At 42.1% G+C, this 60,948-nt stretch overlaps 1 protein-coding gene across 2 annotated transcripts; it reads right to left on the bottom strand.

Annotated features, from left to right (window-relative positions):
- Positions 1-1,150: 1,150 nt before the first annotated feature.
- Positions 1,151-35,595, bottom strand: RAD21 (RAD21 cohesin complex component). 2 transcript variants are annotated; one of them, XM_045006889.1, is made up of 14 exons: positions 35,373-35,595; positions 23,893-24,063; positions 15,777-15,906; positions 14,691-14,790; positions 13,901-14,007; positions 12,570-12,773; positions 11,757-11,882; positions 11,449-11,571; positions 10,505-10,728; positions 9,615-9,774; positions 8,984-9,135; positions 7,678-7,827; positions 5,616-5,699; positions 1,151-2,983 (listed from the first exon to the last, which is right to left on the bottom strand). In XM_045006889.1, exons 2-14 carry the CDS (start codon positions 24,034-24,036, stop codon positions 2,792-2,794), a joined length of 1,896 nt encoding a protein of 631 aa, XP_044862824.1. In that variant the 5' UTR covers positions 24,037-24,063; positions 35,373-35,595; the 3' UTR covers positions 1,151-2,791. The 2 variants fall into 2 exon arrangements, with proteins under 2 accessions (XP_044862824.1, XP_044862825.1); XM_045006890.1 differs by lacking the exon at positions 35,373-35,595 and adding an exon at positions 30,997-31,016.
- Between the last annotated feature and the right edge of the window lie 25,353 nt (positions 35,596-60,948).

Raw genomic sequence — 60,948 nt, 5'->3', positions numbered from 1 at the left:
TTCATGATTGACTTCTTAGCGGATGTCCCAAAGAGTACATCTGACATGGTCAGTAGCTTGGACTTCAGAAGCAGTTGTCATATTCAACTGAGAAAAAGACTAAGAGGGACAGAATAGAAGGCACAAAAAATTGGCAATGGACCCAAAATGATCAAGGATAAGCAAAATGCAATAGACTGGATTGCAACACGCCCTAACGGCAGCCAGTGACCGACACCTGCAGAACTACTCCAAGACAAAATCCTGCTCCTGACCAGAAGCAGACAAGTAGGAGGAACATGGAAAGCAAAAGGAGACCTCAAGTGTGTAAGGATGTAAGATGTGATGAAAGAATTACTGTTATAAATCTATTATCTATTTTGTTTATAAAGGCCTTCATTCAATTGGTTTAATTCATTCTTCGCTTTGAAATTCTCCAAATCCGATCCCAACCTAGGAAATGGAGGCAAAACCAATACATACATACAGTATTTATTTTTAGTCAGTCTGCACTCCACCAAAGAGTTCATTTCTTAGGCTGGTTAATAGCAAATTTGTTCTACATCATTTGTCACATGACAAGTAGTTCACACGCCACTGAGGTGAAGGGAGGGAAGAATTCAGAGCTTGGTAACTGCACTACACTGAAACATCTTTGCAATGGGGATAGCATAGGTTGTATCAGAAGTGAAACTAATGCTGGCATGTGTTAACAGCCTATCCCATTGCATCTCTCAGATGATCTCGTGTAGTTAATGAGCAGAAAGGCAAGATATATCCTCTGGACTGTGAAAGTGAAGGACTTTGGGACAAGCAGCATTTGCTCATTCCCCTTGCTGGACACTGTCCCTTGTGCCACAGGAGCTCGCAGCCCCGCTGCCTAGAGCATTGCGCTGGCAGCGCAGTGAGCTGAGGCTGCGGGGGAGGGAGGAGAGCAGGGGAGGGCCCGGGGCTAGTCTCCTGGGCCAGGAGCTCTGGGGACGGACAGGACGGTCCCATGGCCCGTAGTTTGCCCACCTCTGATTTAAAGTGTTCCTTCCTAATGGAAAAAAGTAATTACACGTTTGAGGGAGTTTTTAAGAATCTTTTTAAAGAACTAACTTCTCCTCCTAATACCAAAATAAGCAACATGTCACTGAAAGGTACTCAAACAGGATATAGCACCAGTACATAACAGCTTATAACAATTTTTATTAGAAAAGTTATACATACAGCATCATCTATTTTCAAGAATATCAACCTTGAAAAGCAACAAAAAACAGACTAACAAAATGTGTAACAAGAAACTAATGACCTTTCTATAATTAAACACTCAAGTTATCTACAATGTCTTTTTACAAAGGGGCAAATCATGGTTTTACAGGCACATTATGTTGAAAATAAAGCTGCAGTAACTATTTTATACAATTAACTTTTTCAACAATTATTAAAACACGGTCATTATGTAGTCTCAAATTTTTAAAACATTCACATAATTTTACACTTGAGTATACACTGAAATTTCAGAGTCCCAAAAGAGAATCATTTCACAAAAGTGCCAACATTAAAACCAGAACTTTCAGTGTGAATAATTTTGCCCTAAAAAAGTTAAGACGTGTTTCCATAATCAACATATTCACATAATTTCTGATACTATCTGGTCCTAACAGTAAAGCTTTTATTCTTTATAGTAAAACCCAATAGGACTTATTTTGCAAAGCTGTTAAAATGTTCTGAACAGAGGAGTGTGCATTATTGGAAAATTGTTACTAAAACTATAAATATATCTGAAGAGCCATTAATACACTTTACACAGCAACATTTGCTTTAAGTGTAACTATGTCTGCTTGTACTATATATTTAGTTTGCTGTCCTTTCAGTACAGGTTGTGTCTTGATTTAATTCAATATTTTACAAATGCAATCTGTTCAACTTCTCCTATGCTCATCTCCATAGGCCTGATTAATGACAGAAAATATACAATCCAGAAGTCTGTTCTTTAAAAAAGTTTAGGGTTTATGTACAGCTCTATCAAACCTAAAGCATATGGATATTTTAAGTTTTAAATGAAATTACTAGAATTATTTGCTGCCTATTAACAGTAGCTAGCCATTATCAGTAGTGGACCGCAATGAGGTGATAAATGAAAAGGAATGTTTTGTCCAAGATGTTTTACACATACTCTGTCCTCCTGCAGAAGTAGGATCAGTTATAGGAAGTGCTTTCCATAGACATCTGTTTTCCTTTAGCATCAAGGGCTACAAAATCCTACTGCAAAAATGACAAAGCAAAGTTCACATGCCAGGCACTACCATTCACACTGGCAGCTGCAAGAGACCCATGGTACCCTGGAAGAAAACAGACACAAATCTAGGGAAGGAAACATTCATTACTATGAGAAGCAGACAGAACATATTAGACAAGTTTGGCAAAGTTTTTAATCAGACAATAGGTTGGCCTTTCAGGTTTACTTGTGTAGGTTAAAAATATCATTACTGAATTAAGCTAGTCAAATTATAGTAAGACATTTTCATTGTCACAACATTACATGCACCAATATTGCACACATCTGCTCTGAATAAAACAATCTTTATCTGGGTCCTTGAATTGCTTGTCTTGTTTTTGCAGTTGGAACTCAAGCCATCCACCCCAGCAGTGTCACTAAAAATGAAAGTGGTAAATTTAAAATACAAGAACCAAAACCAAAAGAAAACCAAGGACTTTGTACAGACAATTAAAATCTAAATTTTCTCCAATGGTCTTGTGGGCCCTACACATGGGGCAATACATATGTACTAGTGAAATTAACACTAGCTATGATGTATCTAACCATTCAAATAATATGGAATCTGGGACCAGGTGTTGCAATGATGTCGCTGTATGGCTCTTCTTGTGTCAGCTCTATAGCTTGCTGCTTTTTGAGTACCAAGAAACTGTAGAATTTTGCTGCCGCTTGTTTTCTGTTTGTATTTCTGCACAGCTCAAGCAAACTGATAGATTCTGCTCCAGTCTTAGCAAGAGCCCTCTGGAAAAAAAGAAACACACAAAAGTTGGTTGATACCATAAACAAGCCCCCCAAAATTCTATATACCCAATTATTTGATCAACACTGATTAGTACAGAAGTCAAATATTGCAAAAGCTCAAAGCATTTTGGCAGCTGTGGGTTTGGTGTCAAGGCACTCATCACTAATGGGTGCAAGATGTTTTAATCAGCAGGGAGGGGCAGCCGTATTCAGGATTTGAGGTTCCACTTAATGTCATCCACAGCTGCTGAGGCAGGTGACTATTACTTCTCCTCCAACTCAGGATACACTGGCTCTCAAAGTAAACCCCACTTTAGCAGGGAGCACACCTGTGATAGATGCGCCACTAGTTCTGCCAGAAAGAACAATTAGAGAGATATTACAATACACGTGAGATCAAGTAACTTCAATCTTTTGGTAGAATCCCAAGCCACTTAAAGCCATATGCTTGCCTGTGATTCAGTAAGTATTTGGGAGAAGAGGCATATTACAGTAATCAAGTAAAGGACAAGACTTTCAGAAATGACTAGAGATTTTGGGTGCCCCTGTGTTTTTGGATGCTCAACTTGAGATTTTTTTTTAAAGGAGGCTTGATTTTCCAACAGTAGGTACTTCTGAAAAAATCAGACACCTTTTCGGTGAGAGCATCCCAAATCACTCCTTTTTTCAAAATTGCTAGGGTTCAGGAGAATTGAGATTCTCCTAGCCAACAATACTTTTGTAATGACAGTCCAAAGTGACAGCTTCTGCTGAACATAAATTACAGTTAGTAGATGTATGTGTAGAGAACCGTCTGCCTTACAAAGTCTATTGGATGGGAAAAAAATCCATGGATAATCAAACCAAAACAGAAGTATCCACAAAGGGGTTTGCATGAGTTTAACTAAATTAATTTTATTCCTTTAGTTAAACTGATTCAACTAAGGTGGAACTCTGACATTGTATTCAGAAGGAAGTTAGGATGCTTCTGAATACCAGCTTCATCTGTGAAGAATTTAGTCAAGACAGATCACTGACATTCAATTTTCAGAATGAGAAATCAATATCATCAACTAAAACTTCCACATATGAAGTGAGCTCACAGGTTCAATGCGACACCAAAAGCAGCTTTTATCAGCAGCTAAAGCCACATTAATATTGCACAGGACAGGCAGGCTTTTAAATAGGGTATTATAAATGCTCCAATCCCCTCTCCCTCAAACAAATATTGAGAAAGTGGGTTATCTTCAGTGTCTATAGAAATTAAAGAGCTGTCAAATGAATTGAGGGAAAAAGGAATCCAGACTGACAGATCAAGGAGATCAAGTAATGTGTATAGGGGGCCTTTTTTGTATCAGATCGCAACAATTTTCTGTTCAAATTTGTGCAATCTTATGCCCAAATGCAAACTAGTACTCATGTCAAGCAGCTAGGGTTCAGACAACTGATCAGAAATCCCCCTGCCCCAAGAATTATGCCTACAAAGGGATGACTTCTAGACTGAGATGTTGCAAGGTGATTGGATTCCGGGAGTTCAGTTCAAACTTATCTACTGACCTCCCCAACAAAGTTGAGAATCATATTTATTTCAACCAGGAGGACTGAGAATGTGTGCTTCTCATGAACTTGCTCAGAGAGATTTTGCTATGAGAAAGTAGTAAAGTCATATGTGAATTTCTTCTATAGCTTTTAAAAGACTCTCCCAGTGCAGTCTTTTCCTGGTGCTTTGTGTGGAACCAGTATTTTGTTGTTCAGAGATAGGAACAGAACTCTTATGTCCTACTCAAGATCAATCTGATCCAGGTGCTCCAGATTCAGGTAGAATTCATACAAATTCACTGTCAGTTAAGTGTAACAACATCTTGAGATATGGCTTTATCCCACATTTGTAGGGTTTCCTGAGACAGCAGGAATGATTTTGTTTTTCTGCAAACTGATATAGAATACAGTGACTTGACTCTCTGAATTAAGACCAACTTCAGGGATGCAAGTTGTTCGAAAGGTTCCCTCAGACAGTTGCTCAAGCAGCAGAATGAAGGTCAGGATCTCAGCCATATGTGTGTCTGAAGTATGTGAGAATGGTAGGAAGTACATCTGTTTCTAGTATATATGATTGGATGTGAATGGTCTTTTCAATGCTGAGCTGTGTTCACATGGTTCTTGGCCAATTTCACTGAGTACTGCTTCTCTTTGTGGAAGTGGTCAAGAGCGGTTCCATAACTTGAGATATCTGCTAATGAAGGTTAGGAGTTCCAAATGTGGTCTGCAGGCAGCTGAAAAAACTGGAGGTGCCTAGGTTCCATTGCAGGAGCTGATGTGTTACTCGGAAAACAATTAGGAATTTGAGTTTTTGGAGTTCCTGCCTTTGCTGCAAGCTGAAGTACAGATCCAAAGGTAGAACACAGACAGGTCCTACAAGTATCTGGCTCAACTGTCCCTCTACTGAATACACATGTTTACTTTTAGAGTGCTTTCAATGATTTACCTAATCACAACCTAAACTTTTTCTATGCTCATTTCAAAATCAAACTTTTAAACTGTCAGTCACGTATGTGGTGTCTACTGTCAGCCTAGCTTTTACTTGACCTCTTAATTGGTCAAAACACGCTAAACTGGTTCAAGAAGTAATTTTAAAGATAAGTGCTATATGTACCTGAAGACCATGAAGCATCTGCTGAGTTCTCTTATTCCATCTTCTTTCTTCTTGATCTTGATCACCCCCTGTACCATCTTCTTCCTGCAGCCAACAAAAAATTCACACTTAAAAACACCTGTAGGCTTAGGTTAATATTTACACACTTAAATTTTGAAATGAAATCCATGTTTCTAGAGTTGTTTTCAAGCACTCCTCTCCTCAAGCCAATCAAGAATTTGCTGGAAGGTCACGATGGCTTGACTTACAAGGGATGAAGAAGAATGGCAACACATACAAGGAAACTGGATATCTCGGTGGAACTAAAAATAATTGACAAAAGGCTGCTTGCCTGCTCTTATTGTATGTTAAAGGTATGTTTACAAAGCAATTAAACACCTGAGGCTGACCCATGTCCAGTGATGCGGGCTTTTACTGCAGAATTGTCATGTAGACCAGGGGTCGGCAACCTTTCAGAAGTGGTGTGCCGAGTCTTCATTAATTCACCCTAATTTAAGGTTTCAAGTGCCAGTAATACATTTTAACATTTTTAGAAGGTCTCTTTCTATAAATCTATAATGAATAACTAAACTATTGTTGTATGTAAAGTAAATAAGGTTTTTAAAATATTTAAGAAGTTTCACTTAAAAATTAAATTAAAATGCAGAGGCCCCCAGACCGGTGGCCAGGACCCAGCCAGTGTGAGTGCCACTGAAAATCAGCTTGCATGCCGCCTTCGGCACGCGTGCCATACATTGCCTACCCCTGATGTAGACGTTCGGATTCTTGGAGCACCATGAAACAGGCATAGAAAAGTGATTTGCTCAAAGCTACAGAGGAAATCTATGGCACCACTGAGACTAGAACTTAACTCTCTCAATGCCCATTCCTGCACTTCATCTACAAGAGCATCCTACCTCTCCTTATGGAGAGTAAGCTCAACTTTTAAAGGAAATGTTCTACATTCTAAAAAGAAGCACTTTCTGAAACACTGGAAATGCTAGATAAGATTGCAAGCCAAATCCCATCTGCTTTAGTAATCTTCAAATATTTAATTTCCTTTTGCTTCAATTAACACTGTTCAAAGCAGGATGAAAACTAATTTACAGGCTGATGTGTGGCTTTCCTACTGTCCCACCATCACTGTGTGTAAGCAAAAAAAGCCATTGCCAATTGGCAAACCCTGGAATTGCAAGCTTAAGGAGATGTCCTTATTTCTAGAACTCTGATGTGATAGTTACGGGTTTTCAAAACTACGTTTTGGTGCCTGTCTGATCCTTTTCATTGTACCGCACTAAGTTATATGTACATTATTCCTCAGTGCATGCACATGGCTTTTTTACATGACCACAGTGCTATGTACACAACATTGTCAGTTTAAAATCTACACTGCGAAGAAGTATCTTCACCTAGGCCATTCATGCCTTATTTTTTTTAAATTCCTATTACATTAACACTCAAGAGGCCACATCAAGATCAGGGATCCTTTTCAAAACACATAAGAAGTTAAATTCTTTGGAACAAAGAATTTACAGTCTAAGAATGAATTTAATTTGTCACTTATACTCTGTTTACTTTTACATTTTCTCTCAGCTTGTGCAATGGAAATCATTTAAGTCAGTTTCAGGACCATAATTATGTAACGTGTGTGTTTCAAACGCCACAACAAAGTGCTTAAAATTCTACATAAGAATTTTAGATTTGTGAAAACGTTTCACTTGATCTTAAACTTTTTTGTAAAACTTGTTTTTACAAAATTGATCAACACTTAAAATCTGATAACACCCCCTGAAGTTCAAAATGTAACACCTATAGCTGTTAACCGTATGTTAAGTACAGCCAAAACCTCTCCAATCAGTTGAGCAGCTCATCAAGTTAAGCATGCAATCAGGAGCGTTCTCCATCTCTCAAAGTTCTACCCTTTGTCTCTCTCCCCAAGTAATCAGAAAATGCTTCCTTAACTGAAACACTTAGTTTAAGGGATGTCACAAGTAAAGAGATGGCAGTAAAAATATCTTCAGGAACCCCACCGAGTATTTCCTGTGTCAAATCTATAGACTGATCCTTAAGAGCTCATGCCTACCTCCTCCTCTTCTTCCTCTTCCTTCTCTTTTTCCTTCTCCTTCTCTTTTTCTGGCAGAAGTTCCAGCTCTGGTATTAGCTGGCAGATATTTTGAGGCTCTTCTGGTGGCATTTCCACAGGTGGCATTTCCAACTGTTGTAATGGCTGAGGCTTTGAGAACACACAAGACATTAAAGTTAAATGGGAATTAACATGAAGATTTCAGCTACTGCAACTTTAAGGACTGAAAATCTTAAATATACAATTTAAATATACAAAATTAAACTTAATCCAAGTTTCTAATTTTCAGACATTTGCTGCAAATAATCCAAGTGTTCTTTGCAAAGAAATTCCACATTTATTTTCCTTAGCTTCCCATAAATACCTCTAATTTTATATTTCATTAAACCTAGAAATTCTAATAAAATATTAGTAACACAAGTCTGTTTCCCAAGAAGTTGGTTTAGTACATCACCCTGGGAACTGATCTTACTACAGAGAAATATGGTGTACTTTGGATTAGATATAGCTTTAAGATCGCCTAGATAGCCAGATGCATTGTTGTATAAACCCCATTGTCAACTGATTGGGGAAATGCCTCTTCAATGCATTAAAACCTACGGTGGCATCCTCTGTGGGATAAGAGTGAGGACACTGGTATGAAGGCACTAGCTAATATTTTCAGAAGTGACTTACAAATACGGTACTGAAGACCCCATTCCTCACAGATCATGCAGAACTGGAAACACACTGCTTGCTAAACACTGAAGCAGAGGTATCCAAGTTGTTAATTGTTCCCCATCCTTATAAACGAAGGGTGAAAACAGACAATTGAGGTTTTTCTTGCCAAAATAGTCTGCCAACAAGCAATTCTTTACACCAAGATAGACAGCAGCACAAGCAATACTATAACTGTGTGTTGCATTGAATTATATCTTGGTGAAATCTGCATTAAATTACATCATCTATTGAGCGGTTATAAAAGCAACTCTCATTGTAAGAGGTATTCCAAACATGTTAACAAATGCATTGGGACATTCTCTTTCCTTTAAATGTAAGGACTTAGCATAGCACCAGCTTTTCCCATATAGACCTTTTTACCATGACCTTACTGTTTTGGGGCTGGTTTCATTTTTACTCAAATTCTGTAGGACACGGTCCCAGAACCACCTTGATATGTTTCTGTGGGGTGGGGGTTGGGAGAATTGCTTTGAGGATTTATAGCAGAACCATTTCCTTCCCACCAGAGAACGTTATCTGCTTCTAGATAAAGAGCATATAGTCACTACTCCTGTGTAACTCACATCTTCACTATAATCTTACTCACAGGTAATACAGGCTCTGGTTCCACTTGCTGAGCCTTGCGTTTCACGCCTGTTTGAGGTGGTGGGGGTGGCATGACAGATTCATCCAAGTTGGTTCTGCTGCCTTCCATCATCGATTCCTGTAGGCGGCTTGGCTCTTCCAAGATAGGTTCATCTATATTTTGTGATATTCAATACATTTTATAAATAGATATTCTGATTCCATTGTATATATAATTTATAAATAATCATGTCACTTCTTAAACTCACACCAATCAACTCACAGCACCCTCCAGAGTTTACAACAATTAGGTCCATACTTAGGTCATACTTACACAGTTTTTGTACTGATTTAATTAAATTGATGCAAAAGTCAATTTAGTTAAATCAGTGCAAATGTGTGTACAGACCAGCCCATAGTGCCCATTTAATCCACTGGACACAGCTGTCTCATGTAAGTCTGCTATATTTAGAAAAGATCTACCAACAAAGGAGTTACTGACTGTAGCAAGCTATACAATGAGTAGTTACAAAGCCCTGTGCTATATAACCTAGGTAAATGTTTCCCCTCTAGTAATTTAATAGAAAGGACAAATCCAAATGAAAATTAAGTTTTGAAAGGAAGTAGAGCATGTTGTTTAATGAGTTACAAACCAATAACATCTCGCTGTTGCTGCTGCTGCTGTGGTTCCTCTCTGGGCACCTCTGGGTTTTCAAAGTCTTTAAGGAACTCATCCAAGTTATCAGCTTCTCCACCTTTCCTCCTCTTTCTGAGGTCTTCTGGTACAAGAGGTGTAAGACAGCGAGTAAAAAGCTATAAGAAAAAACAATCACTCCTGTAGACTAGTAGTTCTCTGATCTGTAGTTAAACACACAATTTTTCATATTATATTTGTTGCAGAGATGGACTTCTCGTTATGTGCCCTTGTTCTAAAAAGCTTCTTTCCCTGAATGTTTAAGAATTGTTACATATCAGCAGGCTTGGCTGAATCCAATTTTTTTTTTTTAATAGCTTCGACTAATACAGATGTTTCTTTTAAAGCATTCTTAAAATTTTATCAATTTAAATTTTTCAGAGTTGTGCAAAATTATAGTGGCCAGACTATACCTATTTAATGAAAGTAGATGCTAAGAGTCAAAAAGGTAAAGATTAATAATAGTCTAATCAAATTGTCAGCATATATCGAAACAAAGTAAATAGCCTTAAATCAAACTAAGTGGTCACACAACACTTTTTACTTTCACTATCTGCAAATTTCAGTCAGATGAAAATATTTTTTCCTTGGCTTGCGTGGGTGGTGAAAAACACTACTGATTGACATTTACTGTTAAAAATCTAATCCTTTCCAGCCTACATATCAGTGACTGAACTACATGCAGACTCCAGAAGTTTGTTTTCAGTTGAAGCAAGTTTTCAAAAATGTACTATTTACCAGATGCTGCTAATGCACATTTTTGCTTGCTGTATAAGCTTTCAGCCTCACCCACATGATCAGTTCTTAATGTAATTCATTTAAAAATAAACCTTCAGAAATCTGTATTACCTTCAATAGTCTGTTGTTCCACAAAGGCTGAGCAGGCAGAGAGAAAAGTTTTTCAACTCCTCCCGTCTCTTTCCACATCATCAATTTCTTAGTGGGAGGTGCTAAGTCCAAAGTAGTGACAATATCAGAGTAGTCACTTAACTGGGCTCTAATAGTCTTGCTATCCAGCTCTTTCACACTGTCTACAATCAGCTTTCTCTTCCTCTTTGCTTTGGTTTCCTTGACTGTTGAAGACAAGAGAGAAACAGAGACTTGATAACTATGTTACAGTAAAAATCCTACAGGCTCCTAAGAAATCCCTAAATTTAAGACAGTAAAATTTCTTAACCTATTTGGTGGCAGCACTAAATATTTGTACAGTGCTTTTAAGATGTGAACTGATATTAGCTTTTAATGTTACCCGTACTGTAAACAAGTGAATACCAGTCATTTTGCTAGCAACTCAACTATACTACTATCCATTTTGACCAGAGAAACAACCAAGTATATGTTTTAGTAATAACTAAACTAAAATTAGACTAACAATATTTATTTTCCTTCACATCAGCATGAGTCGCTTCTTAAACACTCCAGACAGCTATGTCCTAAATATAATTTTAGTATGCAGATTTTAATTTGTTTCAGTAAGAACATGTCTGATTTAACATACAACAGTTATTAGATAACTAGACAAAAAACTTCAGGTTCTGCCTTAGCAAGGTTGATATTCCAATATGTTTGACTGTGCTGTATATGCTCTAAGCAAGACAGCTGGTAGTGAATTTCTTGGGAAAGCAAGACAAAATTCCATGTTCTGAAAAGAAAATGGGACACACACACACACACCACTAAACTGAGTTAGCAATAATACCAAGAGATTCATTTCTATTCCACTAACTCAAGGTTTTCCTAGATCAAAAGGTCTCAAATATTTCAATTCAAGTGTTCTCAAATGGCTTACTTACCAGTGATGTCAATAGGCTCCAAAGCAAAAGCTTCTTCTTCATTTGGAACCAGTGTTGTTTGATCAGTCATAGTTGGTAATGGTTCAACTGGATCTACTGAGTCTGGGCTGTCTGGTCCACCCACTACCAAACAAAACAAAAGTTAAACATCTTGGACTAAGTTGGAACACAAAGAAAACACCACAATATATCAACAGGTTCAACACAAGCTTTTATAAACTTCAGTCGACAACGTGTTTTATTATGAAACTAAACAATTCCTAGTGATAATTTTAAAAATGAAACTTAGTCCTAGATTAAATACTTACTTGATACATTATCATCATCATCCAGATCATCATGGGGAGGCTGTTCTGGCATCATTACCCCACCTTCTGAGAGAGCAGGTGGGTCATCAAAGATGCCTCCATCATTATTACTAAGAAGTTTGTCATCTGAAATAGCAACAGAAGAATCAGTTGTGGTAGTGTGCATAAACAAACCAAAAAACCCCAAGTAATCAAAATGTTGTACACTTATAACAGCACAGGAAACTAAAGTACTAAAAATATACAAACTATCTGAATTTTTTTTGTAGCAGTCATGCTCTGTCAAAGGAAAAAAATGTGTTTTTTTAAAGTGAAATCCAGCAAACAAACATACAATATTAAGTCAAGTTAATTATCACACTTGAGTCTGTTTTATTAGTATGCTGTTATGTTCTGACTACCCATTTATACTTAATGTTTGCATGTTGCATGCAAAGATTAAAAAACTCCTGTGGAATTCTTGCATGATAGTTAAAGTTCAGGGATCATACTAAAAAGGATCCAACACTTAACAGTCTTACTGTATAAATTTAATCCCTCCCAAGGAAGTAAGAGGGGTTTAAATGAGGCAGAAGATTCACATACTAGTTTCTCTTCCAAGCCTCACACGTACAGTGGAGTGCCTTGAATTTGGGAAGTGATTTAATTCAAACTGCATATTTTACAATAAAATGGTTTACTGGCATAATAATTATTAGGCACTGTACAAACAACAACAAAACATGGCCCTTGCCCCGGAGAGCTTACAATTTAGACAGAAGACAAGGGACAGTTAACAAAACCCAGTTGCTACACTAAATTTCTCAAACATACCCAATATTCCTCCATCATTTCCTTCTCCAAAATTGTCATCCTTGTATTGGTCTTCATATTCCAGGTGGTTAGCTTTCTCATTAAGATGGCTGGTGCTCTGTTCAGGCTCCAGTAAAAGATTGGACGCACTGGTACTCACTAGCATGTCATCCTCAAATGCACTACCTTCTCTCATCATCTCACGATCATCCATTCCAAAATCACCTGCAAGAATATAATTTTAGCCAAAACAGATAAAGAATTTAGGTTTAAGCAAACCAACAAGCAGATCATTAATCACTTCACTATGAAAAAATGACCCACTAGATAATTTTGTTCTATAATTGTAATTTCTCAGTAAGTTCTAGAATTATTTCTGTTCACCAAAATGCAGTTATATTTCTATAGTTTTCAACCCTTTTACAATTTATCTATTAATTACTTTCTTAAATATAGAGTTAATGGTGGACACATTGAAGACACTTTCTTCAGTGCTGTTTTATTTCATAGGTTTGTTCAAAATAACTTCAGGAGGAGGAGGAGAGGAAGTTATCTTTCTTATGTAGAAAATATGTTCTAAGCATACCTATTGAGAATGGCTTCAGTACTGCACCAAAACATTTAAAATATTCATTTTAGAGACCTCCATTGGATCTATTCAAAGAAAAAGCTTCCTAAGCACTAAGTTTGTGTTTAATGCATATCCAAAAACAGATTAATACCAGAGAGGTCTATTAATCCCGTGTGTAGACTACCGATTAACAGATTCCTATTTTATGGATAATATTAAACAAGCTTGGTGCACAGAAAATTTTAGGATATTCATATACATTTTTATCAGTTCTAAAGCAACTCTTTGTACAACGATATACTAAGAGATATTGAAACAAAAAAATCTCAGAATACCACTTTCATCATTGCAATTGCTCCGCCACTAAGAAAAACTTACAAGGGGTCAAAAAGTTATTTCTGAATGGCATGAAAATCGGTAGAAAAGAGCTGCTGGCTAATGAATTTAGACTGCCACATTTAAAGAGAAAATTAACATTTCATATATTCACTTAAGCATTAATCCACCTGACAAATGGTTATTGTTGCTTCTTTACAAGCAGCAACAATTTTTTTGGCTATTAGATGACAGATTTTTGGAAAACTCATCCAATAATGAGGGCATTCACTCTTGTAAAAACATTTGACTAATACATCTAAGTGATATTTCATGTAAAATTCTCAGTGCTAATTAACCCACTTTCTTTGTAGAATTTCCACAAGATTTGTGAAACTTTCATTCCAGTCCAAGAGCCAGCAAAACCTAACTTAGTACACATATTAAAAATATTAAAGCATTTTACCAAAGTCATTATCCTGAAGAATACTGATGTTGCCCACTTCTTCTCTCATTGTAATTTCTTCCACTCTACTCTGGTTCAAACTGAATTGTTGAGCCACATCAATATCGCTTAAATAAAAAGAACACAGTTTAAAAGACTTTCCTTGATTATATTTAATCAATTTAAAAACAATTTACAGGTTACTTAGACTATTGTTTTATTATGAAGCCTGTCTATAGAAATATATTGTGCACTTGAATAAATACAGTCATGAAGAGAACCCTAAAAAATGTAACAAACAACAAATATGACTTTAGAATATACTAAGAGTGAGGCAATAGAAAAAATTGTGATCAGCTTCTAGAAAGCTAGGAATAAAGAAAAGCTACAGATATACTGTGCCTCTTGTGGCACTAAGGTTAATTTTGGAATAACAAGCTCCAAAAAGTACTTATGAAATTCAGCAATTACATTATCTACATTCAGCAAAAGTTTAAATTTATATAATGCACAGCAAAGAGCGTTAAGGTAAATGGTTAGGAAAGCGTAAATAACTTGGAACATATTGTGACTTATTTCTCAATTTACACAATGCATTTTAAGTTTAACTGTAAACCAAATAAATATTGGCATAGCAATTTGCATTCCAGGAGTTCCACAGGCAAAAAAAGTATTTCATTTTTTTAAAAAGGTTAAGTATCCAATTTTAAATGGTACTTATCTGCTATTGTTTGTGTTAACTAATAAATTTAGATTTGAAATTGCTACTCCAGAAAACCAAGCCTACTTTAGTAACAGAAAGTAAGCTTACTCTAGATCAGGCAATGGCTGGTCAAAATCATGAAATTCCTCAGGTAAAGTGATAGCATTGTAGGCAGCTTCTCGATTTTCCTCAGGCAAATCAACAACACCTGAAAAGGAGAACACTCAGACATAAGTTTCAATATCTACACAAAAGATAGGATTTTTTTTTTCAACATGCTTAATGTTGGCCTCTCTGCTCCCTTAGGTAAGACTCCCATTGTCTTCACTAACTTCAGTGGGAAAACACCAAGCCAATGCTCAACGATTCTGAAAAATCCCACTCCAAATGTTTTTGTTACAGGTGAAAGTTAAATGCAATAAAGCTGGCAGTGAAGTGTCACTGAAATCCATGGCCATATACTTGAGACTCTGGATCAGAAAGGGAGATCCAAAAAGCCTAAATAAAAATGCTACATACTTCAAGTCTCAACATTTTTTTAAAGCTGTTTTGTGCCAGTTTTCAAAAATATGCTACTTCTACTTCAATTATTTTTCTTTGTTGCTGTGTGAAACATCCACACAATAGGAGAAACTGACTATCCTAAGGAAAACAGTAAAACCGAGTAGACATCAAATACTGTAACACAAAATACACATACTGAAAAAAAACATTCCTTTCAGCTACTGAAGCTTAGGTATTACTTTTACGATTGTAGACAAAAAATGTTTAGGCACAAGGAATACAATTATAAGATAGCATCTCTTTGAACAACTTGCTTCTATATTTCCCTTTTTCACCTCCTGCCTGCATAGCTTCTTGATACTCCACTGGTTCCAAATTCCTCTCAATGCTTCCCAATTGCATGTGCAGCTATTTAACAAGCAGCACATCCCCATATCACCTGCTGAATAGGTCTTATTGACAAGAGTGCTGAAACCTTAGTCCAGAACACTCAACTGAAGCAGTGCGGGGGAAGAAGCAGAATTTCAGCCGGTCAACTGAAAGATGGTATTTCCCTATGCAAAGGAACACAAACTTCTCTTATTCCAATAGGAGCATCAGGAATGTAAAACGGCATACGTGCTTATTAAGTTTCACTACATATTGTAATGTAACTTGTGGGGGAAAGTGTTTAAGATACATGACAAGTACCTGGACGAAAAGCCATCTTGATCTTAATGAAGGCTTCATTACAGTCTGCAAGAAGGTATTTAGCTTTCCTGTGGTAGATTCTAACAACTCCCAATAACAGATGTCCCGAGGTTCGAAGTGCCATCTTCACCTAAAAATATATTTACTGATTGCAACAACAGGTATATCTTGTTTGTTTTTTTTTATAAACAGTACTTTCACAGGAGAAAAAACCTCAGTGCAAGCCAGTCTTGCTAGAGTTTTTCTTATGATACACTCCTTTTACATCAATTTTAGGATAAACAGTAAACCATCTCAAAGTAACTTTATACTGCCAGAGACAATATTAATCAACATGAAATAGTTCGCAAACCCCATCCTTTTAACTAAATCTGAACAGCCATTTGTTAATTGTACTATTTCAAGAAATATCTACAAAAGTAATACTTAATATAGCATATGTGTTCAAAAAGCTTTACAATCAGTTCCCACAGTGTGATGCAGCTAAGCACTCCAATGCTATAGATGGGGAAACTGTCCAACACCATGGAGGGAGACAGCATCAGAGCCAGGATCAGAATTCAGGGAATTCCTAGCTTTAAGCCCAATATTTTGACTACCACACTCTATTAGTATAGAGTGGCATGCAGGTTTAGTTTGTTATTTTTGCTTAGGGGAAATGAAGAGAAGGCCTGTTACGTTTGCAAACAAAGGGGTATTCATTGAGTCAGCATGCCTAGCGACTACAGCAAATGCTTTATTTCCTAAACATTCAGTTTTAATTAATAAAGTTAAGTTTGAAACATGTCACTTTGGAATAAATTAGCAAGCAGCACACAAAACCAAATCCATCTCACTGCATCCTGTATAGCTCCTTCATGCCTGTGTTTCTTTGGTTAACCTTCACTCCTGCTCAAATTTGTGGACATCACCAAGATTTAATAGGTGGACAATGGGGTCCTCCTGGTCCACGACAGGGGCCCCAGGCTCTATGATGATAATAAATAAATATAAATAAATAAATGGAGATATCCTATCTCCTAGAACTGGAAGGGACCTTGAAAGGTCATCAAGTCCAGCCCCCTGCCTTCACTAGCAGGATCAACTACTGATTTTGCCCCAGATCCCTAAGTGGCCCCCTCAAGGATTGAACTCACAACCCTAGGTTTAGCAGGCCAATGCTCAAACCACTGAGCTATCCCTCAGTGAGAAGAATAGGACTAAACTGCATACTGAACCAGAAATAAGGTTAAAAGTGACTGCAGGCAATGAGGAAAGATTTACTAGTAGTAAATCTAGAGTTTCACACCAAAATAGGAAATACAACAGCACAGTTAAAAATTTTGGGGAGGGCACAAAGAAGCAGCTGTACCCATCACATTAAAACAAATTTGTGTTCCTCTTGTCACCAAGTCTCTAAAACGGTTTCAGTGTTATTTTTCTATGTAACCAAGTATCGTATTTGCTGCAGGGAAGGAGTGTGGTTATCAAAAGATGTGGCCAGGAAAGAATATCTTCAGTGGCTCATAATCTGAAGAAGTTTGAGAACTGTGTTGATGGATAAGTGGAATAAGATTTCCCAGGAAGATTAAGTCCTAAAACTTCTAATCTCAATTTAACTGAATTATTACAGATACCCAGGCTTTTCATTACATACAATAATAAAAGCTCTTCTAAGTCTCCAGAAACCAGATAAACACACAACCCCCCCAAAAAAACCAGATTTTAAGAATGCCTAGCTCTGAAAGTCTTACAAAAATCCTTGCAAGCCTCAAGGCACATGCATAACCCTGTGAGTGAGCTTCGTTCTGCCTTCGTTCTCATCCTCCTTTCTCTGACTCCTCCCTGGGTTGTCTAATGAGGTTCTTGTCTTAACTAAGGCTTTGTCTACACTGGCAAATTTCTGCGCAGTAAATCAGCTTTCTGCGGTGTAACTCCCGAGGTGTACACACTGCCAAACCACTTAGTGGCAGAAACTGCGCAGTTTCTGCACACTAAAGAAAAATCACCCCGATGAGAGGCGTACAGCTTTCTGCGCCGAGGCTACAGCGCCACTGTGCCAGTGTAGACACCTGGTCGATTACAGCACTGCAACTGGCCTCTGGGCGGTCCCACAATGCCTGTTCTCGCCTCTCTGGTCATCGGTTTGAACTCTACTGCCCTGCCAAAGGTGCCCAACTCTGAGCCCCACCCTTAAATTCCTTCGGAATTTTGAAAGTCTCCTTTCTGTTTGCTCGGTGAGGTGTGCAGTGGTCTCAGCATATCTTTCCAGGTGACCATGGCTGCTCCACGGATCAGGCAATCTCCTGCTTGGAGCAATGCTGAGCTGCTGGACCTCATCAGCATTTGGGGAGAGGAAGCTGTCCAGTCCCTGCTATGCTCCAGCCGTAGGAATTATACCACCTATGGACAGATTTCACAATGCATAACAGAAAGGGGCCATGACCGGGACACACTGCAGTGCATGGTCAAAGTGAAGGAGCTGCCTACCACAAGGTGAGGGAGGGAAACTGCCACTCCAGTGCTGTGCCCATGAGCTGCTGGTTCTACAAAGAGCTGGACATGATACTCGGTGGTGACCCCACCTCCACTGCGAAGGCCACTGTGGATACTTCGGTGACTCGCGTGCCAGTAGAGAGTGGACTGAGTCAGGAGGAAATCTTGGACGAGGACGTAGAGGGGGACCCAGAGGCAGAGGACGACTCGAGGGTCAGAGATGTATGCAGCCAGGAGCTCTTCTCTACCCCAGAGGAGGCTAGCCAGTCACATCGATCGGAGCTTGGCAAAGTGCAAACAGGAGAGGAGGCCCTGGTAAGTGGCTTTGATTTTGGGAATCATTGAAGCAAATTGTTGGGGGCAGGAGGGTTGCAGAAAGCAGGCTTGTGTCTGTATGATGTGTGTACCACCACATACCTAGTCTGAGCGGTGGAACAGTGTTTATTCACTCCCTCACTTCACAGGAATCTGCCTCAGACCTCCATGAAACGCTCATGGACATACTGGGCAATCCGCTGCCGCAGGTTCTTTGGCAAAGCTGCTTTGTTTCTTGCCCCATTAAGGGTAACTTTCCTGCACCATGCTGCCATCACTGCACTCTGCTGTCACTAGGGACCATTGCTGCACACAAGCAAGCTGCATAAGGGCCAGGGCAGAAGCCGCAGTTTTGGAGAAGACCCTCCCTTGATTCCCTGGTCACCCTCAGCAGCAAGATATCTTCCATAATGAACACTGTCTGTGGAAAATGCGGGGACAGTAATGATAAGCCCCACCCCTCCCCCCAGTGCTGGCTCTCCCCAAGAGACAGGTGCCCAGTGTACAGTAGGTCCTGGAACACTGATTTCCCCTGCCCCTGTGGTTACTCGTCACTTTGGAGGTCTTGTGGCTCATGTGTGCTTGCCTGGGTCCAGCCAGTTAGTGACAAGTATGTGAATAGTGGCTGTGTTTTAAATCACTGAATCAGTGGTCTCTGTGTTGCAAACAATACTGCTGCTGTAAAACATTGCATTTTGGCTTCACAGATATCAGCACAGGAGTCCAGCCTCTCCTCTTTGTTATCACTGGCTGAACAGCTGCGCAGGATTGGAAAGCGGCCACGAAAAACTGAAGAGGACTTTCTGCGTGATGCCATGATGTACTCTGCGGTGCGCCAGAACGAAGCCACGGAGCTAATGTAATGTAATAATTGGAGATATACCAATCTCCTAGAACTGGAAGGGACCTCGAAAGGTCATTGAGTCCAGCCCCCTGCCTTCACTAGCAGGACCAATTTTTTTGCCCCAGATCCCTAAGCGGCCCCCTCAAGGATTGAACTCAGAACCCTGGGTTTAGCAGGCCAATGCTCAAAGCACTGAGCTATCCCTCCCCCTGCTCTTAAACATTATGGAGCGCCAAGTGGACATGCTCCAGACGCTACTAGCATTGCAAACTGAACACCTCTGCATCCTCTCTCCCCTGAAGCGGCTGTCGCAAAACTCTTTACCATGCTCCCCCTCAGACACCACCACCACACTCTTATCAACCTCCTGGCTCCTGTCTGTACACACTGCATTCCACTCCTGCCCCATCACAGTCCAGCCCTGCGGACTCCAGTACCCACTGCACTCAACACCCGTCCCTCTGCAGTTTAACCTTGCTGAAGTACAGTACCCACTGCACTGTACTCCAAAGGACAAGGTTGCATATGATACCTGGACACACACAAATCTTTAACTGTCCTGGGACCCCACCTCCTCCTGGGACCCTCCCTGACCCTCTCCCAGTGCTGATGTGTTTTTTTGTTTGCCTCTCTCCTCCAGTTGTTTAATAAAATAATTGTTTTGGTTTCAAAGCAATCTTTATTCCGTTAATTGAAAGCAACAGGCAATTTTCTTAAACCTTCACAGTGCATCGTCTGCACCAATCACAATCACCTCTTAGCACTACAAGCACTGCACTCCCGAACATAGCAACAAATATTAGTGGCTTTCAGCTTCAAATTCAGGGTGGATAAAAATCAATGATTTTTTAAAAATAAATAAATAAAATTGGATTTTTAAAAATTTAAATAGGTTTTCCCATCAAAAAACATTTTATCAAAAAAATCTGATCTAAAGAAAGTTTTAATTAAGGTACCTTTGAGCTATAATGTATCTCATCATGGAATAGGGATCATAAATTCTAATTCTATAGTATAAGACAATATATTCATGTAATGTTTAAGAAAAGTTTTGTAAATGAGTTCCAATGGTTCATGGATTAGGGACCCAATTTTATGAGGTTCCAGGGGCTTGTGTATAGATTATTTAGGTTAATCTTTCTATCTACCGAATGGGACTCAGTGCTCAGTCTAGAAGATACCATCAGAGATGCTTACTTTTGCAGTTCTCAAACTGGATTTGTGACTCCAAAGGTAACATGCTTGTTAACAGTCAAAATGTGAGACAGACAGAAACAAAGGTGAGAAACAACAGGCCTCAACACTATTGCCCCTCTGCAAGGGGGGGAGAATAGATCTGGACAAGGAGAAGAAGTCTGAAGGTAAATGTGAGAAGCGAGGAACATATGCTTTTTTTTTTTTTAAAATATTATGTGTTTGCTGTTGAAGAAAAAAATCCAGAATACGTAATGTCGTCGTTTTAGTTAAATAAAACAAACTGTTTAAATGTCTGTCTGGCAAGAAAATCCTTCAAATATTAATGATTAACCTACTGAACTGGAGATATTTATAAAGTCATTGGGAGGTGAACTATCTGCTTCAATTACCTTTGGTAAATGAAATAACCAATCATTCATATTCTGATATAGCTGTAAAACTAATCTGAAAAGTTTTCAAAATAAATCACTTTAAAATGTATAGTGTGTACCTTCTAAAAATGAAACCTACATCGATCTCCGAGTTGTGAAGAATATGTATTAAGGTTATAACAACCAACAAGAATGCACTTTTATGTAGAAAACCAGGATTAAATTGAGTCTTCCTGACTAGTGATTTAAATCAAATCCACCCTGTTCAAATTGCTGCCTCAAGGCATCCCTGATCCTTATGGCCCTGCACTGCGCCCCTCTAACAGCCCTGGTCTCTGGTGGTTCAAATTCAGGCTCCAGGCTCTGAGCCTCAGTGGTTCAGCCTTGAGTGAAGCTTTCATCCTTCCCTTCACAAATATTATGGAGCGTACAAACCACGGCTATAAGCATAGGAATACTGTCATCAGCCATGTCCAGCCTCCCATATAGACAGTGCCAGGGGGCCTTTAAATGGCCAACAGCACACTCACCAGTCATTCTACACTTGCTCAGCCTGTTACTGAACTGTTCCTTGCTGCTGTCAAGGTTCCCCATGTATGACTTTGTAAGCCACGGCATTAAGAGGTAGGCAGGGTCTCCCAGGATCACAATGGGCATTTTGACTTCCCTTACAGTGATCTTCCAGTCTGGGAAGAAAGTCCCTACTTGCAGCTTACAGAACAGACCAGTGTTCCGAAAGATGTGTGTCTCATGCACCTTTCCAGACCAGCCTGTGTTAATGTCTGTAAAACATCCACGGTGATTCACAAGCGCCTAGAGAACCATAGAAAAATACCCCTTCCAATTAATGTACTTGGTGGGTAGGTGGTCTGGTGTCAGAATTGGAACATGCGGGTCATCTATCGCCCCTCGACAGTTAGGGAAGCCCATTTGTGCAAAGCCATCCACAAAGTCACGCATGTCTCTGGGCAACGTGGTCTTTTGGAACAGGATGCGATTAATGGCCCTGCACACTTCCATCAACACGACCCCAACTGTCAACTGTCCCACTCCGAACTGGTTAGTGACCGATCAGTAGCAGTCTGGAGTAGCCAGCTTCCACAGTGCAATCGCCATGCGCTTCTCCAAAGACAGGGCAGCTCTCATTCTTGTGTCCTTGTGCCACAGGGCTGGGGACAGCTCATCACACTGTCCCATGAATGTGGCTTTCCTCACCCGAAAGTTCTGTAGCCACTGCTCGTTATCCCAGATGTGCATGACGATGTGATCCCACCACTCAGTGCTTGTTTCCCAAGCCCAAAAGCAGCGTTCCACTGTGGTCAGCACCTCTGTGAATGCCACAAGCAATCTCATGTCGTAGCTACTACGCTTGGCGAGATCAACGTCAAACTCCTCTTGCCTTTGTAATTTAAGGAATAAATCCACTGCCACTTGTGATGTGTTAGTGAGAGCGAGCAGCATATTGGTCAGCAGTGCAGGATCCATTCCTGAAGACCGAAGAGGCAGAGTGCACAGTACACAAACCATTGAAAGATGGTGCCAAAGGCAGACAGAAGCACAAGATTTGCTGGAATGCGAAGCAATGCATCACGGCGCACTGGGACTGGACCCAGGATGTCCCGCAACCCCCTCCGCCTTCCCACAATTCTTAGCAGCAGAAGAGGAAGAGATGCTCTGTGGGATAGCTGCCCAGAGTGCACCACTCCAAATAGCGCTGCAAGTGTGAACATGCTATTGTGCACATAGCTGACAGTGTGAACACACGACCGTGGTTTCCCTTCAGTGCTCTCTGAGCTGCGATGTAACTCTGCCAGTGTAAACATACCCTTCAATTACAAACTCTTGTAGGCAGGGAATCAGCCTGTTCTGTAAAGCACCATACATATCTACAATGCTCTGATTAATAGAGGATTCAGCTATTATATTTGTGTATATTTATAACTCTTGTAAAGATCATATTAGCTGCACTGAATTGACAGCCAGAACTTCTGTTTAGCTGAAGAAAGTGTTTACGGATACTAGGAAACAAGCTTTAGGTTTTTAAAAAAAATTAAAAAGCTTTTCTCTAAGGCATCCAAATGTCTGCTGTCAAGTAAAATAGTTTATATTTGACTTATGTGCACATAACTAGTCCATTTTTAGAGGTGAGTTAAAAAAGAAACATCCATGAACACACAAGACCTGAAAAATCTTCCCTCTGATTACTAGGTATCTGGTAAGAAGAAAGTGTTCCATTCTCTCCCCCTTAACTGTGAGGTTATGTCCTTCAGCACTTTTCACAGTTGCTCTATTGGCTGTAGCTAATACCAAGCAAAGCACCAAAGGCAACTTAAGGCCTAGCCTGGGGAAAACTGTACTCAGCTACCCAATAACATTACTTGCTATTGACTTCATTTTTCAACCCTTTGAACATAAAGGACAAGAAAGAGTATTTAAATAATTATTCTTAATTTCAATAGCTCTCAATGTCAAGCATATTCAAATATTACCGCAAGTCCTTTGAAAGCTACTTGCTGACAGGTACAAGATGTTTTTTCCCCTTTCCCTCTCCCACCATAAAAAATTTCTATGTATACACATGGTACGTCAAGATATTTCAGATAAAGATACTCTGCATAAAACCTATTAACCAAAGGACCAAATTTGAAACCTGGCCACTTCTTGCAAAATTATAAAATAAGAATTGAGTGAAAAGCTCAGATTATTTCTTAGAATACAGGTATTCATGGATTTCTTCATACTTCATGTAAAACAATTGTGAGCACACTTTTTTCATTAAAAGTTAACATTTTAGAATTTTTCAGGTTAGAGGTATCAGTATATTAGTTACTTCTTGTATATTGATCATGTGCTGTCGTAATTTATCTCTGCTAAACCAGCAACACTAACATTAAGATGACTGTAAAATAGGTACCTTAGGTGAGATGATACTCTCCACGCTGCTCTCTAGATTACACTCGAACACATGGGCTTTGGTTAGTTTCTTATCCCAATGGGCCGCTAGCCAGATTTTGGCCAGCGGCCCACGCTTGCTCAGGACAAAATGAGCGTAGAACATTGTCCCAGCCGCCTATAAGGTATAAACCTGTAAAGAAAAATATAATTTTTATATTGAATTGGGTTACTGCAAAAAAATCTCACCATATGTGTATATATAGCCTCCAAGTGGCATATCAACATGTTTTCTTTTCAACCAGTAAGATTCTAGAATGGTTTTGTACAAGAAAAAGGACAAATTTTCAAGTAGAACAGAAAATGCCCCAAATACCTTGAAATCTGAAAGGATTTTGTTTAAGATTGAGAGAGTTTTGCTTGCTTTTTTCCCCCATTGGTGGCTATATGTTTACAAGTGTAGATGTTTACTGCATTGGAAACTTGAGCAGGTAAACTAGAAAAAAGTCACACCTACAGAAATGTGGGGCTGGAAGGGACGGGGGGACCTCAAAAGACATTTAAGTCCATCTCCCAGCACTGAGGCAGGATTAAGTATACCTAACATAAGAACATAAGAACATAAGAAAGGCCGTACCGGGTCAGACCAAAGGTCCATCTAGCCCAGTATCTGTCTACCGACAGTGGCCAATGCCAGGTGCCCCTGAGGGAGTGAATCTAAAAGGCAACGATCAAGTGATCTCTCTCCTGCCATCCATCTCCATCCTCTGACGAACAGAGGCTAGGGACACCATTCTTACCCATCCTGGCTAATAGCCATTTATGGACTTAGCCACCATGAATTTATCCAGTCCCCTTTTAAACATTATTATAGTCCTAGCCTTCACAACCTCCTCAGGTAAGGAGTTCCACAAGTTGACTGTGCGCTGCGTGAAGAAGAACTTCCTTTTATTTGTTTTAAACCTGCTGCCTATTAATTTCATTTGGTGACCCCTAGTTCTTGTATTATGGGAATAAGTAAATAACTTTTCCTTATCCACTTTCTCAACATCACTCATGATTTTATATACCTCTATCATGTCCCCCCTTAGTCTTCTCTTTTCCAAACTGAAGAGTCCTAGCCTCTTTAATCTTTCCTCATATGGGACCCTCTCTAAACCCCTAATCATTTTAGTTGCTCTTTTCTGAACCTTTTCTAGTGCTAGAATATCTTTTTTGAGGTGAGGAGACCACATCTGTACACAGTATTCGAGATGTGGGCGTACCATGGATTTATATAAGGGCAATAATATATTCTCAGTCTTATTCTCTATCCCCTTTTTAATGATTCCTAACATCCTGTTTGCTTTTTTGACCGCCTCTGCACACTGCGTGGACATCTTCAGAGAACTATCCACGATAACTCCAAGATCTTTTTCCTGACTCGTTGTAGCTAAATTAGCCCCCATCATGTTGTATGTATAGTTGGGGTTATTTTTTCCAATGTGCATTACTTTACATTTATCCACATTAAATTTCATTTGCCATTTTGTTGCCCAATCACTTAGTTTTGTGAGATCTTTTTGAAGTTCTTCACAATCTGCTTTGGTCTTAACTATCTTGAGTAGTTTAGTGTCATCTGCAAACTTTGCCACCTCACTGTTTACCCCCTACACAAACATCTGCCGGCAATGGTCTAAGTTTACCATCATCCTTGACCATGAACTGTGGTCTCTTATTAGACCTGTCTATGATTCTTCCAAGAGCTCATTTCCTGATGCTAGTCACTAGAATTCCTCCATTGTAAAAATCTTTATTCATGCTTCCATCTCCATTCACCATAATTGTCTACACAGCCTTATCAAGTGCCAGCTATTCAGACCCCAGCACATATGAAATACTACTGACCCAAATTTTATCACACAAAAAATGATCATAGTCTTTCCATCCTCAAACAGTTCCTGTATCTTTTCATTCCAAAACAAAAAGTTAAGATCTCTACTCATTCTACAAGCCTTCCATATGTTTATTCCAGGGGTTCTCAAACTGAGGGTCAGGACTCCTCGGGGTGGGGGTGGGGGGTTGCAAAGTTATTACATGGGGGGGTCGCGAGGTGTCAATCTCCACCCCAAACCCCACTTTGCCTCCAGCATTTATAATGGTGTTAAATATATAAACAAGTGTTTTTAATTTGTAAGGGGGGGGGTCGCACTCAGAGGCTTGCTATGTGAAAGGGGTCACCAGTAAAAAAAAAAAAAAAAAAGTTTGAGAACCACTGGTTTATTCCAACCTTTCTAAAGGACTCTTATTATCTACAGCCCTTTCCCTCTGAGTGTAACATTGTTTTCCTGTTGTCCTTTTGTATAGCAGCTTTGAGAAGGGAAAATATACTGTATTTATAAAGGGACTGGTCACCAAAATATGAGATAGACATAAGACTACAGTCCCACCACTAGCTTATGGGGAAACCTTAATTATTAGTTTCATACGGGTTAAGATTTTGTCACAGGTATTTTTAGTAAAAGTCATGAACAGGTAACAGGCAATAAACAAAAATTCATAGAAGCCCACAGCCTGTCTGTGACTTTTACCGAAAATATTCGAGACTAACAGTCCGAGCCCTGCTGGGGGCTGCCTGACAGCCCCGGCTGCTGCTACTGCAGCAGGCACAGACACCTTCTCTCGCTCTCACTGTACCTACAATGGAGGATCAAACCTATGCCTTTAAAGCTCCTATATAGAACACCTCCCCAGCAGGCACAACATGTGACACTAGAAGCAGAGCAGTTTAATTTGATGCATCAAGCAGAGGAGTATCAATTTCTAGCAAAACTGACAATTGTCTCCTGCTGGAAAGTTTCCAAGATGCAAGGTAGCATACAGAATGCAGGCTTCCTGTGATTCCAGGACAGGTTTAAACCTGTGGTCCCAAAGGTTTACAGAAGTGCAATGTCTAAACTGCAAATAAACTGCAGCTGGCCTGTGCCAGGTGAATCAGGTTCACTGGGCTCAAGCTGCAGGACTGTTTCATTGCAGTGTAGACTTCCTGGCTAAGGCTGCGTCCCAAGCTCTGGGACCCTTCCACCATGCAAGGTCCTCGAGCCCAGGCTCCAGCCTGAGTCCAGAAGTCTACACTGCAATTAAACAGCCCCTGACAACATCCACAGGTGTTTAATTGCAATAGACATACCCTTACATTCTTTCAGTTACTCCACAGTTGTGCAATATTCTGCAACCAGATCTCAGCATGCCCACTCATGTAATGTGTTTTATTAGCCCTATAGTATTACCATAGTACCAACAAGCTCCAGTCACGAACTGGGATCCCACTGTGCTAGACACTGTACAAACAGAACAAAAAACAAACCACCAAAGCAGTTTGTGCCCCAAAGACCTTACAGCACAGGTATAAGACAAGAGACAGATGGATACAGGCAGATAAATGGAGGAGTACAAGGAAACACTGTGACAATATAGGTCAGCATTACAGATAGCGTCTCAGCACATTAACAATGGTTAGGCTGCCAATTTTTTTGCAGGATCATGGAAAAAGTTTTTAAGTAGTATAATGAGTTAAGTTTTACAGATGTTTATAGGGAGCTCCTCCAACATATGAGGGGCCACTGTAAAAAAAGCACTCCTTTGAAGATTAAGGAGTGGATGATGGAGGTTAGCATTACAAGCTGTTCCGAGGCAGGACTCAACCCTCAAGAGTGAATGAGAGATTATAGCTAGGGTGGGGACAGGACTCAAAGGGCCTTGAATGTGAAGGCAAGTAGCTTATGTTTGATGTGATAAGAGAAGGGAGAGCTTGTGAGGGATTCAGAGAGAGGGGGTGATGTAATCAAGCAATGTGCCATGAGAACGATTTTTGCAGTAGCAATCCGAATGGATCTGAGCGGGGCAAATTTGCATTTGTCAAGGCTAGAGAAAAGGATGTTGCACTAATTGGGAAATGAGATGATGAGAGCTTGGATCAGAGTTTTAGCAGTGTGGATGAAAGAAAAGGCCAAATCTTAGAGATCGTATGCAGAAAGAATTGGCAAGAGTTAGAGCCTGAATGCAAGATCTCACAGAGGACTGAGTTGAAGAGGGCAGCCAGGTTACAGGCCTCAGTGACAGGAAAGATGGTGGTATTGTTCACAATGAAAGAAAAGGGAGGTGAGGGGAAGGTGAAGAGCTCACTTTCAGCCATGTTGAGCTTGTTGTTTGGCTAGAAAGATAGGCTTGGAGTAGAGGAAGATCTGAGAGTCACCAGAAATAGTTGTGGTACAGTAACTCCTCACTTAAAGTCATCCTGGTTAACATTGTTTTGTTGTTACCTTGTTGATCAGAGAACATGCCCGTTTAAAGTTGTGCAATCCTCCCTTATAACCTTGTTTGGAAGCCGCCTGCATTGTCCACTGCTTGCAGGAAGAGCAGCCCGTTGGAGCTAGCTGGTGGGGTCTTGGAATCAGGGTGGACTGGCAGCCCCGCATCAGCTCCCCGCTCCCATAAGTTCCATGTGCCGCAGCCGCCCAGCAGGCTATCAATTGCCAGCAGTTCAGCTGTCCGTCCCCCCACTGCCATGTGCTGCTCCTGCCCTCTGCCTTGGAGCTGCTCCTGGGAGCCTCCTGCTTGCTATGCAGGTGGGGAGAGAGGAGAGCTAATGTCAGGGTGTCCCCCTCCCCCCTGCACCCCACCTCCATGGGGGGAGGGGAGGAGAGAACAACAGGACCAGGGTCAGGCCCAAGGGAGCTTCTTGGGAGCACCTGCTGTCTCAACTTGCTGATTAATTAACACAGCAGTGTACTTAGAGGGAGTCAGCCTACTTACAGGGGCAATGCACATCTCTCTCACACAGGGTGTGTGTCTCTGTCTGCCATGCTGTCTCCCCTCCCTCCCATTCTGCTGCCTTGTAGAGTGTGAGGCTACATTAACAACAGTGGGTTAACCCTTGATGACCCAGTCAAAAGCTAGTTCATCATTTAGCAGTAAGGCATTCCCTGGGAAATAGCCCACCCTCTGACTTCGCTACCTCAACCAAGCTTCACAATCATCATCGCTGTGAACAGTATTGTTTGTTTAAAACTTATACTGTGTGTGTGTGTGTATATATGTCTTTTGTCTGGTGAAAAAAATTTCCCTGGAACCTACCTCCCCCTTCCCCATTTACATTAATTGTTATGGGAAAACTGGATTCACTTAACATCGTTTCGCTTGAAGTCACATTTTTCAGGAACATAACTACAACGTTAAGCGAGGAGTTACTGTAGTTGCATTTGTATCTGCAAATGAGATTTCTCCCTCTTCACGTTAACGGTGGGTAGAGAAAGGAACCAAGGACAGAAATCTGTTGCACCCTCACTGAAAGCTGGGGGGAGGGGGGAAAAATGCGGAGGATCCTCCAAAAGACCCGCCAAAGGAGCAATTTTATGGGAATTACCCAGATCATCAAATGAAAGGGGACACTATAAATCAAAAACTGTATTTCTCAGTGCAATGGGTTTAAAAAAGTATTTCACAAATCTATGAGGTGGGTTTGTTGTACAATGAAATATTTCTCAAAAACATTAGGCATAAGAGCATGAAGAAGGAGTGAGGAGTTAAAGCCATCAGCATTAAATCTGTCACAACCTTCCAACTCCAGTTGTAAAAACTGTTCTTTGATTTTTTTGTGGATTGGCATAATCATTAGATTTCACAATCAGTTCAAAATATATAGCTTGAACTTCAGGGAAAGATCAAACATACTTGACTCAAACCTGAAAATCTAATGAAGGCTTCCCATTAAACATGAAAAGCATTATGTGGACCAATAAGACACAAACAACTGTATTCATTCCAGTTCCCTGACAGCACAGATAGCAGCTGCTAGCATGGATATATTGCCACTACTATCTTTCGACAATATTGCTGCACTTGGTCTGCATGTTCCCCACATTAGAGCTACAAGAGGAAGTAACTTTCCAATGGTGCCAGGAACACACAAGCACTAAATGCTAAGGGGTAACAAAGTTAGTTCCTTGTGAGGACAAATTGTTTATTTCTTTCTATTCTGGGAATATACATGGGCATTTTGGGGGAGGGGGGGAAGGGAGAGAGGAAGAAGTGCTCCCCAATGTGACAGGGAAAGGTTTAATCTTTTCACACAAGTCATTAATACAACAAACAGGGCTGGGAACCTATTACACTTTTGTTGTGGGGAAGATGGGGACAGGAAGCCCAAATGGTAAGTGGTCAGCATGCTGATGTTTCACGGGACTAGCACAGAGAATTGCTAAATCTATGCTAGGGTTATGGAGAGCCTGAAACTCAAGGGCAACATTAGAGAAGAATGAGAGTTCCTTGTATCAAGTACACCTCTACCCTGATATAATGCGTCCCGATATAACACGGGTTCGCATATAGCGCGGTAACCCTGGGGCTCAGGCACCAGGGCTTGGGTAGCGCTTTAAAGGGCCTGGGACACTGGCTGCTGCGGGGAGCCCCGGCCCTTTAAATCACGGCTGGAGCCTCGCCACTCTGGAGCTGCAGCAGCAGGGCTCCATGGACGATTTAAAGGGCCTGGGCTCCCTGCAGCAGCCGGAGCATGGGGCTCTTTAAATCACTATTGGATCCCTGCCACCGCTACCCCGGGGCTCCAGCAACAGGGCTCGGGTGGTGATTTAAAGGACCCCGGGCTCTTTAAATCACTGCTGGAGCCCTGCCACTGTTACCCCGATATAACAGGGTTTCACCTGTAACATGGTAGGGAAGTTTGGTTCCTGAGGACCGCGTTATACCGGGGTAGAGGTGTATTGAAAATCTTGAAAAGAGGAAATAAAGTAAATTGCTTCTGGCAGAGATTAGCAGTTTTCCTCCATATATTATGGACGTGCTACCCCAGAAAATTATACATATAAATAGAGGAAAAAAATTAAAGAGTGATCAGACTAAAAATAATTTAACAAATGCATTTATAAGTTACAACATCTTACATTAAAACATTAATTTCTATTTGCAATGTCTACTTTATGCAATGCAGTCTGCTTGAACTAATACACAAGTCAGCATCACTTCTAAGTTCTAATGCACTATCCCAATACTGCAATGAGAATACATTCACATGCAGCTTGTACAAATTTTAAAAATACATTTCCAGTGGAATTATTACTGAAGTGCTCACCAACATTTTATTCTTGGAATCCCCATCTGGGGTGCACTAGTGCACAGGCACCACGCATGATCCTTTGCAGCATGGCAGCAACGGTTGCTGCCTTTTTCGTCACGCTTCTGTCCTCTCTTTTCAGTATATTTTCTTTTCCTTGTTGCTTTCTTGTTTTCTCTCCTTTACTTTTTTTTGGTCTGACTCTTCTCTCCAGAAAAGTGCAGGCAGATGGCGGTGGGGAGAGCAATACGACATTTGATACAACCCAATGCTGAACTAACTGCTAGATGTGCAAAGAGAAGCTTGGGTTGGCATGGTACTCCCTGACTATACACCTGTGCATGTGAGTTGCTCCCGCAGCCAACAATATTAGGGCTCACAGCAGATGCAGGAAGGGTAATTAATTACTTTCAAGTAGCCACCTGGCATTTTAACTAGAGAAGCAATGAATCAGATCTGGGATCCTACAACTTTCCTCTACACCGGGGGTTCTCAACCTTTTTCTTTCTGAGTTGTCGCCCCGGCTTTAAAAACTCCACAGCCCAGCTGTGCCACAACAACTGTTTTTCTGCATATAAACGCTAGGGCTGACATTAGGGGGAAGCAAGCAGGACAACTGCCCAGGGGCCGATGCCACAAGGGGCGCTGTGAAGCTAAGTTGCTCAGGCTTTGGCTTTAGCCCCAGGTGGGGATGCTTGGGGCACCAGGCTGCAGTCCTGCATGGTAGGACTTTGGCTTTTCTGCCCTGGGGTCCTAGCAAGTTTAACGCTGGCCATGCTTGGCAGCCCCCCGAAACCCACTCATGGCCCCCAACCTCTAGTTGAGAACCACTGTTCTACACAGTAATCTAGTCTTCTGCCCAGCAATCCTACTGGACACCTCACAGGCAGCCCCACTCACCTCAGATTGGGAAACTTTCTACTATGATCAAATTTTCAACCTGTCAAGAGATGTCCTTTTAAAAAGGGACACCAAACTGAAGTCTAATCAACTTAAAATTATTTCAAATGCCACAGTCATCCTTGAGCCCTCCTGCCTATTTGTGTTTTGATAATCAAGCATTCCTATTTTGTTTAAAGTGTGTGTCTATGTTGTGTGGAAAGCCCAAAACAATCACAGGAAAACTGACTATACTATGCCTGTACATTTGATGACACCGTGTATATAAAGTAAAACTGAAAAAAAAGAATGTTGGACCGTGGGTCTAATTCACTATGGCAATTCCATCTACCCCAGCATCCTGTCTTGGACAATGGCCAGTACCAGATGTGTCTGAGGAAGGTGCAAGAAACCTCAGAATGGGCTGATGTGGGGGTAATCTGCCCCCCAGAAAGTCTCATCCTAATTCCCAGTCATTAGAGACTGGGTTAAACCTAAAGCATTGTTTAATAGCCCTTCTAAAATTTATTAGCATTAAACTATTGTAATTCTGGAAATACTTGTTAGCCATATAAGTGTCCAACAGCTCTTTGAATCTAGCTAAAATCTTGGGCTCTTCCACATTTTAATCATACACTGCATGAAAAATTCCTTTTATCAGTTTGAATCTGCCATCGTGTTCCTTTGTTCTTAGTTAAGAGAAAGGGAGAGCCAACGTTCCTGATCTATCTTCTCTATATCATTATTTTATATACTTTTTATCATGTTACATCATATTTGTGTCTTAAGGTAAAAAATCCCAATCTTTGCAGTCACTTCTCATACTATAGTTTTTTCATACACCACATTCTTGCTGCCCTTCCCTCAGCCCCTTTAATTTTGCTATAGCCTTTTCTGAGTCAGGTGACCTGCACATAATATTCCAGATGAGGGTATTCAATTGATTTACATAATAGCAGAGTTTTAATATTATTCTCCATCCTGTTACTTGTGCATCTTAATGTCTTCTTTGCTTTTTTGACCACAGCTGCACACTGAGTAGGTCTTCACTCCACAATGAGGCCCAGGCCTCTTTCCAGAGTTAAGTTAATGGCCAGGCTAGTTCAAATTTCCTCCGTCAATGGACATTACTTTGCTTTTACCAACACTGAACTTAGTCCACAGTATCTGTCCATTTATCTAGCTTGGTTAGGTCCCTAAAGTTCCTCACAGTTCTTCTCTATACTTGCAACAAAGAATCCTGTGGCACCTTATAGACTAACAGACGTTTTGCAGCATGAGCTTTCATGGGTGAATACCAGACTTGCATCTGAAGAAGTGGGTATTCACCCACGAAAGCTCATGCTGCAAAATGTCTGTTAGTCTATAAGGTGCCACAGGATTCTTTGTTGCTTTTACAGATCCAGACTAACACGGCTACCCCTCTGATACTTCTCTATACTTGACTAACTTAAATAACATATCTGCCAATTTTCCCACTATACTCACTTTCTCTGATTGTCAATATACTGGGTTCATTTTGTTTTAATTACTGTTTACAAATTCACAGCATGCCACATGCTTACAATGAGTCTTTAGAAAGTAAACTAAGGCCCCCATCCTACAAACACAGGTCAATAAGACTACTCAAATTTGTGAAAGAGAGCATGTGTGTTTGCTGAATCTTGACCAAAGAAACTACTTTTGAAATTTTGCAATATTCTTGTTCAAAGTGTTCAAATTCAACAAATAAGGTAAATTAATTTAAATAAGACACAGCAACCAAAAAAAAACCAAACAACAAAATTTTAAAAAGGAAAATATGTCTTACAGCTGAACTTTGGCAGGCAGGGTGATTCTGGGGCAGGTTTCAGAAAAGCCAAAAGGAATCACAATATCACAGATTCTGACCTCCTGCACATCACAAATCATTAAGTTTCACCCATTTACCCCTACGTTGAGTCCACTGACTTCACTTAAAAAAACATTTTAGTCCTTAGGAGGCTAAACTGTTGCACACCATGAGTTGAGAACAGCAGGGATCCCAAGATCTCTGTGATGGCAGAGAATCGCTTAGTTGAGATACATCCTAGCACACAATCCATGCTTCCTCTCATGCTGCAGAGGAAAGTGAAAAAAATCCCATGGTCCCTGCCAATCTGATCTTGGGGAAAATTCCTTCCAAACACCAAACCTAGTGATCAGCTAGACCATAAGCATGTGAGCAAGAGTCTCTGTACCACTTCCGAGCACCAGTCCATCCCAACTGGTATCCCATCTCTAGGTGTGGCAGGATGCTTCAGGGGAAGGTGAACCCAACCCCCCCACCACCTCCAGAATACAACTGTACATCAGGAACCTGTGTGTGTGTGTGAGATCCTTCCTAACTTCTGCAGACCAGATGAAACCATGAAGACAGGATTAGATTACAGTCATTACAGTACAGAGCTACAAATATTATAAGCATGTAGAGAGCAATACAGGCAATCCTATTGTCCCCAAAACTTCTTCTAACTCTAAAAATCTAGCATATGTAACACGGATATCCCTTTGATGCACCACTTAAACTAATCACTAGCTATTGCATGAACTGTTGCTAGTAGAAAAGCCCTAGATTATCCATCTCTACTAATATAGGGCTGATCTGAACCCCCCAAAATATAATTTTCTAGTGTAAGTGGGTTCTCAAACTTTTCCCTTTCAGGTCCTCCCTTCTAAACCTTCACTTCCCACACGCCAAACAACCCCCCATAAACCCAATCCCAGAGATTACAGTTTCAGCAAAAGGCTCGCGAAATAGTGTCCCACATAATAGTCGACAAGAATATAAATTAGTTGACCCGTACAGAGGGAAGCAAACATTTTTACAGAGTGCCTCTGATCGCTTCACATTTAAAAGCGCACGGCATTCAGACACGCACTAACCCCCCCCCCCCGCCCAATCACCTGTCCGGTGCCCGGACTGGACACGGATCCGATGCCGGCAGCAGCCCCTCACCTCCAGCAGCTCAGGGCCGCACCCGAGGGGTCGGGAAGCGGGGACTTTGGGGCACGTCACCTTCGCTTACGGGGAAGTTTTGCAGCAGCAGCAGCAGCCCCCCCCCCCCCAGCTGGCTCACGTCGAACTGCTCCGCGCTGCCTGCCCGGGGCTCCCTCACGGGCCTCACCCGTCTCGGCTCGGCAGCGGGGCGAGCTCCAGGGGACAGCGGACTAGAGAGCAGCCCGCCCGGCTCCCGCAGGCACTGGCCGCAGCACCCCGCGCGCCTCTGGGGAAGCGGCCCCCGGAGACACATTAAAGCCCCGCGACCCCCCCCCCCACGTCTCTCCGCCTCCCGGACTCGGCTGGAGGGTCCCCAGGAGCAGCGGGCCGGGGCTGCCCAGCCGCAGCATGGGGCGGCGAGGACTAGGCCTCTCCGCGTCCCGGAGGAAGCGCAGCACTGAGCCCGGCCGCCCCCGCCCTTCGGACGGCTGCAGAGCTCCCCGCGGGACGCGCTGCCTGCTCCGCCGGGGCGGGCGCAGCGAGGCCGGCTCCTTACCCCGAATCTTGCGTGGCGGCAGGGGAGGCCAATGCAGCGGCTGGCGGGGCCGGGCTCGGTAACTACACCGCTCCGCCTCCTCCCCGATCCGAGCCACTCAAACAAACAAGATGGCGGCCGCAGCCCTTCCTGCCGCCCAAACCCGCCGTTCAAATCGGCAGGATGTTTACTGTTAAAATGCGCCCCTCCCGGCACAGGGACCAAACACGCATGCGTGGAACTGCAGCCACTATGACGATCAGGGCTCCGGGAGTGCAAGAAGATACCAAATGCGCATGCGCCCCAGCCCTTGCCTTCCGGTAGCAGAACGAAGGAAAGGGCGGAGCGTCGAAAGGTGCTGAAAAGGCGCATGCGTAACCGCTGAAACTCACAAGGCCCAAGGAAAGGGGGCGGGGCTAGGGCCCGGAGCGTGGAGAACGAGCCAAGGAAGAGGAATTGCGCGGGGTCACTGAGCCGGTGTGGTGGAAGCGGCTCGCCCGGAAAGGGAGAGGGCGGTGGTAGCGCCCCCTCTAGGGCAGGAGTGGCTAGTGCAGTTGCTGGGGTACATGGCTGCAGGTCTGTGGCTGGGGAGCTGCATAGTTACAGCCCCTGGCATCAGGCTTAGGAAATACTGTCAACCCCAACACTGCATGCAGGGATCAGCCTCAGGGCAGGGGTGGGGATCAAAAAGCCTGAGTCAGATGACAACCCCCCCTCGAGTGAGATGGGGGGCTTTTTAATCTCATAATTTTGCCGCCAATCAAATCATGTTTTTAGTCTCTTGACTTTGTACATCCCTCCTCTGCTAACCTGATAATTTCAGCCTGAAGAGTCAGCCTTTAGTGCACACACAAATACATGCCTCTCCCTAGTTTCTCAGATGGACAGTCCACTTACCTTCTCCTTGCTCTCTCCACCTCCCCCCGACAGGGGAACTGCCATCCATTTCTATTACTACGGCCCTACCAAATCCATGGTCCATTTTTGGTAAATGTCACAGTCATAGCATTTTTTAAATCTTGAATTTCATGGTTTCAGATATTTAAATCTTAAATTTCACAGTGTTGTAACAAAGCAGGACTATGTATTTAAAAACAGCAAAATATGCACATGTAAAGCACTTAATTCAGCATTTCTCAGACTGGGGGTCCCAACTCAAAGGGGAGTTTTGCAAGGCAATTGAAGGAAGGGCACCGTATTGCTACTCTTACTTCTGCCTTCAGCGCTGCGTGCCCGGCCAGTAGCACTGCTCTCAGGCTTCCCAGTTCTGAAAGCAGTGCAGAAGTAAGGAATGGGACTACTGCAACCCCCCTACAATAGGCATGCAACCCCCTTTTGGGTCAAGACCACCAGTTTGAGAAATGCTATGTACTTTTGTGTACTTTTACCCTATACTATAGGGTACTATGGGGTAAAAGTATACAAAAGACCAGATTTCATGGGGAGACCAATTTTAACAGTCTGTGATGTGTTTTTCATGGCCATGAATTTGGTAGGGCCCTACCTATTATTGTCTTGACTCTCTCACCTCCTATTTTCCCACCTCTCCCCATATTGCCTTCTGTATGAGGTCTGTAAAATGGATCTGGAAAATGATCAGAGCTCTCTGCCGCAAGCCCCAAAAATCGCAGGAATGGAGGAGCTTCTGACATCACTGCAATAGTGCCCTCTGTGGGTGCCAAAATCTGTAACTCATACTTAATTCACAAGAGCTGGCAACTCTGCTGAAGCATTGAAAAGTCATGAGTCTTGTTCCCAAGATCATTACATTTAAAAATAATAATTCATTTTTGGGTCTTTTTAGTTATCAGTTGGAAGTGACAGAGGTAGAGAAAAACCTGGGTACATTGTTTGGTCACAGGATGATTATGAGCTGTCAATGTAATGCAGCCTTGAAAAATGCTAATGCCGTCCTAGGATGCATCAGGCGAGGTATTTCCACGAGAGAGAGGGAAGTATTAATACCATTATACAAGGCACTGATGAGACCTCATCTGGAATACTGTGTGCAATTCTGGTCTCCCATGTTTAAGAAAGATGAATTCAAACTGACACAGGTGCAGAGAAGGGCTACTAGGATGATCTGAGGAATGGAAAACCTACCTTATGAAAGGAGACTCAAAGAGCTTGGCTTGTTTAGCCTAACCAAAAGAAGGCTCAGGGGAAAAATGATTACTCTCTATAAATATATCAAAGGGATAAATACCAAGGAGGGAGAGGAGTTATTTAAGTTAAGCACCAATGTGGACAGAAGGACAAATGGATATAAACAAGTTTAGGCTCAAAATTAGGTGAAGATTTCTAACCATTGGAGGAGTGAAGTTCTGGAACAGCCTTCCAAAGGGAGCAGTGTGGGCAAAAAACTTAACTGGCTTCAAGACTGAGCTTGATAAGTTTATGGAGGTGAATGTATGATGGGACTGCCTACAATGGCATGTGCCCAGTCAGCGACTGCCGGTAGCAAAGATCCCCAAAGGCTGGAGACGGCACACTAGATGGGGAGGGCTCTAAGTTACTACAGAGAATTCTTTTCCAGGTATCTGCCTGGTGGGTCTTGCCCACATGCTCAGTGTCTAACTGAGAACCATATTTGGGGTTGGGAAGGAATTTTCCTCTGGGTCTGATTGGCAGAGACGCCGGGGATTTTTCGCCTTCCTATGCAGAATGGGGCACAGCCCACTTGCAGGTTTAAACTAGTGTAAATGGTGAATTCTCTGTAACTTGATGTCTTTAAACCATGATTTGAGGACTTCAGTAACTCAGCCAGAGGTTAGGGGTCTATTTCAGGAGTGGATGAGTGAGGTTTTGTGGCCTGCAACGTGCAGGATGTCAGACTAAATGATCACGATGGTCCCTTCTGACCTTAAAGTCTATGAGTCTATTTGTCCTTTGGTTTCTGAGCCTTTAGCTTACACTGGGGACACATCTTCAAGCTTTTTTCTGCAATCATGAAGACAAGGAACTTACTTTTTGAAAATGAAAGCCAAGATTCCTGTGCAATCTTATGAGTTCAGGAGCTGAGGGCCTTAAGGGAAACACCAAATATCACAAGATTTGTGATAAAATTGTGAGAGTTGAGAACACTGAGGTGTATCTGCTTGCTGGCCAAATGAATCAAACTGGTGGGACAGTTCCTGAACAAGTCGGGTGATGAATGATGAGGTAGCAGAATGGCTGGCGGGTCTGCTGATGTACTGCATGGGGGTGGTGATGTGTACTGTCCCTGACTGAGCAGTTGGACACTTGGGATCATTAACATCTCTTGTTTAGTGTTAAACAGTTCTGATACAATACATGCAAGCTGTAAGCTTAATTGCTCTGTTAACTAAGACCTTGCCAAACACAAAGTTGTACCACTTTAATTGTACTGGTATAGTTGAAATGGTATGTGTACATAATTATATTGCTATAAAGGGGCTTATACGGGTAAAGCTTATTCCTATATGTGAATCAATATAACACTGTCACACTAGAGGTTTTACTGGTATAGCTATATCAGTACCTAACTGACATAACTACTCTGGTGCAAAATCTATGTGTAGATCAGACATCAGTGTTCCTGTTGCTGTTACCATCTCAGAATCCTATTAAGGAGCAACTGAGAAGACCCCAGATCCCAGGCTAGCATCTTCACCCCACCAAGGAAAAGCAGAGCCTAGAGAAGTCCATGAATAGTTATCTCAAACAGGCAGCATTTGTTGGCAGAACTCAAGAGAGTACCATTGCTTTTCTCCACAATGCACAATTTGAATCCGGGTGTGAAAAAGGACTAGTGCCCATGAGTGCCAGCAGGGTCTAATCTACTTTCTACCATAGGTACATTAGGTCAGGACATTGTCTTTGGCCAGAGGTAAACTGTCGTTATTACAGATTCTCCCTGAACAAGTAATGCAAAGAGAACCTTCATCTAGGCTAGCGAACGCACAGTCATGATGTTTGTCATTTGAGTTCAGATGCAAACTACTGCCCTCCAGATTGATCTATTAGGGGCCACACAACCATGCTGGAGGCCTGATAAGTTGCTTGATCTCAGACACAAATCCTTCAGACACAGCTCTTGGCTTTCTTGGGAAGCAAAACAAACAGTCCTGTTATTACCAGGCAGCAAAAAATCACTTCCCTTGCCTTCAGGCCGTTTTGCTACGGACTCTACAAACAGGGTTCATTAGTCTGGAAAAAGGGCTCTATACCATAAATCAAACATCCCCTTTTAAAGCCTGCTTCCCTATTGGAGGCCCAGCTGTCAGCCTTCCCTCCAAGCTTCACAGCTCACTCCTGCCCTCTGGAGCACTAGGGATATTTCTTCTCCCTTTCCTCAACAACGTTAATTAACTACTTCCTCCCATGGCTGGACATGGCACCTGCACACTCCAGACCTTTTCCCTTGCTTGAAGTAATTTGGTTTCAGAACCACATGTTTTGGAAGTTTGAAAATAGTAAGCATTTCCCTAGCAACCAAATGTATTATCTCACAGAAAGGATTATGACTGCAGGTGGAAAATAAGCAGCAGGAGTAGATGATTAGTAAACAAATACTCTGTTTTTATACTAATGACTCTAATTTTTTTTAGAGGGAAGAAACGAAATACAGAAAACCAGGAAACATTTTTTTCTGAATAGAATGTTTTTCAGTCACCTCTATGAGGCATCAGCGAGTCTGTGAAACCATGGCTACACAAAAGTCAAACAACATATTGGATCAACTATAAAAGAAAGTGCCATAAATCATCCTTGTCCCAAAGAGACCTTAAATATATAAGCATAATGAAACTTTCTTATAAAACAATATTGTACATTTCTTTAATAGACTATCAGCACATAAACAAGCTGGAACCCTGAAATACCACAAAACTCCACTTTCCCTCCAAGGGTTTAAACAATATTACTGTAATTGAGCAAATCTATCATATCAGACGATAATATAATCTTAGCAAATGGTAGCATATCAAACAATACTGTAAAAATATGCAGTCTAGTCTCCTGATCCCACTTCCTTTGACTCAATTTTGCAGTTTTCAGTATTCATTTTCCGTAAGTGTCTCATTAGAATCTTTATCCAAAACAAACACTGATTCTCCTTATGCCCCACATGGAACTTTGCTGGGTAAAGTAATGCTCCCAGGATGCCTTCTGTCAGAAAATGCCTGCTGTAACACTACTAATCCCTTTCTTTTTTTCTCAATACAGTGGCTTAGTGGTTGAAGCACCAGGTTGGAAACACTTAAACTCCCTGGAACCACAGATTTTTAGTCTTAGCAAGACTGACTTGTTATTTCAGCGGTCCGTATATGGAGTTCCATGCATTTTAATCAGAAGTCCTTTTGCTCTCAACAGGATATTAAATATAACACACCACTTTTAATAAAAGGAAGGGTTTGCCCCATGGTCTTTGGCCAACAATTATTTTCTCCCCACTACTGGGTAGTATGCCAGCTGTTTACTTACCTGTCACAGTCCACATTATTCTTGATTAGTAGCAGAGCTTAACTGTAGGGAAGAGTATGATGCATTCCTAAAACATTCTTTTATATCTCCTGAATATCACTCAGGTCTTTTTCACAGCCATGGACTTAAAAATCATTGTACTCTTTGTCTCACCTACTTTGGGTATTCTTGGTATTCTGGTACTCGGGCTGAATTCTAATATTAGTAGTCAAGCACTTCTTATTACAGAAGGGATCCTTTCTTGCAAGTCAGATCTTGAATCCTTTCTTGCAAATCAGATCTAAAATACTTGAAATTAGCTTGTCCATAAGACCTATTGACTGATTAGAATCATGAGGCCATTAAGAAGTAGTTTTGATCCTTTCTTGATGCATAGCCAAATTTTTGCAATTCTTTCAGCGTTTTAGTGTCTGATCCTCCTATATTTATTATTATTATTATTGAGCTACCAAAGTATGCCAAAGCATTTCACAGAAGTAAGTACAGACATACAACCTGAGCTACAAAGAGCTTCCAATCTAAATGTAGCCTAATTTAAATCTAAATTATCTGAATGATAATTTCTTCATCGTTACTCTGTTGTCCACTGTTTGAACATGACTATCAAGATCAATTCACTCTGTAAGCTTGTTCTCCAACCTGGTCTTGTTCATCACTGTAGAAGATTTCAGTCTAATTTAATGTTACATAGTTTGTCCAAGAGATTTCTGATTGATTGTCATCTCATGAGATTGTTTCTCTCCCATCACAGTTAATTAAGATGGCCTCTTTGCATGGCCTGAAGCTGAGCTTAATCACATGATGTAAAAATATTTGGTTTAAACTGTTATTGAGATTTTCAAACATGATGACTGTATACAATGATCAAGCCAATCATTTAAGCGTCCACATAATTGTGGGAAGCTCTTCTAAAGATTACTAAAACTATAATACAACAAACAAAAAGATTCCCTAGACAGAAGCTCAGCACAATATGTTCTGTTTCCTTATGCATAAAGCTCCAGCTCCAACCACTAAACAACCATTTTTAAAGAATATCAATGAACTGTCTTCATTTTAAACCAAAGAATAAATTATTGTATGAGTGTTTCAAAGGGCCACGTCCATGTTCAAAAGATTTATTTTTAATAAAACATTTCTTCAGTTGCCATAAATACCCCAGAGCAGGGGTGGAAAAACTTTCTGGCCGGAGGGCTACATCTGGGTATGGAAATTGTATGGCGGGCCATGAATGCTCACAAAATTGAGGGTTGGGGTGCGGGAGGGGGTGAGGGCTCCAACTGGGGGTGAGGGCTCTGGGTTGGGGCCAGAAATGAGGAGTTCAGGTGCGGGAAGGGGCTTCAGGCTGGGGCAAGGGGTTGGGGTGCGGGGGTGAGGGCTCTGGCTGGGAGTGCAGGCTCTGGGGTGGGCTGGGAATGGGAGGCTGGGGGTGCAGGAGGGTACTCCAGGCTGGGAGTGAGGGGTTCGGTGGACAGGAGGGGGATCAGGGCTAGGGCAGGGGGTTAGGCATGGAATGGGGTGAGGGATGCATGCTCCAGGCAGTGCTTACCTCAAGCAGCTCCTGGAAGCAGCAGCATGTCCCCCCTCCGGCTCCTACACGGAGGCACGGCCAGGTGGCTTTGAGCGCTGCCTGTCCGCAGGTGCTGTCCCTACAGCTCCCATTGGCCTCGGTTCCCAGCCAATGGGAGCTGTGGGAGTGACGCTTGGGGCAGGGGCAGCGTGCAGAGCCCCCTGGCTGCCCCTAACATGTAGGAACCGGACAGGGGACATGCCGCTGCTTTCGGGAGCCGTGCGGAGCCACGGCATGTGCAGAGTGGGGCAAGCCCCTGACCCCACTCCCTGGCTGGAGCTCAAGGGCCGGATTAAAACGTCTGAAGGGCCAAATGTGGCCCCCGGGCCATAGTTTACCCACTCCTGCCCTAAAGCATTAAAGCAAAGGATTTTTAAAATATAATTTAATTTTTCATCACTCATGTTGCTTGTGTAGCTTCTCTATTTCACTCAAATTGGAAAGTGATCTGTAGAAGTGACCTGATGCTCGAAATGTAAATTGACCTCCTGACTCAGTTGCCTTGTAACTGCCATTGCACAGCAAAAGAAACATACCCTATGATTTGAATGCTGCTCCCAGTACTTCGCTGAATTTCTCATCTGGCTCTGCTCAGTTATTTGCATTCCATACTGTACTCCAGGAAGAGAGCTGGTAGTTGATTATATGCTCTTTCACCAACATATGGGGAATAGGACCAATTCAGTGACATTTAAAAGGAAACTGAGGCCTATTTTCACTTCTAGCCTCTGGTCAAATGCACCAGCCAGTCAGTGCATCCAGATTTTTTAAGAGGAAATTAGCTTACATCAGCTAAACAACTTTTTCTTGAGAGAGGGACAGCTTTTTTTTTTGAGAGCTGTATTCACTTTGAATAAATGTTTTTGAGGTAACCACGTTTCCCCACTGGACACTCAAATTTGAGATACAGGTTGTCTGTGGATCCACTGTTCCATGCACCGTCTTCCTCCAGTCTAAGCTGCTTTGATTTGCACAGAAACATGTAAAGAATCTATGGCTGCAAACTATGGACAACATAGCTACCAGATAAACGGCACATGAGTCACTGAAGAGGAAGACCCCACTCCTTCAGAACATCCCCTCTCTCCCCACATTATAATTATCAAGGGTTGAGAGGCTATGGTTATCTAAGATCAGAAGCTCCCTTTCTCTCCAAAACATTTTATTTTCACTATGTTTAAATATATATATTGTACCAATTGTGACTTGACTAATTCTGTGGAAAAGGCCCATTCTTTGTGTTATGTTTTATCCCATCAAGTCTTTCTGATGTACAGTATACTCAAAGTACTATTGCCTTAATGTATTTTAGTTGGGAACAGTCTTGTACTAAAGTATATATCATAAAAGTGATAGTACAATACTTTATATGTACATCAGAGCCTTGCCAGTCTGCTGATATATAAAGTACTGGAGTTATATTTGTCTTGGGAATAGTTCCATGCTAAAATATTTTATTAGACTGATGGTATTTTCCATACACAGAATCAGAAAGAGGTGCAATGCTGTTGTTTATAAAAAGCTTCTGTCTTTAATAATACATTGTAGCTTATTCTCAAGCTACAATGCATCATTTACAGTAGTTGGTTCTAACTGTATCTCATCATACATTTATCTGAAAGTATTAAAAATATCCACACAATTAAAGGCATTTATATGATTAGGAATCACAATAAAGTAAAAAGAAAACAACACATTTTTGTAGCTGGGTAGGCAGAGCCCGCACTCTACCCATAGGGCCAGTGCAAGGATATGAAATAAAGTTGCACCTTGCATGGAGGTGTTGCAATTTGCTTTCCTCCAAGAGCAAGGGGATACCAGCAGAGCAATTGTGACTGACAATCAAAGTACTTTCCAAGAGCTCTTCCTTGAGTGGCTCAGAAGCATGCAGCCTTTTCATTAGCACCTCAAGGCTCACTGTCGTCTCAACCACATATTTGCAGTTAATATCTGCTATTTGTGTAGGTGAGAAACATCTTGTTTATTAATTATCAGAGGGGACAATTTAGAATGGAACTGGCATGTCAGAAATTAAGTAGTTTACATTTCTAAACTGTGTTAATTTAGATGGACCAATGGGGCCGGAGAGTCAAAGGTGTTAACATGACCCAGTCACTGCACAAATCTCAGGTGAAATCCTGGCCCCACTGAAGTCCTCATCAAAACTTCCAATCCAAAATTCAGAGAATTCATGAGAAACCTGGTACGGCCAATGGGTTCATTAAAATGACTTAAACCATGTGTGTTTTGTATTGTATCCATCTTCATTTTCTCATAATAATTTTTCTCTCCTAATTCTGACAGATGCTACTGTCTGAAAACTCAAAGTGCTGCTCTGAGGCAGTATAGTTTCTCTTTCAACGGCAACAAAAAATAAAGGCCCAGACCACCTGTGATAATGATGTCACTTTTCATAATAAAAGTATAAGGGTGTTAGCCCCAGGGTACTAGACAAATTCTAGTTTAGATAATTACATGCTGCCTCCAATAATCAGGCCTAGTGGTTGGAGCATAGGTTGCAGCCTAGGAATAGGGTTGGGCTTGGATCAAGTGTGGTGCTGGAATTGACATCTGGGGACATGCCAGGGTCAAACCAAGATCAGAGTCCCTAGCCAAACCAGAATCAGAACCGTAGCCATAGTCCAGGTGAAGGCCAGAGGTCAAAGCTGTGTGGTCAGAGTCCAAACACAAGACAAGTCGGTATTAAAGTTGGAGTCCGGATACAGGCCAAAAGTCAAAATTGGGTGGTCAGAGTCTGAGGGTTTGGGGGGGGATTAGGAAGTGCAGTAAGGTTACCATCTTTGATTTGAAATGCAAAAAACCTGGCACTCCCTCCCACAATGCAAATCCGCTACAATCCCAACCCCCAGGCACAAGGCAACTCCTCAACTCCTCTCACGCCCAACAGCCACTTATAATATCTAGAGATAATATTGCCAGAGAAAACTCTCCACTCTCATCTTCGTATCTCTGATCTCTACTCTGAACAAGCAAAAATCGCTCCACTCTGAGATGGATGCGGTGGTGCATGCTCAGTAAGAACTTGGGATTTCTAAAAACAAACAAATAAACAAACAAAAATAAAAAAAAGGTGCCCTGGGAAAGAGTCAAGTAGGTGTGGGTGTGGTTCTGCAGAATCACAACTCTGAAGTAAAGGACCTCAGTCAGCATGTGCAAGACTGGCAACTATTGAGCATGTGCAAAAACATGTTCAGGCAAAGACCACACGTGCCCAGGCAAAGACCTGACAGCCAATAGAACAGTACTACTAAGCATTTGCCGTAAAGGGAGGGGTGACAGAGAGGTCAGTCAGTTAAGCCTCTAACTGGTCAGAACTCACTCATACTAGTTACAACTTGTTTTAAAGGTCAGAACTGTCAATCAGAATTCTGAGTTAATGGTCAAGACTGAGCACGTGTGAGTGAGGTAACTATAGCGAAGAATAGGAAGCTATTTAAAGACAGGGATACAAGGTAGCATAAAAGGCCAGCTGCTGGAAACATTTTTGGAGTCGGAAGGCTGCATCTGAGAAGGCAAGAGCTGCGCGGGAAGAGCCGGAAAGCCAGCAAGAGAAGCCAAAGACAAACTGCTGCACAGAGAGAAAAGAAAGCTGGAGCGGAACAGAACTAACTGACCAAGAGCCAAACAACAGTGCCAGTGATTTGATTTTTAAAAGAAAGCAGCAACGGATTTATAGAGTAAGCTTAATGTTCTATAATTATAGTTTAGTATAAGTATAATTTAGGATAGTTTTTATAGTATTTAATATGTGTATGCTTGAAGTGTCTCTGTGTGTTTTAATTGTATTTTATGTATGTGAACTTTAAAGCCACTTAAGATCTGCTATCAGCAATTTGTTGCAAACAATTGCTTTGCTTAGTGTCATTTGAACTATATGCTATTGTAGTTCAGGTGCTCTTTTAACTTGCAATAAGGGATTATAGTGCCTTGTTTAGGATTTTTAGGATACACGGTGTTAAAAACACACTTTGTTTTGGAAAGATCACTGCCTGTGTCAATTACTTTATCAGAAGGTTATAACTGTGTCCTTTGAGTGTTTCCTTAGAAACCCTGGGAACTTCTACCTCTGGAAGAACAGATTAAGAGGGTGATGGGCAGGTTAGTGCAGCAGTGCCCCAAAACTCATTTTTTGAGGTAACAATACAGATTGGTTTAAACTAGTGTAAATAATGAATTTTCTGTAACTTGAAGTCTTTAAACCAGGATTTGAGGACTTCAGTAACGCAGCCAGAGGTTAGGGGTCTATTACAGGAGTGGGTGGGTGAAGTTCTGTGGCCTACAATGTGCAGGTCAGACTAGATAATGATGGTCCCATCTGATCTTAAAGTCCATGAGTTTAAGTCCATCACTGTTCAGAAAAGCATGGAAGCACACTCTTAAATGCTTTCCTGAGCAGTGCTGCTTCCCTGAATCAGGGCTAGCAAAACCAGTGACCCTCTCTTGTTTCATTCTGTTCATGTCATAAGTCTCTACTGACTGTATATTGTTGGATTTTTTGTGTGTGTTTGAAACAATAGATCAACTACTATTATTCCAACCTGAGCAGCATCTCATTCTTTCAGGTATGCCACTCTTCTTTTTTTATCCATGTCATCCTTAGTTCTAGAGCTGATTCTAGGGGTAACAAGAACACTTTAATTAAAGTGTTCCATAAACTTAGTTCCATGTGGAAGGATCTCCCTCCCCTTCCCCCTTTGATTTAAATAGGGCTCTGTGCATGAGTGAGTTTCCTGAAATGAATGAAGAACCAATTTTATAAAATGCATGAAACAGAGAACAAGAACAATTTTTTTTTTACAGAATACACTTTTTTTGGTCTGATTAGAATCAGCAGCATAAAAATAGCACAGGACATTAATTTACAATGCACAATAATATAGGATGCAGTCAAATGAATTGTTTTCACTTTATAAGTTTCTCTTCTTTGATTATTGTGCTGCAAACCCATCTATCTCACTACTGAAGGCCTTTCAAGCTCACTTTCTATTGAGGTGATGCAAAAGATAAAAGAGTTCTTGGCTCTCTGAGACTATTGCAATCAGAATATTGTAATCAGTTTTAATTTGCTGGAAAAGCTTTCACACATGGTTATGGTAATAGATATAGTAAAAAAGTTACAAAGAGCAATTTCAAATCTAAGACCCGTACAACCCAAAACTTGAGCATATGTTTCGGAAGAAGAGAAAAGTTTCACTTTTTACCGCGACTCACTCCCTTTAACTAAAGTGTTCTTGTTACCCCTAGAATCAGCTCTAGATTTTCATAGTTAAAATGTAGCAGATAAATCTTAAAGACATTTAAAAAACTGTAAGAGATGTGCCGGTAAAGATATATATGATTTTTGAGTATTTGACTTCTTCAGAGGGCTTCTTGCCAAATGTCAGCTGGGGAGGGGAAAGGGAAAGGGAGGTAGCAATTATGTTTAACAAAAAACTAGAAACAGCACTTACCAGATAAGTTTATTCATATATTTTTTAAATCTCCTGGAGCCTCTGCTTTTGAGTTCGAAGTTTTGTCTTTAAGGGAATCATTTGACTGCGTAATATCTTTTTTCACAATGTCTTTTTAAATGTGTATCGCTAGTACCATTGTAACAGTTCCATCTGGTCATCTTTATATACATGCTTGAAATTTCCAGTTATATACATATAAGGTGAAACTTCATAGAACTGTAGTGCTGGAAGGGACCTCGAGAGATCTTCTAATTCAGTTCCCTGCACTCATGGCAGGACTAAGTATTATCTAGACCATTCCTGACAGGGGTTTGTCTAACCTGCTCTTAAAAATCTTCAGTGATGGAGATTCCACAACCTGCCTGGCCAATTTATTCCTGTGCTTAACCACCCTGACAGTTAGGAAGTTTTTCTTAATGTCCACCCTAAATCGCCCTGGCTGTAATTTTAAGCTCATTGCTTCTTCTCATATCTTCAGAGGTTAACAAGAACAATTTTTCTCCCTCCTTGTCACAACCTTTTATGTTCTTGAAAACTGTTATCATGTCCCCTCTCAGTCTTCTCTTCGCCAGACTAAACAAACCCTATTTTTTCAGTCTTTCTTCAAAGGTCATGTTTTCTAGACCTTTGATCATTTTTGTTGCTCTTTTCTGGACTTTCTCCAATTTGTCCACATCTTTCCTGAAATGCGGTGCCCAGAATTGGACACAATACTTCAGTTGAGGCCTAATCAGCACGGAGTAGAGTGGAAGAATTACTTCTCGTGTCTTGCTTACAACACTCCTGCTAGTGTATCCCAGAATGATGTTAGCTCTTTTGCAACAATTTTGCACTGTCGACTCATATTTAGCTTGTGATCCACTATGACCCCGTCATGGGGTATGCACACCCTGTCCTCCTTTGGGGCGGGGCACGATCCCACCAGGGTTACAGTCTACCAGACTGTCCTTCAGCTGAAAAGAGCACGGCCTAGAGGCCAGAGTCAATATGACTTCCATTAGTGTCAGGGTTGTGTGGCCTAATGGGCGATGCCAATATAACTGCCCTTGGGGTCAGTGCTGTGTGGCCTAGTGGCTGGAGTCAATATAACAGCCCTTTGGGCCACGGCTAGGTATTCTACCAGACAGAGTCAATATAATGGCCCTTGGGATCAGGGCAGGGTGGCCTAGTGGCTGGAGTCAGGGAAGCAGGCTGCCCTCTAGGGCTGGGTGGCAGCCACAGTAGTGGACCCAGACCCTCCCTCTCCACTGGGTCCCAGCCCAGGGCCCTCTTAGCGACAGGGGTGGTTGTCACCCAGTCATCAGGGAATCCTACTGCAACATGCTGACCTTGCTCAGGTGGTAGATACCACTCCCCCTGCCTCCCTGAGCCACTTCCTACCGTGGTTCCTGAGGTAGCAGCCACTATGCCCTCAGGACCTCCAGGCTCCGTGGTGGGGTTTACTCCCTGGAACTCTGGCTCCTGGCCACTCACTGAGGGTAGCAGGTCACAAGTCTGGTCTCCAGGTCCTCGGGCTCCTGCAGTCTGCAGCTGTAGCAGCTCCTGGCCTGGAGCCTCCACCAACCATCCTCTCTCCTCAGCAATCAGCCTAGAATGAGCAGGGCTGCTCCCTTTTATACTGTGGTAGAAGTTGGAGCATGCCCAGCACGGTCTGAGGGGCAGGACTTCTGCCGCCCATAATGTGGAGTTAACCCTAACTTGCCCAGTGGGAGGTATGCACACCCCGTCATACCCCCAGTTCCCCTTTTTGTCTCTTTTTGGGACAGAACAACAAGTCCATTAGATTACTGATTCATTCAGCTATTGGTCCTCCAGTAGAAACCAAAAGAAATCAACTGGAGTATTCTAATGGGGTCTAGTGGAATTACCCTACAAATATCCTTAGTGGAATGTTCCTTTAGGTATTAGGGCCGAGGATATCAGACATTTCCTCTCTCCTTCTTTCTGCTGATTCAAGATTGTGTGTTGATGATACAGATGCCCCATCTACACTGGGGCTCAGTGTTTGCTGAACACTATAAAACAGCATTTTAAACAAGTTCAGATTGTTTAGTTCTGTTTAGTTTTTGTGAACAGTGTCAAATCATATTTAAACTGAGTTTGGAAAGTGTCCTGTCATAAATTGGGTCCCTACCACCTCTGTCCATCCTAGCCAGCCAAACTAGGCTTTAATTTAGGCTCAGCAAACACAATTCTTGGCCTGATGTATATGGGGCAAGATAGACATTGCTTACCTCTAAGGGTATAGGTACTCCATTAGATTTTGATAAGCTGGGCAAGGCATACCAAAGAGAAGTTATCGAGACCAGAACTGTATGTGAAGCTTAAGAATCTGTTATGCTACATGATGCAAGATGTAAACCGTATTTAAAGAACATACCATGTCAGCATCTAGGTGTCAGTATTAGGCTTCTAAGATCAAATTTTCTGCTAGGATGCTCATTGAACCCCATTATATCACAGGTGAATTTGGCCCTAAATATCTAATAAAGTTGGTTTTGTATTTAAGACAGGTGGCTGAAAGACGCAGGACCTGGGTGTTATTCCTGGATCTGCCACAGACTTAGTTAATCATGAGAGAGTCACTTCTTTTAGGGCAGATTCTGCTCCCATTGAAGTAAATGGCAAAACTCGCACTCCCATCAGTGGTTCAAGTTCAGGCCCATGCTCTCTTGATGCCTCAGTTTCCTCACCTGTAAAACTGATGCTAAAGCCCTAGCTCACAGGGATGTTGTAAGACTAAACTAAAGCTCTTTGAGCTTCTTGATTGGAATGAGCTATTTAACTGCAAAGTATTTTATTTCTTCCATCATCTCTCATGACAAGTTCCTCTTTTGGCCTATCCCAAAAGGGACACTAACTGAAATACTGCATTTTGTTACATAATATAGTGCACACAAAAAACTACATGAAAGGAACATCATTAACGTTGCAAAGTCAAGTGCTCAAAAGTTAGGAAATGCGAGAATGAAGGTTGCCTGTGCAACATTAACTCAGACCCCCCCTTGTGCGTAGGCCTTATGCTACAGTCTTCAAATCTGGAATCTCGTACTATTTATTTTCCTACAGGACCCTGTGTCTTTCAGTGCAAAGAGTGGATGGTGCTCACTTAGTGAGCCGCTCAGCTCTTCAACATTTTGTTTTCTCCTTGTTGTTCAGTGTGTGGTCCCATGCCTGGCTTATTGCACATTATTCAGACCCAGTAAATAAGGCCTAGGGACACACATGTTCAATGTGAATAAAACAAAAGATTGAATATTCCCAGTCTCCATGCCCAGTCTTCCTCCCAGTTCCCTGTCCTATTTCAGTCTCCGGCACAACACTGGTTCTCATTTCGCCCCCCCCCCTCCCACATTTGCCCTGGCTCCCAGTCTCCTTACCCTGCCAATTCCAGTCTCCCTCACCTCTGAGTTCCAGTCTCCACCTCCATCTCCTTGCCCAGCCAGTCTCAGTCTCCACCTCACCCCAGATCCCATTCTCAGTTTCCTTCCTTCCTTGCCAGTGTGTAGTCCCAGTGTCCCCAACCCAGGCTAATTGTCTCAACCCCCCAAACAGGTCCAGCTCATGTTCTCTCTGTGTACAAATCAAGCAGCTTCCTCTTGCATGCTGCCAGGGCCTAGCAGGGGGAGAGGGGGCATAGAGAGCACAAGAGAGACAGGCTCCCCGCTCATTTCCGGTGCTTACCACTGGCTCAGCTTGCAGCAGTCCAGAGATGCAACTGCCAGAAAAGTCCTGCTTAACCCCAGTCTGGGGCATGCCCAGTGCAGATGGAATTCCTGAGGAATTTAGCTATGAAGTGCTGATATAGCTTTACCAAGTATATGCAAGCTGTGATTTTTTAAAAAGGCTTATAACTGTCACATTTGGGCAGATTTTCATGGGGATGGCAAAAATCACATCCCTGACACAAAGGCCACCGTGGGCCAAATTTGAAATACCTACTACAAAGTATGAGTGTGCTAGAACTTCTCAAGGAAAAGGTCAGCAGGATTTTTTAATATGTACTAAAGAGTGTATTTTCCCTTAGCTTCATTCTCAAAAACAGCTGAAATGTTTTGGCTGAAGTTATAAGAATCAGCCTGAAGGAGACACCCAGCCTGGAAAATGTCAGGTCAAGTGGTAAAGCTTGGCAAAGTTACAAGGAACTGAAAGCAGAGCCTTTTAATGGGAAGTGTCTGGCAACTAATAGGCAGTGCTACCTATACTTTAAGGGTGAAATTCATCTGTACCCACTGTCATATTTTGAGAGTTTATATGGGTCTTAAGTGGTGCATAGGCTTTGTGCAGGCTCTTTGCACAGGTGTGAATAAGCATATTATTCACAAGGGTACAATAAATAGTTTGTTACTATTTAGACTATTTAAAAAAAACATGTTTAGTATTTGCCAGATGGATTGTAATGTGACTTTCAGGGAAATATTGCTGTCACTGAAGCCCCACCCAAATCATGGTTAAAAATCTAAACATTCACATTGCTGTCAGGGGAAAAAAGGGAGAAATCCATCTGGCGCTGAACTTGCCAATGAGCCCTATGTCATGCAATCCAACCCCCCAACTCCCAGCTGCTGACCACCACATCCTGCTTTAGATTTGCTCTTGAAACAACTGCCAGATCTCCCAGCTGTTAAGTGCACCTACGCAATTATCTCTCTAACATTGAAAAAGTTACAGAGAAATAGGAGAAAAGTGTCAAAATCGCAGCTGATGGGGAAATTGAAGATGGGGGTAACTGCTGTAGTGGCTCAGGGAGGCCTTAGATGTCATTTATGTGTGAAACAATATGTAAGCCACAGAACCAGAAGATTTATGGAATATCTACGCTGCAATCAGAGGTGTGATTGCAGTTTGAGTAGGCATATATACATTAGCTTTAATCTAGCTCGTGCAGCTGAAAATAGAAATGAAGTTGCAGCGGCAAGTTCCTAGCCCATGCCACCGTGCTAGCTAGAGTAAAGTTAGTACAGAAATGTCTTCACTACCTCAATCACACCTCTGACTGCAGTGTAGACTCTCCCTTAGAGGGATAGAATTCTACTCCCTCTATGGGACAGAAGGGGGAAAACCAGCTCTAGTCAGCTTCATTCATGAATTATAATGTTGCTTACACATTTCAGTGTATTGAGTCTGGTTTCTTTAGTTGGAAATTTGTTTTGATTGTCTACATGGCAATAGATAATTATTACTGTCTTCATGAAAGGCCAAAGGATTTGTGCAGGACATGCCTTGGAGTAAGTGGGTCGGCCTGAGTTTATGGGTAGTCAACTTGGTTTGGTAATGAAATCCAAGCTCAACAGGGGAGGAGGGAAAAAGGCTTCTGTTCTAGAGACTAGGAGCTCTAGTCCAGGGTGTAGGGAGCCTTTCTGTATGCTTTGGGTTTTGCTTTGGGTTCCCCGCCTGGAGGTTCTGTGCCTTGCGTGGATTGAATCTGGAGGACTAGACAGGACCAGTCCAGCGGTAGAACAGAGCTGAATTTGCAATGAGATCAGACCAGACCATCAGTGGCGCATTTCTGACTATTCAGCAACTCACCAGATGGCAGCAGTGCTGAGATGACCACAAGCTTAGTGGAAGTAGAGCTGATGTTACGGAACTGGACCAGGTAGCTGCATACTGGGTTGTGAGCTGGCAGAGTAGTTCTCTCAGCATTGGAGCAGGCTGGTGGAAGAGAGCTGGTCCTTGACTACCACTGGGTCTAATTGGAATCATGAGTGGGGTTTTAAGTTGTGGGGTTTGTGGTGAGATTAAGAGTTCTGGACCTCAATAAGGCAGATAATTACTATTTTGGAACTCTGGGCCTGACCAAATTCCTGATGCATTCATTTGGGTTGCTCGCTTTCTTATACAGTATGAATTACATATATTGAGTTTTCAGGTTTCTTTTGGTTGTGTTTCCTTTTTCCCCAAATAAAGATGTGTATGGTTCCATGTTCCCAGAGGACTTTGAGTACTTGAGTGAAGGGAAAAACAACCCAGGTGACCAGGCGGTATGGCTCTGAGGGGGAGGGCGGCTCAAGCCATAGTTTTATTTATTTTAGAAAAAGGGCCCCTAGATAGCTTTAACCCAGCCTTTGTTTCTGTGATTGGCTGCTGGAAAAAGGGTTGCACTTGTAAATATGCCAAATTTACAGAGGAAGCTTAAGCACTTTAACAGTCTAACAACACCAAGACACTAGAAAATAAATGAATTATAGCAAATTACCACTTTAAAAAACCTTCAGTCGTTTCCAATATTAAAGACAAATTCTCTCCTTGGTAACATGCAGCCAACCTCCATTCCCTTTAGTAGAATTAGTGCATTCATACCCAAGAGCAGAAATTGACTTGTATTATTTTTCATGGGGTTTAGACTGCGGCTATAATGTTCAACATCTGGTTTGTTCTGATGAAAAAAAAAATCCTAGATAAAACTTAAAAATTGAGATCTCAGGCAATTTTTTTATTTTATGTTTTGTTTATCATATATTAAGCATTAACACTGTACTTAGTGCTGTACCAGACGTGGAGGAGTCCTTGTCCTAAGGAGCTTACAAATAACAACACATCAGATGCTCAGATAAAAGTTTATTCAGGCAATCTGAGAAATTATGATTGATAGATTTAGTGAACGGTGAACCATTAGCAGTCATGTTTTCAAGTTTTTCCTCCACTGGAACCATGACAGCTAGAAACATTAGAAAAACAATCACTCAGACAGATAAAGATTGTCAGACACAACAAATCCTGCATTTTGGCAAGGGGTTAGACTAGATGACCCTTGCAGTCTCTTCTAACCCTATGGTGCTATGATTCCACAGTACCACAGTTACATAACAGTACAAGTGGATGACAAAACTTTTCCCCAAAGTGACATATCTCTGACACAACTGGATTGAAATGTTAGTTTCAGTTTGACAGGGATCTTGAATTTTGTTTTTTAATGAGATAGTCTTAAAAATCTTTTGCAATAAAAGAGGAAATTAAGATAAATGAGAAATATCAGACAGTGAAGAAAACCATTATAAATATTGTAGATGAGCCATATGAATAAAAAACACAAAAAGAAATAGCTCACCTGCGCTCATATGTCTTTTCTGGTAAATGATCAATACAAGAACTGGTTGGAGAAAACAAAGCGATACACAAACAGATCTCTTTTGCACTTTCTTTCAGTGTGCCTGTGAGTGTTCGTTCTGGGGAGATGTGTCACTTTTTGGATAAGTTTTGTCATCCACTTGTACTGTTATATAACTGTGGTGCCTCCAGGGGCAACAGAGGCAGAACATTGTGAGTATGTGAGACAGAGGAGAGTCAGATAAAAGAAAAGCCAACACAATCATCTTACAGTAAATGACAAGCTTTTAAAGGTGACTGGCAAAGGATTTGTAGAAATGGGCTTGTGTCCTGCTTGTGCTTCTTTACAATGTATAAAGTAGGACTGAAACGTCTTTTTCAAAGCCAGTAACTATTTCACAAAGGCGATGTGCTTTTCAAAGAGTAGATTTCATGCCTATTATAGAAAGCATAACAGCTGTGAAAAATGCTCTCCTCAGAAACCCTGTTCTTTTCCTGCAGCTCATGCTCACAGTTCACTCATCAGAGTGCAACAACAACCCTTCCTGTATCAGCATATTTTAAATATACATAATGGCTTATCTCTCAGCGTGAGCAAGAATAATGGGGAAGAGATCTTCTCTTTCAAAAATGTGCTTTTGATATTTATTGACCTGTTTACCATAGAATTTAGAGGTGGAAAAAGAACCGTTAGCTCATCAAGCCCATACCTAAGACTGTAGGATTTCACTGTTCAATATATTCTTCTAGAAATCAGAGGAAAAACTCTGAAATTTGGGGAAAAAACACAGGCCGAGCAGAGATTCTGAGAGCCATTCTTACTGTACCAGACAAGATGGTGCTGAGGGACAGTGTGCTGTGTAATGTCCTCCACAGTGCCTGCTGCTGATGGCAGCATGTGTGCAATGGCCAAACCTTCATGCTGATTGATCATATTCCACTGGGATCATGGACCACTCTTCTTTCTCTCTTCCCTGCTCTCCAGCATACTCCTGGACAACAGGCCATGATAGTGCTGTTTTGCACTTATACTTGCCAGACTTGGATCTGGGGGAAGAGGAATGATTTAACTATCTAGTGATGGAAGAAGTTATGGAAGAAGTCCTGTAGCATGAAATATAATGACAACTATTTAACGTTAGAGACTATGATAATGTTAGTTTAGTGTTAGAGATGATCTGAATCCTTGCACATACCAGTACTTAGCTTATGGAAAGGAATTTTCTAAAACTTCTCTTTTTGTCAGTAGGGGGCTCTGTGGCATCAGAGCAGCGGAGACTGACTGCTTCAGCATTGCAGAAGCCTGACTTCTCCGCAGCAGACTGTCTGCTGCTGAGGGATCACCCATCTCCCTGGGAACTTTGTTAGTGCTGTTCTCTGAATCAGCAAACATAGAGGTACTCAGAAAACAGTGCAGGCATTCTCTGTGATGAATCTGAGCAGGAGCATCCTTTCAGAAAAATTCTGGAGGGTGTGTGTGTGCAATGTTGTGTCAGCATATAGAACATTATATGTGATTATGTTATATCCTGCAAAGTCAGGGTGGGGAGGGGACAGTGGAAGAGATAATGGAGCATGAAAAGCATGTGTGTGTGGGGCAAACCAAGGTCTGGAGGGGCGGGGCGGAACTGCCCTGTCCCATAGCAATCTCATAGACTCATAGACTTTAATTCCAAAAGGGCCCATCATGATCATCTAGGCTGACCTCCTCTATACTACAGGCCACAGAACCTCACCCACCCACTCCTGCAATAGGTCCATGACCTCTGGCTGGTTTAGTGAAGTTGTCAAATCTTGATGTAAAATCTTCAATTTACAGAGAATTTACCATTTACTCTAGTTCAAACCAGCAAGTGACCTGTGCACCACGTTGCAGGGGAAGGCGAACCCCCCTGGCCAGGGTCTCTGCCAATCTAACCTGGGGAAAATTCCTTCCTGACTCCAAGTATGGTGAGGAGTTAGACCGTGAGCGATGGGTGAAACCTACCAGCCAGAAAACTGGGAAATAATTCTCTGTAGTAACTCCACCTTCCCCACCTAGTGCTCTCAAGAGCACATCTGCAGAAACACAATAAACAATAAACAAAAGCAGTATTGTGAGTGCACTCACAGCATTGAATCATAATAGTTAAATACACCTCTTTCTCATTGTCCTTTAGTAAGCACACAGCTTGGGGAGTGCCCTAAACAGGGTGAGTTTGGCCTGGGGGATGGAGGGAAAAGTTCAAGATGGGGACAAGGGTCTCAGTGTTTTTTAAGGGGATCACTGCAAGCAACGAGATACACTATTGTAAATTCTGCCACCATTTTCTATGGGCGGGAGTAACTGAAGCCTATACCTCACTCCTGAGGGTAAACAAGGGTGCATCTCCTGCATGTGCGTCACTTCAGACTGGGTCCCTATGCGTCTCGTCTCTGTGCCGTGTTGCTCCCTGCAAAGTGATTGCTGATTGGCATGGCAAAGGTTCCTATAGTGGGGGAAGAACAAAGCAGCTCTGCCAAGGAAACTTTCCGTAGAAGATTGGTGAATACCTCCAGGAAAGTTTCCTAGAGATCTCTCTGGAGGATTCCCATGAAATGTTGGTGTACATTAACACACTATTCCACATTGTGGGACACCTGCTGGAGGAAAGTTATGGTAATAGAAGCAAGCACAATGTCTATACTGACACTGTGTTTATCTGACTTTGTCACAAAAAGCTCTACGCCTCTTGTTGAGATGATTTTATTTTGTAGGCGTAGCAGGAGAGTGAAATTGGAGGGAGGAGCATTGCAATGTGTACGCCTCCGTTGTTTTGTCGATGAAGCCTGTCATTTCGTCATGCATCAGACGAAGTGGGTATTCACCCATGAAAGCTCATGTTCCAATACGTCTGTTAATCTATAAGGTGCCACAGGACTCTTTGCTGCTTTTACAGATCCAGACTAACATGGCTACCCCTCTGATACTGGGATTGTTTAGTCTGCAGAAGAGAAGAGTGAGGATTTGATAACAGCCTTCAACTACCAGAAGCGGAGTTACAAAGAGGATGGAGCTTGGCTGTTCTCAGTGCTGGCAGATGACAGAACAAGGAGCAATGGTGTCAAGTTGCAGTGGGAGAGGTCTAGGTTGGATATTAGGAAGCACTATTTCACTAGGAGGGTAGTGAAGCACTGGAATGGGTTACCTAGAGAGGTGGTGGAATCTCCATCTTTAGAGGTTTTTAAGGCCCAGCTGGGATGATTTAGTTGGGGTTGGTCCTGCTTTGAGCAGGGGGTTGGACTAGATGACCTCCTGAGGTCTCTTCCAACTCTAATTTTCTTTGATTCTATGATTCAAGTCCTCACTAACTAAAAGAACCTGGAATTCCTGAAGATGGCCTGGCACCTACATCAGCGACAGGTCCATTGGTCTCTCTTCTTTATATGATTTGACATCATGGGGATCTACTGCTGTGGGATCAGGAGTGGGGAGGTGGGTGTGTTATTTTGGAGTGGGGAGTATTGTAAACTGAACCAAGAAGCTCCATCCACGATCCTCTAACCATCAACTTTTATTTTGGGTACCACTGTCTGTGACCTGCTACCTTCCATACATTCCCCAGTGCCCAACAATCCCTTTGCAATCCTTAGACAATGTCAGCACCCAGAATACCTGGACCTTCACCCTTTGTGATGGAATTCTGTATCATAAGGAGCACATCTATGCCTCCAATGGCCCTCCGAGGCTGCAAGTCCTATGAATCTGCCATGATGTTCCTCTGGTGGGCCACTTTGGGCAATTCAAGACCCAGGCCCCGTGTCAAGGAATTTTGGTGGCTGGACCTCCATGCTTCAGTAGCAACACATGTCTGGTCCTGTGACCTCTGTGCCCAGACCAAATCCAGCATCCAAAGCCATTTGGTCTTCTTCATCCCTTGCCCACTTCACCTCAGCCTTGCGCCATTGTGTGGATAGACTTCATCATGGAACCACCACCTTCCCAAGTGTACATCACAATTCTAGTGGTAGTTGATCTTGCAACTAAGATGGCACATTTTATACTGTCACAGCCTCCCCACTCCATAGAATATGGCCCATCTGCTTGAAAACAACATCTTTCACCTACATGAGTTGGACACTAGCATAGTATCTAACCAGGGATCCCAGTTTGTTTCCTACTTTTGGCAGGAATTTCTATATCTCCTGGACATTGAACCTTGTAGCTCAATGGCTTACCACACTGGTACCAACAGCCAGGCAGAGTAAGTCAATCAAGTCCTGGAGCAATATGTATGCAGCTTGCTAAATTACCACCAGAACGATTGGCTGACAGTCATTCCCCATGCCGAATTTGCCTACAAGTCCACACAAACAGTGACCCAGCAGACTCCTTTCTTTGCAAATTATGGGCTCCACCCTAAGTATAACCGCAAAATGCCCCTCGACTCACCAGTGCCCACTGTTGTTGACCTCACCATGCACATTCACCAAGTACCTTAAGAACTCAGACTCCAGTCAGAAGAGGCTAAGAGAGTATACAAGTATCACATCAACCAACACTGTCAATGAATCACCAACCTCATGGTAGGGGATAAGATTTGGCTGTCCACCCAAAACCAGCAATCCACCTATCCATCCATGAAGATGGACCACAAGTATTTAGGACCATTTGCAATCATGGAACAACTTAACCTGGTAAATTTTCAATTGCAGCTGCCAGAATCCCTTAAGATGCACCCTGTGTTCCACATCTCCCTCTTGAAACTTTTTGTAGAGACCCCCTTCCCACATTCCTCCTCTGTTATAACCGTGCAGGGCCAAGAGGAATATGTGGTCCAGCAGATGACTCCTACCAAGTCTGGGGAAGACTCTAATATCAGATTGATTGGGATGGATATGGCCCGGAGCAGCTGTCATGGGAACCTCTGGAACATGTCTATGCCTCAGACCTCTGGCATGCCTTCCACCAGACCTAACACAAGAAAGCAGGCCCAAAAGTGGAAAGGCCTGGAAAATGACCCCCAAAGGAGAGAGTGCTGTCGGGGACAGACCAGCTAGGACTAGCTGCTGGCCTGCTCCCTGACTAATGTCACTTCTAGGCAACCAAGTGGGCCCTGCTGCACAACCTTGGAACTGACAGAGTAGCCACAACATCTGATTGGCTGCTGATTTAGCAGTCCTGCTTATAAGCCTTGCACACACAGCAGATCAGTGGCTGCTCAATGCATACCATGCCTGCAGCTGCATTTGCCCTGCTCCTACTTCCAGCCCTTGCTCCAGCCTGCTTCCAATCCCTGCTCCTGCCTGGTTCCCATCCTGCTCTGGCCTTGTTTCTGAACCTGCTCCTGCTCCGACTCCAGCTCCTGTACTTCTCCAGCTTCTGACTTCTGGCTTCAATCATTGGCTCCGCCTCTGGCTTATGACTCTAATTTACCCTCTGACTCTGGCATTTGGCTTCCCTCTTTTATATTGATCCTTTGCTCTGCCTCCAGCCTACATCTTTGGTTTATCCTCCGACTCTGGCATTTTACTTCTGTCCCTTTGTTACCAACCTCTGGCTCGTTCCTGGACCCTGCCTCCACTGGACCCGGCTCTGCCTGGTAGAATGAACTCTTGTTTCAACCACTAAGTCTGACCGGCCATGGCCCAACGGCTACACACTGTCACTATACTGCCTCATAAGGATTGCACCACCATCAGTGTAGCAGGATGCTTTCATTAAAAATTAATAAAAATAGAAAAAAACAGGTGTATGATCCAAGACACCCACTGTGTGGACACATTCCACCCTCCAAGATGCTGAATTCCAGAAAGTGCTTTTCTTCTGGAAATTCCTTACCCCAAAATACTACTGTAGAAGGCTACAGAGTAACAAAATGGTAGGAAATGCGGATGATCTTGGAGAACTTGGTTCCTTCATAAAAGCTTCCTCCAGGCACAGAGCTCGGACAAAAACACTAGTGTACTCTAAATTAAGTGAGAGATGGGGTGGCAAAGGCTGGTGACAATATGACCAAGTGGAAGTGGAAGAATGACCCCAAATATGAATGTGGATAGCCTAGGTAAACACTTGAACACTGCCTGATGCAGTGCCCTC

The sequence above is a fragment of the Mauremys mutica genome, chromosome 2, assembly GCF_020497125.1.
Source record: "Mauremys mutica isolate MM-2020 ecotype Southern chromosome 2, ASM2049712v1, whole genome shotgun sequence".
Lineage (NCBI taxonomy): Eukaryota > Metazoa > Chordata > Testudines > Geoemydidae > Mauremys > Mauremys mutica.
This window is presented reverse-complemented; position numbering and strand designations above follow the sequence as displayed.

Excerpts from the sequence above, each read along its gene's own strand:
- RAD21 (XM_045006889.1), bottom strand. The coding sequence starts at position 24,036 with ATGTTCTACGCTCATTTTGTCCTGAGCAAGCGTGGGCCGCTGGCCAAA. Across the intron at positions 15,907-23,892 it reads AGAGTATCATCTCACCTAAG|GTGAAGATGGCACTTCGAAC; the intron begins GTACCTATTTTA and ends ATATATTTTTAG. Across the intron at positions 5,700-7,677 it reads AAGAGGAAGAAGAGGAGGAG|GAAGAAGATGGTACAGGGGG; the intron begins GTAGGCATGAGC and ends TGTTGGCTGCAG.